The following is a 72,089-nucleotide window of genomic DNA, read 5'->3' as shown; positions in this document are numbered from 1 at the left end:
GCATAGAGAATGTTTCGCTTATTAGGATAACGTCCGAGAGAGTCTTGGCCTGACGTAATAATCTCTCTCGGGTGTTATCATACATTCTCTATGCACTTCCGTTGCTTTTACTTAGGGAAGTTTCAACGTTCTGACTGAAATACTGTTTAAGGAGATATTGTGGGATTCTTACGAGATGCAGAGTCAATCCGATAGCATGGACTAAGACAGAAATATATACAGAGACGTAGTGAATCGACATTTTAGGTTGAAATAAAATAAATACATGTTTTTGAACCGAGAAAGACCAGTGGGGGTTCAACGTAAACAAACCGGAGTTGCATACCTTTCTCTCTTATAATGTATAGTAGGGTATATTTATACCCGCACTTTCTAAAAAAAGTTCGGGTATATTGTTGTTACTCATGTCCGTCCGTCCGTCTGTCACACTTTTCTTCCCTGAACTCCTCATACATTTTACACAGTAGCCTAATCATCTTTGGAAGATGGTTGGTGGTGTCATGTAAATGTGCAGTAAGGTTTCGGAATTTTGATTTTGCCCCGGGGGGTCAAATGGGGGTCGAAAAATGACGTTTTTCATGCAAAAAGCCCAGTCTTCCCAGAACTCCTTCTACATTTTACGCAGTAGCCTAATCATCTTTTGGGAGATGGTTGATGGTGTCATGTAGATGTGCAGTAAGGTTTCGGAATTTTGATTTTGCCCCGGGGGGTCAAATGGTGGTCGAAAAATGACGTTTTTTTTTTATCCCAAAAGCCCCGTCTTCCCTGAACTCCTCCTACATTTTACACAGTAGCCTAATCATCTTTTGGGAGATGATTGGTGGTGTCATGTAGATGTGCAGTAAGGTTTAGGAATTTTGATTTTGCCCCGGGGGGTCAAATTGGGGTCAAAAAATGACCTTTTTTCATGCAAAAAGCCCTGTCTTCCCTGAACTCCTCCTACATTTTACATAGTAGCCTAATCATCTTTCGGGAGATGGTTAATGGTGTCATGTAGATGTGCAGTAAGGTTTCGGAATTTTAATTTTGCCCCTGGGGGTCAAATGGAGGTCGAAAATGACGTTTTTCATGCAAAAAAGCCCGTCTTCCCTGAACTCCTCCTACATTTTACGCAGTAGCCTAATCATCTTTAGGGAGATGGATGGTGTGGTCATGTAGATGTGCAGTAAGGTTTCGGAAGTTTGATTTTGCCCTGGGGGGTCAAATGGGGGTCGGAAAATGACGTTTTTTATGCAAAAAAGCCCTGTCTTCCCTTAACTCCTCCTTAATTTTACACAGTAGCCTAATCATATTTAGGGAGATGGATGGTGTTGTCATGTAGATGTGCAGTAAGGTTTCGGAAGTTTGATTTTGCCCCGGGGTTTCAAATGGGGGTCGAAAAATGACGTTTTTTATGTAAAAAGCCCTGTCTTCCCTTAACTCCTCCTTAATTTTACTCAGAAGACTTATTATCTTTTGGGAGAGTTAAATATTTTGAAAATTAGGAAAAAAATCAACGTCAAGGGGTAAAAGAGCATTGCATGCTGGGAAACATCTTGAATTCTTATGAGTAATTAATGTACATGTCAAATGAGAGTCATATGTATTCTCAATCAAAAGTTATAAGCAAATGCAACATTTTTGAACAGTAGGTTAGGCTTCAAGGTCAAGGTCACAGAGTCAAAAGTCATAATTTATTTGGAAAGGTCTTTTCACAGGTAATAATATACATGCATGTATAATATGAATGCCCTAACTTTTCTCTTTCAAAATGATGAATTTATAACAATTTAATTTTTTTGCAAGTAGGTCAAACTTCTAGGTCATATGTAAAAAAACAAACAAACCATGCCATTCTCACAGGTAAATACTAGTACATAAGTTTAATATGAATGCCTTGTCTCTTCTCATTCAGTAGATATGACCGTGATGACCAAGTTTAAATTTATTGAGACAGATGGACAGACTGACATACAAATGTACATATTTCTATGTGAATTTGGTAAAATTGGTCCAGTGGTTCAAGAAAAGTTAAAAAGATTTCAGACAAACAGATGGACAACAAACGTTATATGATAAGGAAACCAGAAAAGCTCATATGAGCTTTGAAAGGGTTACAATGGTTACAGTATTTGAAAAGCTGTTTTTTTTTCATGCAGAGATATTACCAACATTATCATGTTTTATATTTTCTTTAGTAATTTTTTGGTTTATTGTGAAAACATCTCTCTCAGGAATTTTTCCCTCATATGGAGAAACCAGCAAATAATAATGAAGACAAGATGAGTTTGTGAAACACTGATGCCCCGTATGGAAGCCTATGGCTTTGAAGTACATGTATCTCAAATATATGTCAAACTCAAAGGTCAAGGTCAAAGGGTTCAAAATGTTGGTATCAGAAGAAAGTCTTGTCACAAGGAATACACAGGTGAAATAAGAAGTCCCTAGTACTTCCTGTTCAAAAGTTAATTGCCAAGGTTAATTTTTTTTTCAGTGGTTCAAACTCTAGGGTCAAGGTCAAACATATTTATACCTGTTGACAGTTCACAAGGATACGCATGTCAAGCATGAAAGCCCTAGCACCTACTGATAAAAATTTAGGTTAAGTTTAAAGTTGGGTATTTTTCTTGTAAAAATGTGTAAAAATCCAAGGTCAAGATCAAGAGGTCAAAATTCATGGTACCCTAATAAAAGTTCTTGTCACAAGGAATTAACGTATGAAATGTGGAAGCCATGTGTATAGCCCATCCCACTTAAAACTTATGGGCAAGGTTAAAGTTTCTGCAGACAGACAGACATAAATATAAACACAAGAAACAAAATACGTATAATTAGTCAAATGGGAAAAATCTACTATTTTGGAGTGTAATTTCAGGACAGGGAGTGGCTAGGGAGATTGGATCCCCCTCTCCTTGGAATTTGCTTTGTTATTTAAACAAGACTATATACGGAAGCAAATAAATAATGACTTCGGACATCCTCCCCCTAACTTAGAAAACATTGACCCCACGACCCAACTATCATTGTTTTTATTTTGTTTGTTTTCAGTTTTTTTTTCTACTGCTTGTCAGGAAATTCTGGGCTGGAATTTTTTGACTAAGATGTGAACCCCACTTCCGATAAAAATTCTGGATCTGCACCAGTATTGGCGGTAACTGAATGTCACATTGACAACGGGAGATAACTTCACAATATGAAATTCTTCTAGTGTGGCAAGCGATGATCTTTGACCCTTTTTGAACTTTAACCTAATCATTTGCATTTTGGTTTATTTTACCCCCACTGTACTTAAACTTGTACTTAACGACTGTCATAGGTCCTGTCAACTTCATGAAATATATTAATCCAATTATAACACAAAATGAATTAATCCAATGCACATCAAGCTGCAGCACGTGCTAATGCAATCCCATTCGGCAAACCTTGGTCGATTCCGTCGCCTTATCAGATGAAGTGGGAATCGGCCGAGGTGTGCCGAATGGCGCTTAATCTAAAAATATGATAATGGGTGATGTAACTCAGTGTGATGTAGAAATTTTCCAAAAGATGTTTACATGTAAACATGTATAGTACAAGAACAAATTTTAAATTAATTCATAACAAACGATGTTTTAACAAAACTTTTCCATCAGCTAGCCTATTCCAAAAAAAAGTAAGTGCCGTGTGTTTCTGGTGTCGAGGGGGAGGGGGGGGGGCATTAGTAAATTTAAAAAGGTCCTATTATGCGCAAACCATTTATCAAAATCTAATTTACATCATTAATTATAATTAAATTCAAACTGGTAATGAATTAAGCATGTAAAAGAGATTCTGAGTCATAGGTCACATGGTCACAGGGACTGAGAATTTCATTTTCAATTTGACAAATACATGTTCTGTGTGAATTATAGAATTATTTTTGACTTTTTCCTTGGAAAGCCGCCCAATATGTATAGGAGTGTGTATTTAGAGGCAATCTCCTTAGTGCGGGTATTACTGTCTCATGTCAGCATCTATTTTTTTTTTGTGGAGCGATTATTTTGGGGTTTTGATTTTTTTTCCATGTCGTACACGTGATGAATATGTATAATAAATATAATTAGTGAAAATGTCCAATAAGCCCCGGGTTGAATATCGGGGTGGGGTGGGGGAGGAGGGTTCCTGTCCACAAGTCCTGTGCTCGACACATGATTGGCATTAAAGAAACTATCCTTTGCCACCTGACGATAGCTTGCCTTGATTCAGAAATTGGTCGCACGTATAGAGCTTTCTTTACTGAGCAGGTGATAAGAGCATTTTGCTACACAAATAAGGGATGAAGGAAAATTATAAACTGATCTCGTTGGGGTACCAATAATATTTTTTTTCGTGAAAAATTTTCCAATATAAAATAAATGTGTCAGATTCCAGTGTATTTGTTTTTAGTTCAAATTCATATACTAATTCATAGAAACAACAATTATTAGAATAATTGTATTTATGTATTTAATGCGATAATTTGTTTGGAGGTTTCCGGAAACATTTACGTTGGTAAATTGTAAAAAATTCTCAGATCCACGCCTTGCCTAATAGATTAATTGCAATAGAATGTGTAAGGTCACGTGGTCAGCTCAGCGAGTCATTCATACTCACGCGCTCACCACCGCTAACATGAAGCACGTCTTCATCACCTCGCAGGATGATCACATGATAATGTAAATACAAATGAGAAAAATAAGTAATGATAATCATATTGTTTTATATAAATATACATTGTTCATGATAGTATGTCATATTAATAGTTGTAATAAGTAATTTTAAAAGTTATTTTATTAATTTTACAAAGAGTAGTACATGTTTACTTATTATTTTATTGAATATACATTCCCATTGCTGTCTAAAGGGGAGATCGCATATATTCGATCAGTCTTTGAGTTCCCCTTCAGCAGCACTCCTAGGGGGACAGACACCGACAAGAATCGGGAATCATTTAACTTTCTTGTAAAAACCAGAAGTCTCTGTCGAGACTGTAGCTCTACTGGTTTGTACTTATAATAAAGTATGAGAATAGGATCATTTAGGACTTAAAATTTTACAAAGCAATAAATAGTATAATGATCTTTGATTAAGTCTCTTTTGTGGCAAGATTTCAATAAGACTACAACTTAGGAGTAGCTTTTAATAAAATTTTACATCATTTTCAATTTTAGTTACAATAGCAACATCAATCATCAAAATCAAAAACACAAATCTGATAATTATATATCTCAGTGTAGTCTACTTGCATTTTGAAAGTATTTCACAGAAATTTCTATTTTTAGTAACCACGGAACATCGTTCATCGAAATCAATAACCAATAAATAGAATTATGTATCTTAGTGTAGTCTACTTGTGTGCCATGCACAATGTATTGAAATCAAACAAACTGTAGGAGGAGTAGCATTTTGAATGTTTTTCACAGAAATTTCTATTTTTTAGTAACCACGGCAACACCGTTTATCGAAATCAATAGCCAATACACAGAATTGTGTATCCTAGTGTACTCTACCTGTGTGCCAAGTTACTGTAAATGTATTACATTTAGCGTGTACGATATTTAGCGGAAATTGAGTTTTGAACAAGTTAGCGTAGATTTAATATAACGCATTTCTTATCGTTCTTATTTACATACATAAGTACAAAACATTTAGCGTTGTACTTGAATTAGCGGAAGTGTCTTTCCGCCAAAAGCGCAAAAAAGAATACACACTCCAGCCAAATGTAATACGTTTACAGTATATTGAAATCAGACCAAAACTGTAGGAGGAGTAGCATTTTGAAAAATTGTTTACAGACAGACTGACTACGACGGACGCATTACTATCGCATAAGCTCTTCTAGGCTCTGGCCAGTAGAGCTAATAAATTCATTTGATACATGGAGATTACATAAACAAAGTATTATAGATATACATAATTTATACGTATGTACACGTGTACATACATACACAATTCACAGTAATTTTATAAACTTTCCAATAATATTTACTTTAGTGCATAATTACAAAAATTAATTACTTGACACCAAAATATTGTAGATTTTTTATATGATGTACAATATCATATTTAGTTTCATCAAGATTTTTTTTTTCTACAAAACATTTTTGTGTTTATATATAATGCAATAAAGAAAATAAATTGTTCAAAAAAGTATGTTTTCTGGTTACTTTGTGAGTAAAAACCAATAACAATGTTTTTCCATTTCATTTTCAACAGTGGAAGCTATATCCCAAATTTATATATTTAACATTTCTACATTCAAAAATAAGATATTGCAAGTCTTCTACAACAGAACACTGATAGAACACTTATCTGAGGTTTCTTTTTCTTCCATTTTACCATATATTTTTACAACAAAGTAAATTGTGCAATAATTTTTAATTAAACTCCGCAATGCTTTATCTATAGATACACTTGTACTTTAATCTTTTGCTGATAAATTTTCCACATTTCTTGATTAAAATTGAATATTTCTCCAAGTAATCGCTGATGTGTTGGCGGAATAAATTTCTTACTCAGAAGGATATGATGAAATTTCTTGCTTTCAATCCTACAATAGTTTCCATGGAAATTAAAATAACTTTTGTTCTTTATATTAATAAAATTAAATTGTTGATCTTCACTTTTTTTCTCTAATATACTTTTCTCTAATACAGCTTATATACTTATAGTATTTAAAAATTGTGTTGATCATTTTATATTCACACAATAAAGTTGACTCCTTTTTTAAAATTAATTTCTATATTTCTGATTGTTTTAAAACCAGCTGCATCTGAAAAGACATCATTTACGACGTTTAGTTTCAATGGACAATATTAAGCATTGCAAGACGCAGAAAACAAAAAATATTTCATTTGTTGTTGCCCTTCAAATAATTTCTTGAAATCATCAGAGCAAAAATTGAACGTGTTTTTAGAAATGTAGTACAAGACATTTATTACTCATTTCAAACGTCATAACAAATTCATACTGCATTTAACATTGATTTTAATAGTGGCATGCGAACGAATAAAACCTCTGAGATATGCTGTGAATTTGTATAATTTTTCATATTCGTTCTCCCTGACATTTGATTGAAATGAGTATAAGTAGAGCGCACTTTATCTGACGTGCACTGTAGAAATTGTGGGACCTTTCAACAAATTTACTAAGTAATATGATGAAATATTGGGATGATTAGCCTCTTGGGCCATCAAGCGTGTACTTTGGATGACCAATGCCATTTCATTCTGTTTCAAAATTAAACCGTAAGCGATCGTCACTTGCTAGATACGTCAATACACCAATATTTTATTTGTGACAAATTGGATGTTGTCAAAATTCAACTTATGTTACTACTAGATACGTAAATATAGTAATATTTTATATTTATGACAAATTGAATGTTGTCAAAATCCAATCTTATGTTTCTACTTCTACAAATTAAAAAAAAAGGAAAATTTACTAGATACGTCAATACACTAATATTTAATTTGTGGTAAATTGAATGTTGTCAAAATTCAAACTTATGATACTATTTCTACAAACTAAAAAAAAAACAGGAAAATTTAGTGTGAAATTTTTAAATTATTGTTTCTTCATTTTACCATTGATTTCCAACAACTTTAAAGTATGATATATTCTTATCTGGCATAAAATTGAATGGAGTTTGTTTTGTAAAACCTTAAATTGAAGCTCTAATCAAAAATAAATAAGTGCTAATAGCACCATTTAATTGAAAGGGTCTCAAGAAAATGGGGATAAGAGCAATTTTCCCCACAAGTAGTTTGTACTTCATTTATTTGAGGTATTTGTGTTTCATTTTCTAAAAATTTTTGTATGGATCTTTTCGGATTAACGACTAGCTTGTTAACTGAATTAATACCAAACAGAAAATTAATTATGTTTGAAAGAATTGCTAATATGCTTCTTTTGTTTTGCTGGTTTGTTCCTTTTTTTAATTTAAAAAAAATAAAGGAAATATTTATGATAAAATGAAAACTTGGGAAATATTGAGAAATATCTTTAAATCCTTAGATCTGCAATATATATTATACACAGTAGTATTTACAAAAATAAACCTCTCTCTCTCTCTCTCTCTCTCTCTCTCTCTCTCTCTCTCCCAGTATCCATTTTTAACAAAATATCCGAATATGTCAGTAGTCACGTCGACTGTATGGGGAGACGTGTTTTATATTTCTGTCATTTTTGATTGTCATGAATCAAAGAAGAGCAAGATATGTGGTTACGTAATGATTACCTTTAAGGTGCCCCACCCATGGTGAAATGAGTGGAAGCGCGTGCGTTCGATGTCCTTTTCGACTTTGAAGACAGAATACTTGGAGAGATTACATTGGCATGCATGTTCACTTTGGTCATTTTTATTGCATTTTTAAACGAATTTTTCTTTGGTGTTGTTTTAAAACAAGAATGAGTCAAGAAGTGTATATGACAAGTGAAAAAAAAAATGAATTGTTTTCTTATAAGATGATTCTAAAATATGTTATCCGTCACTTGAAAGGAGGTTGTGTCCAAAAAAAAAAAATAAAATAAAAAAACACAACTGAATTTTCTCTATGAAAAAAAGTAAACATTTCAAAGCGATAAGCTATAACACAAAATTTAAATGTTGGAAAACACATAATATTATTGATATTAAAATTTTTAATACATGTATACTGGTATACCAATATGATGACAATATGACATTCAAATATAAAAAAAAAACCAGAATTTATAAATTTGGGAATACAAAATTGACGTATCTAAGAAAGGAGCACTGTTTTATGAATAAATAAGTGTACAGAATATAAAATATTCAACTTTTAATTTTCTCTCACTGTTTTCAGTAAATAAAATATTATTAAAATTTTGTACTAAAGCGAGAGAAAAAAAACAACTATCAAAGTCTGAACACTGATCTGCATTGGGATTCCGACTAGAACTGGCAACAATCCTAAAGAAAAATTAAGTGAATAAGACTAAATATCATTTATCCTTGTAGTGCAGCAGTGAAATTTATTTTTCTCCCAATGATCATTAAATAATCAGGCAATGACAGCTTAGTTTCCCAATAACATGGATGTCAATGGGGAAGTATGAAGTTAATTTAAAGTCAAATCATGTGTTTTATATTTTTCAACTGAACGTGTATCGTGCCTAAAGATTATAACGTTATACAGTCAAGTTCCTCGTGGACTGATGGTATAAAAGCCCCACCAGTGCAGTGCAGCCATTTTGTTAGCGCCTTGATATTTAGTGGTTGAACAAAAAAGTCAATATATTCTAAGCCAACCTGTTTTTCTTAGGTTTTTTTCTTTAAATCATTGACATTTTTCCCCAAGAACAATTTTCCCTTCAAAACCCAAGCACTAAGGTGACCAAAGCTTAAACCAAATTGGTTCCGAGAAAAATCTAAAGAATTATAATACTTGTATTAGCCTATACAAGGAATTTGGACACAGTTTCAACTAAAAATTTTCAAATTTATTTTTCCAATGTTTTGGTTTACAAATATTTAAAGACCCAATTTTTTTACCGTACGGTTATCTGAGGCGGGGGAGTGGTCTAAGTAACGGTGGTGTTATTTACCTGGAGACCTCCAATACCCAAGATGTCAAAAATCTAAATACACGTAGCAGTACGCAGGAAGTCTGTGTTTGGAAATCAGGGTCCACATTACGTGTTTCGTGTCTAATTTTGAGTGAAACTACTTGAAATAATTGAAATATTTCAATATAAATTTATTTATAAACACTTTCATCGATATTTATTGAGGAAGATAAAATATAAAAAATGTTTTTTTATTTAAAAAAAAAAGGGGGGGGGAACTATTTTAAAAAATTGAAAAATTAAAGAAAAGAGCTCAGATTAAAACTACAAAGTAATTAGATCTTTTTTTTTAATTAAGTGTGAATATTAAAATTAAAAAAATTAATAGGCCTAAAATATTCCATTCATAGGTCTATCCATCGTGTAAACATTTACAATGTACCGCGAAGGAATATTGTTGACGTTCTGACCAACATTAGTGTGGAAAATATTCACTATTTCCGAGCTTCATGTGTTTAAAATTTTTCTATTGTTTGCAAGATTTCTTTTAAGAATTGCATTCTAATGTTCATAAAAAGTATGAATATCTGTTGTCGAGATACAAAACAGATTTAGAACTCCAAACTTTCATGTAAACAAGGCCCGTGCCATGTTTTTGCTAAAATAAGTTTTATATACTTATGTTCGTTCAATTAAAGCAGATTTTTTCAATAAAGAAGATAATTATAAATACAAGTAGACAGTTTTTAGTGATTTGCTGAATCTCGTTTTGTTATCAATATGATATTTTCTATCTGTAAACCAAAAAAAAGGCACGAGTCTTGTTTACATTATGAAGAATTTTAAGTTCTATGTATCTCCTTTCTAAATCGACAAATGGTGTTCAAATGTGTGCTGATCCTTAAAATTACCTTAGGTAGGAATTGTGAACATAAGAATTGGTTTTTAAAAAAAATCGGTTGAAACTGTGCTAAAGTCTCTTTAATATCATAATATTAATATTGGCTATATATTGTCACGAAAGGCAAGCGGTAGCAACCTTTTCGTAATATTTACTGGAATAGTCTTACAAATTAATATCAAAATTTTCTATCTAAATGTACTGAAATAAGAAGATAGGACTTCATCTCAGATGAGTGTGGTTGTCCATGGGCCTCTTGTAGCATCTTTGCCATTGATGGTTTTAAAGTGTCATTTAATCTTTGTACGTTTTCCCCTGAATGTAATGACAATTTCAAACATCATGCAATGTTTGTGTGCAGAAAATGTCCGAGTTGTTAAAGTAATTACTGTTTTCTTGATCAATGTCTTGTATGCTATTATGCCGTAGGAGTGAAAAATTAGTAAAAATTGTAAGTTTCTTCTTAAAATAAACAATGAACAAATATTAGAGAACTGTTTCCATCGCTTTCGCAAATGTACATTATTAGAGGATTTCTCTTGAGATACTGGGTTTTAATAACGCTAAGACGGCTTTTGTTAAATAGAAAATATGTGGACTTCCTATATGATTTACATTTCCATTGAATAGAAATCCTACATTTTGCTCAACCCCCCCAGAGAACAAATTTCTAGGAGCCACTTGAGTAACGATCCTTTCTTTGGAAAAGGGTTACGTAAATGAAAGAAACTCCTTATCCTACTCGTAGTCCCTAATTCTAACAATTTTAATTGACAATATATTGTGACTTGTCATGCCTAAACATTGTTGTTCTTGTAGAAGTCTTTATTTTTTTTCAGTGGAAAACCGAAGGTGCTTGCCTTCGGAGCCTCAGTGGACATCTATTGAACATAATGGAATTCATCCACGGAGATTCTTGATTATTGATATATTGATTGCGGCTTTGCTGTTCTAAAAGAAATATTTACAGGTTTTCATCTCCCCCTATAGAATCTATACAACTGTGTGTAACTCTGATCCTATTGTTTTTAAAAAAAAAAAAGCGTAGCTTTTAATCTTGCTACTATTAGGGGGAAAAATCATTTTTCCAAGAAACCACGTAAACGTTTGACTTTTTTATGTATGAGAGGTGTATTTCCAAAGAAAAATCACTCCTGAGGTTATTTTACGAGGGAATCCTTCTCTAGAGTCCTTTTCCAAGTAAGATTTTAGAGTAATAGGAACAAAACAAAGTATTGTATCAGCAGGGTTATGCCATCCGAACATTGCAAATTTTCAGCTTGAATGACTGTCTGACAGGTTTGTAAGTACACGTGTATCCTTCGTTCAAACATTAAGTGGCCATCATATTTACCATATTAAGACCTTTACATTTGACTGGGGGTGTTTATTCATTACCCTCATGCTAAAAAACAGCTCTGATAGCTATAAAAGGAGAAATTAGACGTGTATCCTTGGGCACTTGCAAAGATATATATGTATCAGGAATTTCAGAGACAGAATGAAGTTGGTGACTGAAAAACACCATCGTACATTTGTAACACGTTATAAAATGAAGTCTCTGTCGAAATAAAAATCTACTGGTTTGTACTTATAGTAAAGGAAGAGAAAAGTACTTAAGCAGTTGGAAATTGAAACTTTTCAACAGCAATAAATAGAAAATGATCCTTGATTAAGTCTCTTTATGTTCTTAGTGCAGTCTACTTGCATGCCACACTTATATTATAATCAGACTAAAATTGTATATATATGAGTAGCATTTTGAAAGAATTTCACAGAAATTTCTATTTTTAGTAACCACGGCAACACCGTTCATCGAAATCAAAAACCGATACACAGAATTATGTGTCTTAGTGTAGTCTACTTGTGTGCCAAGTTATATTGAAATCAGACTAAAACTGTAGGAGGAGTAGCATTTTGAAAGAATTTCACAGAAATTTCTATTTTTAGTAACCACGGCAATATTTGTTCATCGAAATGTAAAACCGATACACAGAATTATGTGTCTTAGTGTAGTCTACTTGTGTGCCAAGTTATATTGAAATCAGACCAAAACTGTAGGAGGAGTAGCATTTTGAAAAAATTGTTTACAGACAGACAGACATGACTTGAAAATTGACAGACAGACCAAGGCCGTAACTAGGCTCAAAGTTTTAGTGAGGCAATATATAAAAACATGAGTCTGAAGTCCTTAGGAGTTTTTCACTTGTTATCCTCGATTTTCCAAAACTAAAGACAATATATAATGTTTTTTACTTTTGGAATTGTTGTTCGCGTTGAATAGTGGCTATCTAGAGCGTTTGGGCCAGAGGAATATTGATCGTTGATTGAACGTTGAAGGTTCGAATGAATACTGCTGGGTGTGAAGACCTCCTTAAGAGGCCGTAAAAACCGAGGTCCCATGTCGCAGTATGATATTGATATGCTTGCAAGAAAAAGATCACTGGTCAATGGCCGAGTATTGCTCTAAAATTTGTAGCCCTCACTGCCAAGTGGTGGCATCTCAACAAACAAATTAAAACTAAAGTTTTGAATATTATTATTTTTTTTACATGCGTTCTAAACAATAATGACACACCTTGTCAGAAGATTTACAGGTTTACAGAAATTGACACAAAAATTGAAAGTATTATTTTAGTACAATAAACACACATAATTAAAGTTTAAAATAAATTTTTTTTTTCAATTTTCACAATGCTTTAAAATTTTAGTGAGGCATTTGCCTCACTTGCCTCAATGGTAGTTACGGCCTTGCAGACGGACAGACGGACGGACGACAGACGCATTACTATCGCATAAGCTCTTTTGGTCTCTGACCAGTAGAGCTAATGATGCGAAATAAAAATATTCTAATGGTAAAAAAGTCCTAAGAATTGTTATATCTTCTAGATAAATGATCCATCTTTATTTAAACTGTACATTGTATGCCTTTTTTTTTAAAATCTCTTTGCAATCTTTCCTTTCACACACCTTTTTGGAAACGGATATATTTGCTAAAAGACCCTGTGTATATATATGAAGATTTACAAATTATATGACAAATCGGTTTTATAGTGAAAGTAATCTTTTACTATCGACAGATATAATTACAAAGAATTAGATTGTAGTAATCTTATGTGTACGTGTAATAACTGTTTATTTTACATGAACTTTAATTTATCCCAAATTAAACAGTTCAACAGACAGTCTGCATTTCAGTAGTTCATATGAATATATTTGTATCTACATTGGTGTGTATAATTGTAAAGTATTATTTCAGAGCTATTAGAGCTATATACTGTTGTGTATACAAGAAGAGATTTAGTAAAAATCTCATAATTTGGTATTATATTATTAGAGCAGAGAAAATGACTTGAAAATTGAAAGAATCTTTCGGTCACAATGGGACAATGCTAAAATCCGATGAAATGCAGGATATGTAAATACATGTCTTTGTTCCTTTATGTGACAGTCATTTTTCACTTGTTTATCCTCGTATAATTGGAACTAATAATAGCTATATATATCATGGCCGTAATAACCGGGAGGAGGGGGGGGTCTCCTTTTTTTCTAATTTTTCCGATATATCATATACTGTAGATAACATAGCCTCTATATACTCGTACCCCCTCACTTAAATTAGAACCTTTGATGACTTTGATGAGTTTTTTTTTTTTTTGTTGGCTTGTCAAGGAATTTTTGGTTGTTGAGAGTGCCCAAAACTGGAAATATACGGTTGTGCCCTCTAAACTGAAATTGCTTCCTACGGGCCTGTGAATTAATCGTTGTAATCCTTATATACATGTGAATTATTTTATTGAACATACAAATATGAGTGTCGAAAAGGTTTGACTGTCAAATGCTTTACCTTCAAAACTGATAATAATCGTCCTAGTATTGTGAATAAAAATACGTCAGTAATAATTAATCGAATGTTCATTTTCCCTATACTAATTAAAAGAATAAGGTTATGACGATATTGATGATAAATGAACTTCTTTAGATTGGAGAGAAAATTTTACTGCGTAAAGATTGGTCAGTGATGACGTTAAACGTAAACCCCACTCCATGTCTAATGTTAAAGTTAATCCAAATTTTACTACCGGGATTATAAATTAATTTTTCCTTTTTTAATTTTAAGAAAAAAAGGAATGTCGTTTGTACATGTATGTCATTCATCAACTTGGGTCTGCGAAAATGTTTTCAATGAAAATGATGAATGCTCTAATTTAAAGTATTAAAACACACAATTTCATTTTGTCTTAATCGATTTTGAGTCGAATTTTTTTCTCCAGTTTGTTGATTGGAAATAAATCATTTAAACCCTGTTCCAATTTTCATTTAGAATTTCATTAAAATAAACATATCATTTTTTGCCTCTACAGGGAATGTTATATTGACTTATGATATACTGTGGTATTTTTAAATGTAGCGAGATGTGTATTGTAATTTTTGTCATTCATAGTTGATATGATCTTTTCTTATTTTATAACTTCTATTCATAAGCAAAATGTATATAACTTTAAAAATTACGTTGATACCAAGACATTTTTTTTTTTTATTTCTTTACAGTAACTTTTTCCAGTTACATGTAGATGTTCCCATACAACAGCATTCTTACTGTTTGAAAAGAGTTTAAAAAAGTTTTAAAATTTATAATTCACATTTTACTTTAAAATTCCCAAGCTGATATATCGGTTTTCAAAAACCTATCGCAATACGATAGATTTTGTCAACAAAGCACAATATACACCTGAATGTCTGTATTATTGTACAACCCGGAAAATGAGAAATATAATCGGAGAGACTAATGTATTTTCTATTGTTTTTTGACAACGTCATTGGACTCCCAATCCTTTACGCTGCGTTTAAATACAAAAATTTGTAAAAAATTTTTATCCTTAACAATGCCTATTTTTGAAAAACTCGTAATTCAATGTAAAATTCATATGCCACAATAAATGAGAACAATTTCAAATGTATTGCTAATATGCAGTCAATCCTGCTCAAATCAAATCTCCTATAGCTATATATCCATCCCGTGTCTAATTGATGAAGTATTTCACGGAACCATAAGAAGGGGGTTGGGGGTTGGGTTGTACCAGCAGTGTTAATGCATGTTCATTGTGTGTCCGCTTAATACGAAAGATTTCATGTGGTCAATGTTTGTGTATGCTATATTAGTTATTCACAAGATCTAACTAATAAGCACTAGTGTACTGACGATAAATAATCTTTCTCTTTAATATTGACTGTAAAAATGGCTTTCGATCACAGAATATGTTCCATTTGTTTCTAATTCATTTCAGGATAAAAAAAAATGTCGATACTGCTTATTTTAAATACTGTGAAAATTATTGATACATGTATTTAGTCTACTACTCACGTATTAAAATAAGCCTCAACAAAAAAAAATTTTAACCCATCCACCCACCCCAAAAAAGAAATATTCAGACATTGTTTTTGTTAAGGATAATATTCTTTTTACGAAGAACACTTTACAAAATGTTAATAATCCCACATAAAAATATTTAGATTCATACAAGCATTTCTAGCTTAAAACAACATGCATTGACCTGCGATACATTTTTTTTTCAATGCCGTTTGGGGTATCATATTCTGATTCAACTAATACTAGGGAAAACATAAGATTAAAAAAAATCATTGATTTAGGTATAAGATAAAATAATAGTGATCACGCTTTTAGCAAAGTGTTAGAGATGAATAATTTGATTCTTTATAAGCGAACTTAATTATATCCGCGAGGGTTACAATACTTTTTTGAAAAAAAAATTAAAAACTGCGTTTTAAGTTTGAATTAGTAATCAAACGCGTGTTCGACATATCCGTGTTTTACTTTATACGAATTTTACTTAAGGAAGCTCTAAACACTGCACACTAAAGAGCTCTATTTATGTTTTTTTTTTTTGGGGGGGGGGGTTGCTGCTAGAGTGATTTGCCCTATAACGGAAGATTTTTAAAATTTTAAAAAATGTTATTTACAGTTAATTACACAATTTGTAATAGATTACAATATTTTAGCATTATATAAGCCAAGTGTTTAAGTTTCCTTATAAGTGACATATGAGGCGCTTTCAGAAGTTCAACAGCTTCATAAAAACATCACACTATTTTTAAGAGTGGCATAAAAAACAGTATCTGAAGTGCTTGCTTGATTTGATCGTCATTGAACTATCGTTCAGATTCAACATGAGTAAAATGTGTGAAGATGATTTTTATTAAAATATACATATTAAAACTTCAAGAATTTTTCATTTTAAAAAACAATTTACATGTACATGTAATTGAATCCTTGAAAAATTTGACAAAACCAGGATGATAATTTTTTTTTTTTATAAAAGCTCAGGTATTGATTGCACTGAATTAATCTACTTTTTCTTTTTCTCACACTATTTTTTTATGTTCTTGTTGTTGGCTTACAACCTATATATTTCAAAATCTTATTTTACTGGGAAATTTTTTTTTGAGCTTTATCTCAGCTTCCAACAGGGCCGATTTGATATTCAAACTGTATCCTAGGCCTGTTCTTTAGCACTCACAGGATACATTCTTATGTTTTATACACATACAAAAAAATAAGACCAAGTGTCGATGCAAATGGACATGCAAGGAAAGATAATCCAGGTTTTTTCCTAAAAAGTTAACCAAGATAAGATCTAGAATATAAACTAAGAACTATTAACGACCACCATTGAAAGAATTTTTCCAACTGTGGTTGAAATGAATTTCAAAACCCAAACCAGGGTTTAGCCACCATTGAAAAAAATGTTCCTTATCGAAAAAAATTAATCAAAGGTACATACAATGTATATCTATAGAGGATCAAATCGTACAAAAAACATACAGTAAACGAAAAATTGTCCATTTTGAAAATCTGCTCAATCACTACTAAACACTTCTGGTACATTCTTGTAATTGCTTTTCTCTGACTTTTTAAGCACTTGTAAGCATTGGCTTAAATTAACTTCTTTTTTTAATAATGGCTGTAAAACGACTATCACAAAATATGTGCAATCTTGTTTCTTCATTCTATTTATTGTATTTAATTTAAACAACAATATTTTATTCACAGGTGTAAAAGTGAATAGGATTGGACAGATCTAGAAGGCTCAGCCTATTTTAGCTCTTTTCCTGACTTTTTTTAAAAATTCAATTCAAGATTAAAAAAAAGAACTTACTGGTATCTAAATTGCTTAAGTACGAGTACTGTGAAAATAATTATTGATATTCGGTTATTTACATTGTAATTCACGGATATAAAATAGGCGTCATTCAAACGACTGTTTAACCCTCCCACGCCCGAAAAATCCTCAGATGATCTATTTTGCAAACGATGTCAACTTTTCATGAAAAACACTTTAATTCACCAAATGCTTTTTAAAAATCTCCAAAATTATAAGTTTTAACAAGTATTTCAGGCCTAGAACAAGAGGCATAGACCTGCGATATGTTTTTGCTCTGTCGTTTGAGCAATTTTGCTTCTGATTCAACGCGGGTTTGAATTCCACTGTGGGACATGAAACGGTACTTTGGAAGAAACCGTATAAATCGAGGTCCCCTTTAGCAGTATCTGACACAAAAAAGATCCCTCACTGCTCAATGGTCCTTAGTGACGAGTATATAAGGTCAAAATTTGCAACTCTACACCAGCAAGGGGTGGCGTCTCCATATGTGTAAAAAAAATTCTCCAGAGGGACGCAAAAAAACAAACAACATCTGACTCGATTTTTGTTTGTTTGTTTGTTTGTTTTTTTTGGGGGGGTGGGTGGGTATTTATTTAGTTTTAACTCGTCTGGAAAGAAAGAGAGCGTAGAAGTTGAAGGCAATCTCTAGCTCTAGCACAATATATTTCTCAATTTTTCAAAGGTCGTTGAAAAGTAAAATTTTTATGAATTAATGTTTTCAGTAATGTCATCTTTAACACATTCGACTAACTATTTAACTGAAGGCTTATTGTTTGAAAATTTGCTAAAAAGTTTCCAGTAAAACATATCTAGTGGGAAATAGACTTATTCGAGCCATAAAAAACGATTTTTGCATATGAATGGGTAAAATCTCCATTCTTCAACAGCGTTCAAATGATGGAAAAGTAAATGTAAAATCTATTTCATGTTTCAAAACACAATAAGGAAGTCTGAACCTATTCTTTATAAAAATCGAACATTTCTGGGGAAAAAAATTACGCTTAATAACAATTTATTTTAATCATTCGGACACACAACATTTCAATCTCATGCCTAATCAAGAGCTTTGGAGAGGGTCATAATCCTGCATGAAGAGTTTCTTTTTCTTCTTCACATACCTTAAAAACGCTACCGGGTAGTTAAAATGAATTATTTGTCAATATTGATTAATTGTGTATTGTTTAACGTCCCTCTCGAGAATTTTTTAATTGCCAGTGGAGAGATGCAATTTGTCCTATACTCGGCACTCAGGGCCTTGAGCAGGGAGGGATCTATTTCGTGCCAGCACCTACTGTGACACAGGAGGTCGGTTAGTACTAAGGTTTATTTCAATATCCATACTTACCTGCATCAACTATTTGCAATGTGCCCTGGCTCCTACGATCATGCTCGAACATTAAAAACATTAGAGTTGTCTCCCGCGGGCATCCTTGAACTCTTCACTACTTCCGCGCGCCTAATTTTTGTGAAAAGTTCAAAAACACCGCCAATTTTGGCGGCTTTTTATCAACTGGTCTGAAAATTAAAAGTTTTTTGAGCAGCCTACGATCGTGATCATGGAAACCTAAAAAAATGTGCAAAATGTGTTTTAACAATCGATCTATTACGTCCTCGAAAGAGAAATCCGGATTGTTTTCGCCATTTTTTAGATTGTGCACAGAGGAGTTTACGTATAAGGTATGCAAAGCATGGACACCGGGACGGTGGACTGCGTATAATAAAATGGTTGATAAGGCTTTAGGTAAGGCTTCCAAGTCGGCACCACTCAAAGGCATCGTCTGAGACGAGGGATAGAGCGAATTCGGGTGTAGATGAGAGTAATGTCAGTGTTTTGTTGTCCTCGTCTTCTCCGAGCGACAAAATGAGTATTGGACGTTTTGAAATTCACGGCCTGAGAGGCCTCCGAGCGGTCAATTTGCGACCTTTCCTATGACTAGTTTCATTGATTTAACAGCACATTTTGTTTCGGAAAATAGAACCCAACTAAATGCTGCACTAATGTCGTCTCTGAGCGGTCAAATGCAGATGCCTTTCATACCGGTTGCACCTCCGAGTGGACAGGAAAATTTTATGAATTGGTCTGAGCAAGCGTTTAATGCGTTCATTAACAATAGAATCAGGCTCATGACTCGACTGAAGAATTTAGCCGAGACTGTTACGTCAGGTCAAAAAGCCCCAGGTGAGTCGGTTAATGCTAGTGCTGGTAGACAAGCGGATAATAGATGTTTCAACAGATTTGAAACAGAAACGAGGTCGGTCAGTCCTGATGTCCTAGACTTGGAAGATGACAGAGATGACTAACTTGTTGAGGTTGATGATCAATCCTTAGATGATTCTAGATCACAGAGCAATGAGAATGTGATGAGACAGAGTCAACTATTGCATCTAATGAGAGCACAGGCATTTGGAAGAACTTTATAACTAAGTTAACTTCAGAATTGAAAGTTTTTTAGAGGCTAATAAACCAGAACAAGAGTATGCTTCAGTGTTTCACAGACACATCTTGTTTCTGGGGGGGGGGGGGGGGGTTCCTTAATTTTTATTTTACAGATGTAGCAAAGAATCCTTCAAAAAACAGATAAGGCCAAACTTTGGAAACAACAAAAAACACACACACATTACATTTAAATGAGGAATGTCTCCTCAAAATTGTATGACACTGGTTTAAAAATATCAAAAAGTTTTATTTTTCAAAGCAAAGGATGATGAAAAAATAATAAAAAATGTCATCAGAACATTTTACAAAGGTTGTGTGGTAACCCCATGTAAGACTTGATAGTAATATTGAAGAGGGAATAACGGATAGCAAAAAGTAGTCCAATAAAGCTTACAGCTATAACCATTAAATTTTAATACAATACCTTGGTAAACAAACGGGTCTATCATTTCTATATTTTGTCTTTTTGTCCCCCGCTTTCATGAAAGCCAGACATTGTTGTAAAGGCAGATCTCACAAAATCTTTATGATGCACATCTTAACTTTTGATTTAGTGTACTATGACTTTCATATTTCATATGTGTATTTCTAGTTACAAGACCTTTCTTGAGTAACCAAATTTGCAGATTTTACCTTGAACTTATTGTGACACTTTTACACAAAAATTCCAAACTTTTACTTTGGCCATAACTTTTGAATGGTTGGTACTAGGACTTTCATATTTCACATATGTATTCTTTGTTTGCAAGACCTTTTATTGGATACCAACAACTTTGACCTTTTGACCTTGACCTTGGAGATTTCTGTTCTTATGAAAAACTTTAACCTTGACCATGACTTTTGAATGATGAAAAGAAACACAACTTCATATATATAATTTTTGTAGAAGACCTTCCATTGAATACCAAGAACTTTGCCCCTTGGACCTTGACCTTGGAGTTTGACCTACTTTTCAAAAACTTTGACCTTGGCAAAACAAAGTCAGCCAAGACTGCATATTTCAAATGTATTCTTTGTGGCAAGACTTTTCATTTGATACCAACAACCTTGACCTTTTGACCTTGACCTTAGAAATATTTTAGTACTTATGAGAAAACTTTAACCTTGACCATAACTTTTGAATGGTAAGGGCTAGGGCTTTCATACTTCACATATGTAATCCTTCTGAGAAGATTTTTCATTGGATACCAAGAACGATAACCCTTTGAACTTGACCTTGGAGTTCAGTGATAATTTCTAAATAGCATGAGTTTGATAGAGGCATTCATATTATCCCAAAATGTCATTAAAAATGAATTTTGTAGAAGAGCACCGAAAGCGGGGGAACCACAATTCTTTGAATTTGCTTGTCATTATTGTAAGACCGCTTCCTATAGTACTATTCTCTGTCACCCTTGAATTTTCAATAAGGCGTGGCATTCTCGACGCTACGTAATTACAAAATGTAGCGTCTCTCTAATGGCGAATACTAGTAGATTCTCGTTGGTTAAGAAATTTTATAACATCAATAACTTTAAGTTGTTGTTGACAACGACGAGACAACTTAAACCCCACCTCTTTGACGCACGAAACCCTATCATTGGATCCTTGCTACACTCGTTGACATTAGCCAAATTTTTATCCCATGTATATTTCGATAGTGAATGAATTTCAAAGCTGTGTAAATTTCAGACGCTAATTAAAATATGCAACGTCAAGAATGCCACGCCTTACTGAAAGTCCAAGAATAACAGAGAATATGTACTATCAGGATAGATTTTCCCACCATTTTTAATTACTATATATTTTTGTTTTTGCTACATTTACATCTTAGCTCCGTTCCGTATGCTTATGTAGCTTATTCGACATGTTTTGCAGTTCAGTGATCGAATCGGTGAAATAAAACAATATCATCAGCATTAATTTGTTACATCAGAAGATAAAGACTTAACAGGTGCAGTTCAGTAGGTTCATTGCCACTTTTTATGATCATTGACATACTACAATACGAAAAACAAGGGGGGTAACACTTCTCCTTGTAAAAGACCAATTAAAATTAATTTTCAAAAAGTTTTGAAATATAACAAGATGATATTACGCACATCCTTATCATAGTCATGGTCGGAAACCCACGGGGTAGTGTATTTATATAGTATACATGGGGCGAACTATAACTGTAAGCAAAATCCCTTGAATACCAAAGTAATTTGATTTTGTTTACTGCATACATCACTAAATTTTCGTGACATCTTATTTTCGCGAGATAGGCATTCCCTCTTTATTAGCGATACACAGTTTTGACGAATTGCTGTTATTTCTCCGTATAATATTAAGGAATACTATTATGCGCGAGAATGAAATTTTTGCGAGATCACTGTCTCGCGTAATTACGCGAAAATAAAGTTTTCGCAGATAAAAAGTGATTTACAGTTATCGAGTCGAAAGCTTGTAAAATCAACAAAGCGACATTAAAAACGCTCCTTAGTCGGAAGAGCTTATACATATGATAAGACAATGGAGAGCGAAAATTACTCCTAAATACATAACTTGGGTTGAAAACAAAACTCTGCATCTGTTATAATATCATTAGTCACGTAATCATTTAAAATCATATATATATAAGTAATCACGTTTGATAAAAATAAAACTTGAAAAAAGACTTACAGGTGCTAGTTCAGTACCCCCCCCCCCCCCAATTATTGCCACTTTTTATGATCATTCCACATAAATTAAATATGGATGACACATATGTGATATAATCTATCATATCAATTCAGAAAATTTGCTTAAACTAACATTGTCTAAAGAATCTCTACCCCCACTCTATATATATAAATTAACGATTTTTTGTTTTCATTTCCGAAATAATTTTTTTGTCATTTCTGTTTGTCTTTACCTGTTGCAATTCAATGTTTTTGAACAATGAGAGAAAAGATTTCATTTTGATATGTATTTATACCAAAATATTAATAAAAAATAATAAAAAAAATTGTACATATATGCATACATGTAGCACTAAGTCTAGGTAAAAGTGTTCAATGGGCATAAAACTTTTTCACCACATAACAATTTTGACCTTTGGAGTTTGAGTTGCATCCGAGAACCCTCGCCATTGCTACCATACGGGGACATCAATGTTTCACAAACGCATCTTTTTTTTTTTTGTTCAATCCTTTGTTAACTAAAGTTGTTAGCACAATTTAAAAACAATACCACATAAAGCTATTTCAAATGACATCAAAAACATGTGACCTTGACTACCTATATGCTAAAAATAGCTTTTTAATTTTCGCCATAACTTTTGTAGAGAAGTATATTGTATTTGGTTCATTGAAATAAAGTTCTTGCATACACGCAACGTGACAACCGTTTGATACCATAAGTTCTGTAAATATAAATCCAATTCAATTGTCTACTGTGAAATCAACGTGTTGCTAAAAAAAATTCAATTTTTCTTAGAGAGACAATTTTTTTTGCATTTGATCATTTTAATTTGTATTGTCTTCTCACAATTTTTATTAAAATAAAAAATTTGGTGATATGACAACACCATATCTCCTATTTTATGTTATAACTTCACCAAACTTTCTATTTTAATAAACATTTGTGAGAAGACAGTATTTTCAATTCCGCCATTGTATTACGTTATCATTGAATTTGTCAGACACAGTCGTAATTTTTTAACATAACCGCCTCCATCTAAAGGGATAGGTGACAACAGCCCTAATATTGCCCACTAAATGAAATTATACCAGACGTAATTGTTTACGTGAAATATTATATTTGAGAAATTAACATTAATGTGTCTAGTTACAAGACGCGACTTAATTGCATATAATTGTTATCTCATGTTAGTAATACACTCAATTTTTGACATTTCACATCCCTAGTTCTCCCAAGTGATGTAAAAATCAAAGTACTCAGAAGTACAGAGAGCCGGGCTCATTTACAGAGTAGAATGGATTTCTTACATGAATCACGTTTATATTCTGATGAAAAAATTATTTTAAAACTATCAATATAAATGATAAGACACTGACAGTGAGTTTTTCAATCCTAATACCACGGTCCGACTTTGTCAGAATTTTTATTAATCTGGTAAATTTGCAGCTGAATGTAAACAAACAGGCCAGTCTGGTTCCCTCTCCTGCTTTACCTCGTATGTGTAGAGAACTACGGTAACACTGATTATCAAAAATCCTTAAAGCTAATGAACTATGTTCTTTGACTTATGAAGTTTTCAAAGTCATTACTACTAATATTTATTTTATATAGATAAAACTTCGTTTTATTTTTGTTGCTTTATTTAGCGTTTGTATTATCTCAAAAGCGGTTGATGTTAGCAATACACTATATTTTTGCACGTAACTTTAAAATGGCGACTATGGGGTCAACATCCTGCCTTGAACAGGATCACATAAGCCGGCAATTGCTCTCTGAGCAATAAGCCCGGCTAAAAATTAATATACATTCTGAACTGAATGAGGCAATGTCAATTTCACTTCTGCAATAGGATTCATCATTAATTAAACTTATTGTCACATTCTTTAAAAAAAAATAAAATTCTATATTAGAATTTCACTTATCATTGTCATTGTCCATATGATAAGTTAACTTCATCGTCTCAATCCATCCACGGTTCGGAACCGCATATAGCTCTCTGAATGGGAAAGAGTCGTACAATTTTGCCATGGTTTGCGACGATGACGTTTAAAACTAATATTTATACACATTTATTCGAATGCAGAAATTTACAAATTATATCAAGTGACTTATAGGTGCAATAAAATACCGGATGCAAATTTTTAATTTCCATACATTATTAAGCATGAAATATTTATGGAGATAAGTATAACAGTTGAACCTATTCCAGATCAAAAGTCCATAAAAACATTACACAATAGGAGAGGAACAAACACGAACCTCCAAGTTATCAGAGGTGGGACCAGGTGCCATGAAGGAGTGAGAGCATCCCTTGCATGTTTAGTCTACTACCGGTGAAACCGCCCGATGGGACCATAGCTTTTCTCCTCGTCTCTCTGTCACACCAGGCCAACAGGAAGCAATTTCAGTTGGGGGAATATATTTTCATTTGGTAGCACTCTCAACTACCAAAAATTCCTTGACAAGCAAAAAATTATTGAGGAGGCATGAGCATATAGTTGCTACGTTTTCAATAGTATACTACATGTCAGCAAAATTCTATTTTGTCCCCTCTCCAGTTCCTATGGCCATGCACACCTGGATTTCTGCACTTTTTTCAAATGCTTGCAAGAAAATGAGCTGATTTTGGTATGCAAGTGCATTTTGAGGAGTCATATTGTTCGCATTTCATTCTGCTTCCATGTTTTTGACGGAATTACTGCATTTTCACATTTTATGGGAACCACATTACACTTGTCTGTTGGGGACTAGCACTGCTAATGCAATACTTTCAGAATCTTGTACTTTAACTGCCTTGGATGAACAGTGTCACCATAAGAAACCTTATTTTTTTATGAAAATACTCTTTGGAAGAAGCAGCATTTGAAATATTTGCTTATATATGGTAAAAGCATACATGTATCAATGCAATTAATGAACAAAAATCTGAAATATAGTTTTCAATATTTTATTTCCAATTTTAGTCTCTTTACATATAATTTAAATGTAACTTTAACCAAAATCAAACTAGTTTATGTGTATTATATATAGAGTATATATTAAAGCAAAATTACAACATTCTTCAACATTAAAAACGAAATCTATTCATTATGCATCAAAGGGCCAATTAGATTTGATGAAATGTGTCATTTGTGCACAAAATCCAAATCATAATTAGCATGCTAATCATTTTGCAATTATGAATGGACCCCAGGAAGGGAGGGCATTGTTACCAGAATACATTTTCACATACACATCAAACTTTTTTCTCTGTTGTTTATAATTCAACTAAATCAATTCTTCTGATCCAATAATGGTATAAATTTTGACGAAGACAAAAAATCTGACCTATCATTTATTAAATATTCACAAAACCCTCAAATCTCTCAATCATTTATCAAAAGCAGGATGGGGGATGGTTTGATTTGCTTTCAGAAAATTGTTCCTACCATATTAAAATTTTGTATAGAAGATAATGTTCTGTTGCAAATCTGAGGTATATGAGCATTGAATAAAGAAACCTTAATCAAGTCTCTAACACTGCTCTGTGTTGTAATTAATGCAATGAAGGAGGGGAATTTATGAGTATGTGTTTTTTTTTATCCATACTATAATGACTTAAAACTAAAAAAAAATAATAGCTCTTCATTTATGAAGAAAACACAATGATCCTAAATACTGTAACAAAAAAATAACCTTATAAAACAGGCTTACAATAAACAAATTCCACTCAAACAAAGGAATTTCTTGTACATACCAAGAAACAAAGAGACTATAACAAAGAAAACACTGGTAATCTTATTTACAAAGGACTTCATTATGACAGAGAAAATCTGATTCACTGGGTATATGTTTGCTCTCTTTTTTTTCTTTCTTTGTTTTTTCTTTTTACGAATGTGAACCTTGAAATAAATATACAATAATGTTAATGGAAAACAAATGTACAAAATTATTCAGGGAATGAAATCTACAACTAAAAAAATACGTAAAACATGGAATTTTACATAGGAAATAGACTTAATAGTAATTTGGCAAAACAACTCTGCCAACAGATAAAATGACTTCAAGACAACATAAATAAAGGCAACAAAAAAATTTCCATGACATCCAAAAAAATTATTTGCAGTTAAAGAATTAAACTGAAATCATTTCTTTCTGAGGTATAAATTTTTAATGATTATACAAAACTATACATGGTATAGCATTGTGTAAAAACCTTCTTTTCCAACAGTTCCTATGCACCTAAATGTAAAATGTGTTATTTTCAACACATAGATCTGTATGTGCACATAACACAATCTTAGTAATGTTTGCACAAACATGATCATCATTAAAATAAATGAGTAGGCTCAGGGCTCTCACACCACTTTTTGGGACTGGGGCCGGGGCCGTTCAAATTGGGAAAATTATCGTCATTTTGGGAAAAGTTGGACAACACAAATTCATTTTTAAAAATCCTCAAATTTTGCTTTTCTAGCATTTTATTATCAATGCTAACTCTGGTTTGAATAAACAGTTAAAAAGAACAAACATGGGTACGTAGGCTATTTATGAAAGCACATTAGCTTTGTCATTACTATCTTTGAGTGTTGATATTGCGGTTATATGTCTTACTGCGTGACAGTCGCTAGTCACATAGTCCCGAATTTCCTCGATCACATGGGCAACTCTGCTTACCAATACAGCGCGAGACTGAAAATGCTGAAGCGCGGGTATGTTTCTAGGTGCAGCTTACTAATATTTAAATGAAATGTCTATTTTTGAAACCAAAATGCTGGTTTTTGTCGAAACTACATAACAAGATACTCTGCACTCATAGTTGTATACATTTTTGTAAAAACAATAACCTGGTTCCCCGAACCAGTTTACGAATGCATTTGGCGTGAACTAATAAAATAGTAGTACAGTTTCACTTTCATTTGCAAATGTGTTTTGTTTGCGTTTTTTTTTTTGCGATTAGGTTTGATGGACTTTTATTTTTTAATTAATATTTTACTCTGGATGGAAATTGGGAAATTTACACCTTTCTTTTGGGAAAAAAGGTACCTTTTTTGCATTGGGAACGGAGCCGTTGAACGGCCCCAATTTTAGAGAATCGAGAGCCCTGAGGCTTATAATTATTGAAGAATTCCAAATGAAAAATTTTTTTTTAGTTCTGAAACTGAATGCAAATACAGTATCTATCCAGAGTGAACCACATTTATATCTACCTCAAAATATCAAATGAAATGATTTTTTTTATGAAATTCTTCAAAGAGAAGTGCAGGTTGAAAATCTTTACATATGCCACCTTGTGACCTGGATGATTATTTACAAATCTTAAAAAAAACTTTACTTCTAGAATTCTCTAACTCACCATTTCCCTATAATGCCCCATGTTTAATGTTAATGGTATAAAAATATTTGCATGCAAAGAGGCATAACTCTTTTTAACAATTATTGAATAAATGGATTAAGTTCCTTCTCTCGCTCACACTCACAAACATTTAACAATCCACAACCACAATGTTTTGCAGAATAAGGAAACAACTCACATTCTGTAACAAACAATGAAAAACAAATGCACTAAATAAAATGGCACATCAAATACTCACGATCAAAGAAATATACAATATGTACATAAGAGTAAGTGCTTGTGTACTTAATCCAGGTCATCCGCGGATATCTGGATGGGGAGGGGGGTATCCAGGGCCTCTGATTTGATTTGATCCATGGATTCCTTGGAAGTCTCTGCTTCGTGATCCTCCTTGGACATTTCAGCAAGGTCAAAAAGGTCAGGGATCTCCTCGTCTCCAGGCTTGTAGTGAACTAGAGGCCCTACAACAAATACATGCATCATAAGCATTTTTCATACCAAAAATGATCAATATACAGTAAAACTCAGTTATAACGAAGTCTCTGGGACTTATGAAATTTCTTCCCTATATCCATAATTCGTTTTATCTGTATATTATAATCAACGTAAATAACCATAAATTTTAACCTGCAGTACTATACTTTGCTGTAAAAAATTAAGGTGGATTGAAACTCTACTAAGACTCTTAAAGAGATAATATACACTTATCCACTGGTTGTGAGTGGGATAGCTCTTTTATCAGGGCCTGCCCGAGGGGAATAGTCCCTGTCAAGGGTTTGATAAAAGAGCTATCTCACTCACAACCAGTGGATAAGCGTTTTATTATACTGATGTATAATATAATTTCTGAAGTTTGAATTTTTTTGGAGTAAGATAATACTGCAAGAATAATATGAAATCTTAATGACGTCACAATGCTGCTGAAGTAATTATGACATCATCAGTCAATAGATTTATCGCTGGAAATCAAAATTGGAGGCAAAAATTGCATGAAAATTTTCCGAGGGTGGATAGCAAAAACTATACCCCGGGGTATAGCTTTGCTATGCATGAACTATAAAAGATGGCTATTTTACCTTTTGAGTTTTATATAGGAAACATTTTAACAGAAGTATAATAAATACCTATTATTCCTTTATTCATTTGTGGAGATAAAACATCTTTTTTTGTGTTATAAAGTACAGCAACAATTATACTTCAGAAAAATTTCAAATGACAAGCCTATATTTCTAATATTTACATTTGCAAATATTTTTCTTAGATGAACCTATTGAAGAGATAATATGTTCAATTCTGTGTGAATGTTATTTGGGGGTCAGAGGTCATAGCGCGACCGAATCACAGAGCAGGGTGATATTTTGTCTACATATTTCTGCCACAGTGCAACTTGTTTTGGAATATTTCTAAGTTAATAATGATGAAAATGATAAACAATATGGATATTTTTCAATCACAAGATGTACAATAAATCTTCTTTTGATGTGACTTTTTAACCAAAAATTCCTTGAAGTCACGTAAACAGGCGATACCACCACTTTTGACTTCAAATATTGTAAGAAATTAATAAGAATTTTCAGCAGCGATCATTGATCTTTTTATTATATACAGATATTTCCTGAATTGAACTGTAAACATTCAATTGTTGGAGCGAGGTCAACTAACTTTGACCAGACAACTACTAGGTCATTGTGTGTCACACATAGCAATACGACAGCCCGTTCATGTAACAAATGCAATTTTACTTGAAATTTATTCGTCTCAAATGTAAATATAAATTTAAATAATTATCAACATATATTTCTCTTTTTTTGTTAAAAACATTTCACTGGGAATATATTTATACTTTTAATGTTATATTAATAATGGTACATGATCAAATCTACTATAGAAGCCCTTTGGGCTTTATTCACAGGATTTGATCACACTATAGATGACCAACTTTTCTAAAAGTTCATTTCCCAGAGAACTTTTTAACATTGTTGTTTATTTCTTAAATAACTCAATATTTTAGCCACAGTTCAGCTAAGTAAAAAACACACAAATGTACAAGTACAGGAATTGAGTGTGACAATTGTGGTTTGGGTAGAAAGATTTATCTACCTGAATTTGATCCTTCGTCTGGCCTCATTGTGTCCAATCCTGCTAAGATCTGAAAAAACAAAATAATGATGTGAAAATCATTTATCTTTTTTTGATGCTACCCTACTAATTACACTAATGTAACCCTACCCTACTAATTACACTAATGTAACCCTACCCTGCTAATCACACTAATATTACCCTGCCGATTACACTAATGTAACCCTGCAAAGAAGATGGGCGCATTTGGCGAGTGAAATGCAGGAATCATTTGTACGAAACATTTATGGTTTAAATGTCCATGATTTGGTTGGCTGAACATAGCTGGTTGGATTTTACAAACACGTCCATATGAGTTTTTTTTCATCTAGTTTGAAAGACATTGTGAAATTGTAACATTTATGTCCGTTTTTCCTAGGGGGTACTATAACATAGTAATGTTACACAAAAAATAAACACCTAAAATATTTAATGCATAGATGCATGATACGTGTACATATGTACATTATAGAATAGAAGATTAGCTCGAGAACCAAACTGAACCAAAATTTATCTAATTCAAAATTTTAGATATATAATTAATTAATTCATTAATACATACAAAATTATGGTTGTTATGCAGGGGAATTGTTTAATGATGCAAAATACGTGTACATATGTACATTATAGAATAGAAGATTAGCTCGAGAACCAAACTGAACCAAAATTTATCTAATTCAAAATTTTAATACATCAGTACATAAAATGAAACTGACAAAATAAATGGTTGTTTGCAGGGGAAAAAAATTAACACCCAATGCCAGACTCGAATCAAAAACTTTTCACTTCGAGTGCACTGAACAGGTAGCCAATCTTACTGAGCTACCACCGCTACACATATCCAGAAGCTTTTAAAAGGACAAAGAAGCACCACATTCACACATTTCGATTTTTTGGTGAAAAGTTTTTTAATGACATTTTTTTGTCTTTTCTTGATTATCTCCCCTTGTGAAGGGATTTGGCCCTTCATTTTAACAATTTAAATTCCCCTTCACCTAAGCATGCTTTGTCTTCTCTCCATTTTTATAAAAAAGTGTATTCGTTTCTTTGAATTAAAATACAAACAAATAACGTTTCAAAATCATGGAGAGAAGACCCAGAGATAGAAAATTTTTAGAAAAACCTGTTTAAAAATGTATCATTTTGTACCAAATGTCTAATCTGGCCAATTTTCAAGTTATTTTTTAGCAAATCAAAGCTCAATTTCGGGAAAATATTTTCCTTTCCTGTTGCACAGGAAGCCGATGAATAAAAAAAATGTTAAATTTCAAGTCACATGTCAATAAAATTTTCACTTTTCAATTACGCCCAGATTCCTGCCGAATGCCAATCAAAAGCGCCCTCGTTCTTTCACTAATGTTACCCTGCTAATTACATTAATGTTACACTGCTAATCACACACATACAACTCACCGAATCACCAGCTGCTGTATTAATGCTTCCATCTGCATTGAAGAGCTGAAAAAAGGAAATATATTTTAAACATTGAAATATAAGTAATCCTATTTTGAATTTTTTTTTATAAATCTGAATTACATTTAGTTTTGGAAATATTGGATTTCTACTTTATTGTACGATCCAATACTTTCAGTATACATGTGTCACTTTAACACCTTACCTGTACATAAGAGCATACCTTTGCTTATCAATCTTAGAGAAGAAAACTCCTCAGGTTTAACCCTTGCTGACCCAACAAGAATCTGCTTGTTTTATATTAAGATTGTGCTCCAAGTATTTTGTGCTATGAGTATTATGTTATGAATGTCTATTTGACTTCCTGTGACTTTCTTGATGTATAACATGTGATTGTTGAAAGTAAAGTTTTCGTCTATGATAGGATTATATATTTTAACATCCTTGCACTTTGAAAAGGCTCCCAAAAATAAAATATGGTGATATCAAACAGTATTGAAGCTATAAGTCCATTTAAGAGCAAGCACAGACCCCCCAAAAACACCAGAGGTGGGACCAGGTGCAATGAAGAACAAACCCTTTTCATAGTTACTGACCTTAACTGATTTTGAGAATTTTTTTTGAATTATGTTTCTAAAACGGTAAAACTATACATGAAATTCAGCAAAAATTTTAATTAAAAATTGAGGCCCATGGGCCACATCGCTCGCCTGAGCACTGTAGCTTGGAAAAAAGCAGAAATCATGCAGTCTATTATTGAAAAGTTTAAAACCAAAAGTGATCCCAACCAATCCTTAAAGGGGAGAGGATATGATTTGAACAAACTTGAATATACACTGACTAAGGATGCTTCAATATAAATATGAATAATCATGGCTTTGCTATTCTTGAGAAGAAAATTTTTATAGAATTTGTCGATATATTTCTATGTAAAACTTGGATCAGCAATTGTGGCCCTAACTTATCCACAGGGGTCATGATTTGAATAAAATTGAATCTGCACTACCTGAGGATGCTTCCCTATAAGTTTCATCTTTCCTGGCTAAATGTAAGTTCTTGAGAAAGATTTTTAAAGAATTTTCCTATGTATATTTCTATGTAAAACTTTATTTGACCATTGTGGACCTGCCCCACCCGTGTGTGTTTGATTTGAACTTTTATCAATCTACACTACCTGAGGATGCTTTTATATAAGATATGATCTTTGCCTTTGCTATTCAAAGATTTTTACTATATATTTCTATGTAAAACTTTGATCGGCCATTGTGGCCCTACCCTACCCCCAGGGGTCATGATTTTAATAAAACTGAATCTGCACTCCCTATAATGCTTCCCTATAAGTTTCATCTTTTCCGGCTCAGTAGTACTTGAGTATAAGATTTTTAAAGAATTTTCCTATGTATAATTTCTACGTAAAACTTTATCGACCATTGTGGACCTGCCCTACCCATTGGGTCATGATTTAAACTAAGCTGAATCTACACTACCTGAGGATGCTTCCATATTAATATGATCATTTATGCCTTTGCCATTCTTGAGAAGATTATTAAAGAATTTTCCTATATATTTCTATGTAAAACTTTGATCGTCTATTGTGGCCCCGCCCGACCCCCCAGGGGTCATGATTTGAACAAACTTGAATCTACACTACCTGAGGATGCTTCCCCATAAGTTTCATCTTTCCTGGCACAGTGGTTCTTGAGAAGAAAATTTTTAAAGAATTTTCCTATATATTTCTTTGTAAAACTTTGATCGACCATTGTGGCCCCGCCCGACCCCTTGGGGTCATGATTTTAACAAACTTGAAATCTACAATATTTTTTGAGGAATGTTTCCCTATCATGTTTCATAATTTGAGAATGACCTGGCACAGTGGTTCTTGAGGAGAGGATTTTTAAAATCATACCATCATATTTTGGTTGTTTAGTGATATATATCCCTTGATAAATGACCATGATGTTTTATTTGAATGTAAACATTGTAATTCCCTTTACCCAAGGCCATACTTTGTACCAAGTTTGGTCAGAAATTAGCCCAGTTAGTGGGTCTTGAGAAGAAGATGAAAATGTGACACTAAGTTTACACAAAAATATACGACGATTCTGATGTGTGGTATTTTTTGAAAAGCTCATTTTAGCCTTCATCAGGTGTAGCTAAAAAAAATTGATTTGTAACTTTGAAAAAACCTATATTTTCTCTGGTTGATATTATAACAATACAAATTATTAAAAGAACATTCTATTTAATTTCTTTTTAAATAAATCCTATGTGATTACAAGTAATGGGAAAGCAGAAGATAGCTACATGTATGTATAGATATACAACAGCAGACACTATCTCAGACTTACTGCATTTCCCATATGAAAGTGTTCCTGGTCTGAATCAAACAGCTGAAAATGATTATAAATTAAATCAATTAATTTGTGTATTTAATTGATCTGAGACATTAAAACAAAAATAAGTAAATAACAGTAAAAAAAAAATAATTACATTTATTTATTCTAATTTATATTTAATTTTTTTTTTTATCATGATAATTTATTCGGGTATGAAACAGAAATACACTACTAGTCTTTAGTGATTTATATGCTAGATGCAAATTCTGAGGATAAAAACTGAAAGTGTTATTATGAAATGAGAGTAAAGAAGTTAATATTCAAAGAGCATATGATATTTTCTGATAAAATGCAAGTTATTTAACAAAAACTTGAAAAGACTAGGAAACATATATTATGCATGTTATTTGATGTTAGGCCTAGAAAAAAAATATGTTTGTTTCCGCTTTCAGGCTGAAAAAATATAGGTAGGTAGGTAGGCAATTTTTTTTTTTTCATTTAATAAATTTTTTTTGCTTCTTTAATCAAAACGTCAACTACAAAGTAACATTAATGACAAAATATGAAATGGTTTTTCAAGCATTACTGTGACTTAACTTACAATAGAAATGTGACCCAAACTTCTTTCTGTCTTGAAAAGCTTGCAAAGTTGGATTTATAATTCCCTGGTTGAAATCTTGCACATCATGGGACAAAAGCATTAAAAAAAATTTTAGGGTCAGCTATAAATTAGACCTACTTTTAAAGCATTGGAAACAAACATATTTTTTTTCTAGGCCTTACATGTCCAAAATTTGGAGCCTTAAAATCAATTTGTAACAATATGCCCACAAAATTAAAAAAGTAGGGTGAATTAACATGATGTGAAGTCCAATGTGTGTTTACTTTACAGCTTTTATCAATCATACATGGTCATTGTTGTCACTTTTTTTTTATAACAGATATCAGAACTTTTCCAATGCCCTCAAAGAACTTGTGTACTTTTTAATAGCAAATTTTAATCTTCAACATATCATGATGCTTGTAAAGTTTGGTAAAAATATGATCTGGTGGTTATGGAGAACTCTCTCTAAGAACCAGTACTTTTGGTTTTATTTTCCTTGTTAAACACAAGCATATTTAAGGGTCCCAACCCTAGTTTTATAATAAATGGTAGCCCTTGGGCCAAGGATCATCCTGTGACAAATTTGACAATTTTGGCCATAGATAATGACTGATATTTTATCTAATTAATGTAACAACTAACATAGCAGTATTTCCAAAAAATATAATGATTTATTTTTCAAAATCAATTTGGCTACTATTGGTCACCAAATGTAGCCAGCTAAATTTGTTAAATTATGTTGCCTACTTCTATAGTAGATTTATATAAGCAAAGAGTACAATTCCCAGTTAAGCTTGGACTTTCATTGAGGCATGGCCTTCTCAAGGTTACATAATAAGCTTCTGAAATTTACACAGCTTTCCTTCACTGTTGAAATATACATACGATAGAAATTTGGCCAAATGTCAACGAGTGTAGTAAATAGCCAACTGCAAGTTCTCACACAGCACGGAAGCGGGGCTTAAGTTGTCTCATTGTTGTCAACAAAAATTTAAAGTTCCTGATGTTATTAATTTCTTAACCAATGAGAATCTATTTGCCATTTGACAGACGCTAATTACGTTGTGCCACGCCTTACTGAGAGTCCAAGCTTACCTTAGAATTGTACTGAAAACCATGACAGGGGGAATATTTATCTTTTTATATAAATAATTCTGCATGTGTACAAATTAAAGCTAAAAGCATACATTAATAATGACTGGGAAAACAGTTTTTTTAGATTGCCATGACTGGTTTTCTACATGCAGAATCATGATGAACAGCTCTGTTAAGATGACACATGTATTCTGAAGAATGTATAATCTCTCCCAGACTATACAGCTGTATTTCTATGATTTCAGGATGAAATGTGAAAGGGGAAACAAAGTAAGGATCAATTGGACGATTTCAAAGCCTACCCCTTGTAACAAATTTTGATCAAAATAGTTGGATCCTGCCAGAAAGTCCTTCAGTCCTTCCAGATCCGAGCTCACAGAGTCCACATGATCCGACATCTCTGACCTACAAACACATATTTAACATGCTTAATGCAATGAAGTACTAGGATCTACATCTGCACAGTGATTTCAAAGAAATTTGCTGTAAATTTCTCTGAAATAAACCTAAATGTAAATGTTTAGATCATTATAAAATTATTCTAGTGTGATCAACATTGAGGTTTTTATAAGAGAATGAGAAAATCAAATATTTAAAACTTTTAATCCAGTTCTGACATTCTTTCTTTCTTCTTACATACAAAGTATACTGCATTCAAAATTTCAAATCCTGGCCTCTACCTGACTCAACAGCATTTCTTAATTCCATGATAAATATCTACTCCGACAGTTAAATCCTTATCATCAGGTTAAATAAACCAAGACACTTACACTGACTTCTGCCTGGTGAATGGCTTTGACAATGTGCCACCACTCCTGTAATTACATATATTGTAAGAATTTTATCTTTACAATATAGTTTCAGGTTTTGAAATTTTCAAACCTGCCTTCAATAGAGGTTTTAACTGGAGCTAAATTTCAAAGCAAATAAAGGTTTACTTTGACTTTTATAGGTCACTGTTTACCCATTGAGTGAATGTCTGTCCAAAAACATTCTTCACTTAATACATGTAAAGTTGAACTTCACTATCTCGAACTTCGATAACACCATGGATATGTCGAAGTGATTTGGGAGTCCCAACCACATATTCTTTAAGTATTTAACCTTCGATATCTCGAATCCTCGGATATCTCGAAGTTTTCTCTAAGTCCCATCAGGTTCAAGATAATGAAGTTTAACTGTATATAGATAATATATGAGGTCTAATAAATAAATAATCTTAACTTGAAGAAGTGACCTAATCTACAGATATAATCATGTCTGAATGTATTTTCATTTATACATGTATAAATCTATCCAAACAAACGTTAATTCCCAAGCCAAGAAATCTTTAATCTATCAACTCACCCTACTGAAGACACAGAGCCTGCTGGCGAGCCTTTTGATTCTGACGTCATGGGGATGTGGTGCATGTGTTGCATGTGATCTATCTTCCCCAGGTCCGATATGGAGATCACTTTGGGCATAATTTCTGATGCGGCTTCAGATAACAAATCTCCATTAAACAGATTCATATCCTCCTTCTCATGAGTGTGATCTGCTGTAGTCGGCTATTTTAATAAACAGAAAATAGAATTCAAATTTACAGACATAAGTAAAAACATGAGGTAGATGGCTTTACATCATCTATTTGTAACAGGATCTTAAAAGGAAAATGCTTTCTTTGGTTGTTCATCATTTTTTCCTTCATAGGGGAAAAAATTTTGCAGCTGTTACAGAAAAATGCATAACCCACATAAAACAAGAGGCCCAGGGGCCACATCGCTCACCTGAGCAATTTGCTAGGAAAAAGCACATATCAGATCCAAACTGAAAGTTTACTGAGATTTGGGTTGGGGGGGGGGGGGCTTGAATTTTAACCTCCTAGGGGGTCATGGTTTGAACAAACATGAATCTACACTACCTGAGGAAGACTCCATATAAATATCACTAAGCATGGATTTGAAGTTCTTGAAAAGAGGATTTTAAGATTTTTCCTATATATTCCTATGTAAAACTTTGCTCGGCCATTTTGGCCCCACCCTACCCCCGGGGGTCATGATTTGAACAAACTTGAATCTACACTACCTGGTGATGATTCCACATGAGTTTCATCTTTCCTGGCCCAGTGGTTCTTGAGAAGAAGACTTTTAAAGATTTTTCCTATATATTCCTATGTAAAACTTTGATCAGCCATTTTGGCCCCACCCTACCCCCGGGGGTCATGATTTGAACAAACTTGAATCTACACTACCTGGTGATGATTCCACATGAGTTTCATCTTTTCTGGCCCAGTGGTTCTTGAGAAGAAGACTTTTAAAGATTTTTCCTATATATTCCTATGTAAAACTTTGATCAGCCATTTTGGCCCCACCCTACCCCCGGGGGTCATGATTTGAACAAACTTGAATCTACACTACCTGGTGATGATTCCACATGAGTTTCATCTTTCCTGGCCCAGTGGTTCTTGAGAAGAAGACTTTTAAAGATTTTTCCTATATATTCCTATGTAAAACTTTGATCAGCCATTTTGGCCCCACCCTACCCCCGGGGGTCATGATTTGAACAAACTTGAATCTACACTACCTGGTGATGATTCCACATGAGTTTCATCTTTTCTGGCCCAGTGGTCCTTGAGAAGAAGATTTTTTAAAAATGCCATTTATTTTTCTCTAATTCATAATTATCTCCCTTTGGAAAAGGGCGTGGCCCTTCATTTGAACAAACCTGAATCCCCTTCACCTAAGGATACTTTATGGCAAGTTTGGTTGAAATTGGCCCAGTGGTTCTTGAGAAGAAGATGAAAATGTGAAAAGTTTACAACAACGACGCCGACAACGACGACTACAACGACAACGACAGACAACGGACAAATTGTGATCAGAAAAGCTCACTTGAGCCTTTGGCTCAGGTGAGCTAAAAATAATTTATATGTCAGAAAAATAAATACATACTGAGGACACAAGGTCAGAAGGAAGGGCCAGATGGCCAATGTCTATGTATGGATGCTGCTCCTTCTTTATGTTGGCCGCAGTCTGTTGTGGGGGAGCCTCCTGTAGGTCTGTGATGTCATGTATGATAGGACCTTTACTGTTACTCAAGTTACTGTAAGACTCAGGCTGCAAACCAAAGCATTGAAACTTGATTAGAAAAACTTTTAAAATTTTCCAAACTAGTACACCTGTAAGTACATAAAACGGTGCAATGTACTAAGGTCTTTGAATTTCTCACAAATTTTTTTTTTATCCTTCTTGTGATTTAATCTTGTAACATTTAAAGATAAATCGCAGCTCTCTCTATTTTTTCAATTTTCTTTTTTGTTTTTTCAACAGAACATACTAGGAAATTATAAAAAAAAATTATTCACCTAGTTCACTTTTAATTTACCATCAACTTTCTGCAACCTTAATCATGCAGCATTGCTTATCATTATATGAAACATAGCCATATAAGGCCACACCAATTCAATTTCTTGTTCGTCATTGGATGAAAAAAAGTACGAGCAGGCAAGCGGTTAAAAAATAATATTCTTTATCGCAAAATTTTTAGGCGGAGCATGAAAAAACTTGAGTGGACAATTATATTTTTCTCTGATTCGCAGAGTAAGCAGATTAAAAATATGATAGAGCGGAAATGGAACAGAAATTAGCACATGGTGCAGGAAATTTAAAGTACGCAAGTAGGTTAAGGCAAGGTATAGAAGTTTCTATGCAATTGACTAATTAAAACGCATAAGAGCTGGACTTACAGCATAGAAAAAGTTAAAACTTGTTTTCTTATACAAACTTGGTATCCATGACATTCCTTAGCCAGTGCACATTATGACATCATATTGTGACGTCATAGTCCTGTACTACACAACTTTATAAAGAACATCAACAAAACAGCTTTGGCGCAAGGGCATATTCAACTTTGTTCTTCAGAAACAAGGTATTATTAGACACAGAATATTAACACGATTTATGATACTGCTGCACAAATGTTGACAGTGCAATTGTTTAGTTATTATTTCAAAAGCTTTAAGTTGTAACAGGGTAAAAATTCACTGTCCCTTGTAAGTTTCCTAAAATTTTCATCAATTGAGAAAGCGCCTAGGATTTGTGCAGCAATTTTATTAATTTTTATAACATTAATCTTAATATCTTACTTTATACATTAAAAAATATATATGATATGCCCTTGCACCGGCGTTATTTTGTTGATGTGTTTATCATCTCGATTGAGAAAGATCAATGACGTCATAATATGACGTCATAATGTACAGTTACTTTATAATGCTGTGTGTACAAAGTATGTATAAGGAAATAAACTTGGACCTTCCCTGTGTAAAAATTACACAAATTATGCATTTTCATTAGCTAAATTGCATAGAAAAGCCTCTACCTAACCTTAACTTACTTGCGTAATATTATTTGTATAGTTTTGTTTAAATACAAGCGGGCAGGTCCGACTAACAAAAAATTTTATTGGTGTGGCCATAAATTACTAAATACTAAAGTCAATATTTTAAATGTTACATAATAATCATCAACAAAGATTTTTTCTGTAGCTATAAGCCTATAATGTACCTACAGTTTGTACTGAGTAGGCGGCCGGGGACAGGGGGAGGATTTTCTCGCTGTATTTCGGCACCTTCGGACTCTCCGTGTTACTGATCATCAGGGGCAGTTTACGTTTATTTCCTCCCGTCACACGATTGGCTCCAACAAAATGGACCAGGAACTGGATCAGCTGTTCAACAAAAGTTATCCAAAGGTCATTCAAATGCTGTATTTATCAAGCAATAGTATATACCAGCATAACTACTGTATGTGTACTTAAAATAGCGGGCTATATATATTAGCGGCTTTGGCACAGATGAGGATGCGCTTATTCATGAATAAATCCAAGAATTCATTTATAAATAGATTATGCAGCACGAACATGTGTAGTGCTAATTCAAGATTAAGCCAAAATCTCCTTATCCATTGATTGTGCTAAATTTTGAATACGCCCAATTATGTACACGTACAGTATGTTACTCAATTACTGTTGGCTTGAAAAGTTGGTATCAAATGAAGCATATCAAACTGATAAATGTACATGTATATTAATAAAAAAATTTGGCTACATGAAATGGAACATTCATTCAAAATTTATATAAATAACAGATGGGAGAAAAAAAAAAGCTCCTACAGTAATTGTGTCATCATATAAATCGGATAACATACAAACCTGCTACATAGAAGTCTTTTAGATATTATTTCTAGTATTGATTGTACAATATAAGTCTTACTTTGTTTATGATCTGTGTCTGCTTCATGTGTTTTTGCCTCAATGAGGCAACTTCTCTCCACAGTACTTCATTTTCTCTACAATTACAACATGTACAAATAATCGGTCTTTGGGGTAGGAGTGATCACCTAGTTTTAATCCATAGTTACATTATTAGAGCTCAATATAAAAATGGGACTCCCTTAGAACATCAAAAAAACTTTTTTTAAAAGCTTGTTATAGACGCTATATGAAGACCATTGCTTGTTTTCAGTTCAGGAATACAGATTATGCAAAAATATCACTTTCAAAACATGCTTAAACAGAACTAAAGAAAAAATGCAAAGTTTAAACACCTAGCATAAAGTTAATCTTCATAATACCCATAATGGATTTTTAAGGATGAACATCAATATTAGAAAAAAACATTTTTCAAATGGAAAGGTTTCAAAAATGTTGAAAAATATCAGCTAATACCAAAAAAAATTCACTTGATGATAATCAACTTAAAGGTATTGTTAAGTCACAGTGGATGCTGCCAATTCACAAAAGTCATAAACATGTCAACCTATCAGATGCTACTAATTAATTAAGGAATAATCTACAGGATCAATTATTTACAACAAACAAGGCTCAACAAATACATAGACAAGATACAGGCAATTTCATCAGAAAAGCCCAGGAGAGCTCTAATCTCATAGATACAGTCAAAGATTGAAATAATAAAATTATCTGTAATACATTAATTTTGATTTTTGAGGTTGACAAAAAATTTTGACATCTGTTGAGATGGTGTACCTCTTCATGGTGTCCAGTTTGGAGTTCATCAGATCCTGTTTGCCTTTGACCTGGTTGACCTCTGCCACCATTCTATCCAGATCTTCAGGCTGTACATTGTGTGAAACTGACACCACTGGATCCACACGGATTGTTGGATGAGATGGTAGATGCTGTCAATAAGTTACAAATGACATTTAAAATTCGCTGTTAATCATTTTTATTGTTTTTTCATCTTTGTTGATATGAATAACAGTAAAACTTTTTTTTTGATTCCATTAACACTTGATTCCAATCTGTAATCAGTTAGAGAGTGTTTGTGTGTCCAAGGGAAATAATTTGTCCTTTGACCTCTCAGTATAATCGATAACCTTGACCTACTTTGCCCTATCTTCAGGGTGCATTGGTCAAGGCAAACTTGACTGCTTTAAACATACATAGAGTTACTGATGTGAAATAAGTAAAGGACATACAACTGGTCAAAGAAAGCTAAACACAGTCCCTCCTCCTTCCTCATTGACCATGGACTTCAAACATTTAAAACGTAAAGACATGAGAGAATGCAATTCACCATTATTGAAAGACATTTAGCCTACGATTTAGAAGTATGCACATGATTTACTATTAACGCTACTATAGTGTTAAAGATCTATACACTAATGAATAGCAATTCACAGACTGAAGAAAAAAGACATATAATGCAACATGTAGCAGTATATCTTTTGATGTGGTCATCCATGATTGATGAAATTCCCACAACACAAGTAGCCTAGCTGTCTCTGTAGTCTACCACTCATCATTATCTTGTGTTATCATCTGATTAATCTGTCCCTACAACATGTTGAGGCTCCCCACACAATCAGACTATCTGACAATACATGATTAATTTCTCTGACTGGAGGCCAGCTACATCAGACTCCCGTCAATGGTACAAGCACAGAACGAGGTGAAGGGTTTAAGCTAATGTATTTATACCCAACTAAAAATCTAAGTCTTTTGTCGTGGGAAGCTTGTTTTCTTTTTTCTTCAAATTAAGTTAATTTTCACTTTTTTTTTCAGAAAAAAATTTATAATTGGCAAAAAAAAATCTAAGTATCTGTTAATCTACGTTGAGAGCTTATTGAAGGGGTTACATGCAACAGCTTGCACAATCATTTGACTTATCTTATTTTGATGCCATTTATTATAAATTACTGTAAAATCTTTTTTTTCATTTGTAAGGGGGGGTCAGTTTTTTTAGTTTTTGTGGCATGAAGAGAATCAGTAATTCGTTTTTCCAAAAAAATGTAAAATTTTCAAAAATAATTTTTCAACCACAAAATTCAAACTCCCTTGAACCAATATTTTTTTCTTCAAAGCACTAAATTTGACCCCTTGAAAAATTTGACCCTTTGAAAAATTTGACCCCATGGAAATTAATGACTTTACAGTATCTATATGTGGAAAAAGACACTATTATTTTACATGTTTAGTCAGAGATAGGGTGCATGTATTAAGCATTTGGAATAATTCATTGCAAATTTGATTGCGAACATCAAGCTCAGTCACTTTCATCAAGCTGATTCTAGGAAACATGCAAAAGCCGATTCTGGTCATGAATGCACTAAAAATATATTTCAAAGTAAAATATTACATGTGTGATTTTTCTTTTGATGTGCTCTAACAAGTGTTCCTGGCCTCTCTGAAAATAGGGATGATGAAATTCTAGGTCGTCCTTCTCCGACTTTAGGCCTTGCTCTATGTTGGTCACTTTTCTGAAGCCATCTGTAAATTAAATAGGAGATGTAAAAATAACGTTTGCAAATAAATCAATCTTTCAAGATGCAATTTTTAATGAATTTGTTTTAAATCATTCACAATATGTACTTCACAAATTACTGTAAATCAACTTTTATTCATGTGCGAAAAATTTTCATGAGGTTCACGAGAGCCTCGTCATCGCGAATATTTCTCGCCGCGAACCAATCCTTAAAGTTGCTGTGTCTACATTAACAAAGAAAAGCTTTATCGCGAAAACTAATCATTGCGAACTAGTTTTTCCCAGTAAATCGTGAAATAAAGTCTTCAGGAATAAAAGTTAGTTTACAGTAACTGCAGAAAGACTGAAAAAGATGACCATCACAACAGACTGATCAATACAAATCAATCATTTTGCATTTTTCCAAGGACGCTCATTCAGTCATCCAAAAAATATCACTGTCTGCAGAATATTGAGCTAAAGTGGCTAGCAAGAAATCAATGATTCAAATTTGATTTCCATTTAAAAGCATCGAAAAAACAAGTTTGTTGAGCTTAAAGCAAAACCACACTATTACTGATGTTACAATTTGCCTCATAAATGAAGTTCCTATGCCTGTGCGTTTATTCAGTAAAAAAACATTTAACCTCTGGTGGATCCCTAGCTATCAGCATGATCAATATTTCATAATTAAGCTAGTTTTCCAATCTTATTATCATTGATTTGCCTCCAAAAAAAAAGGTGAAGAATATGTTCATTAATTTAGATCTGCTTGCATTGCAAAGAAACATTACTAATCATTGGTCAAAAACTATAGACATTATAAAATATTTTTAGCATGAACTATTTTTCTTATAATTTTTGCTATAACTTTTTTCTTCATCATTTCCTTCTATGATTTTTTTGAGAAGGGGGGGGGGGAGAGAAAACAGAGACATATACTTACACATATTCAATTGCCGTATAAAACTGGCAATGTTGCTGTGCTTGAAATAAAGAGGAAGGATCTCCTTTGCAAATCTTCCTTGGTCAAATACATGGAAGCTTTTTCCAGACTGCAAGTTATGAAGTACAAGTATATAAAACAGGTGTAATCATGCAACATTACAAGTTTCACATGAAATGCTTAAATGAGAAATGAGTAGGAATAAATTGTGCTTTAATTAACATCTACTTATTAAATTACATGTAAAAGATTATATGTTTTTGAAACTCAGTATTAGTACTGAAATATTGCAGTGAAATTTCTATAATATACTGTAAACATATTACATTTGGCGTGTACGATATTTGGCGGGAATTCAATTTTCAACAAGTTAGCGTAGATTTGATTTAGCGCTGTCTGAAGTTGCTAATTATAAAAGTTAACATACAAGACATTTAGCGATGTACTTAAATTAGCGGACTCTGCTTTTTGCCAAAATCGCTAAATAGAATACACAGCTAAATGTAATACGTTTACAGTAACATTAGTATTTGTACAACTGTCCTTGACCCTTTGCATGACCTGAAGGTCATGCTAACCTCTTTTACCTAACTCTTTACAGTCAGACAACTACAGTATATAATTGCCCTTAAGCTTGATCTTTTTATTGAGTGAACAATCAAATATTTCACCATGGGGTACCATGGCAAACAAGAGGCCCAGGGGCCACATCGCTCACCTGAGCAATTGGCTAGGAAAAAACACAGATCAGATCAGAACTGAAAGTAAATGGGGGGGGGGGGGGGGGGGGGCTTGAATTTTACACCCCCCCCCCCCCCTTTACCGGTTTCATGATTTGAACAAACTTGAATCTACACTACCTGAGGATGATTCCCTATAAATATAACGAAGCTTGGCTTTGAAGTACTTGAAAAGAAGATTTTAAAAGGTTTCCCTATATGTTCCTATGTAAAACTTTGATCGGCCATTTTGGCCCCACCCTACCTCCGGGGGTCATGATATGAACAAACTTGAATCTAACTACCTAGGATGATTAAAAATCAATGAGTTTCATCTTTCCTGGCGTGGTTCTTGAGAAGAATTTGTTTTCAGATTTTTCCTATATATTCCTAATGTAAAACTTTGATTGGCCATTTTGGCCCCACCCTACCTCCGTATATATGAACAAACTTGAATCTTTATCAAACATGATTCCACATGAGTTTCATCTTTCCTAAAAGTGGTTCTTGAGAAGAAGATTTTTAAAGATTTTTCCTATATATTCCTATGTAAAACTTTGATCGGCCTTTTGGCCCCACCCTACCCCCGGGGGTATGATTTGAACAAACTTGAATTATACACTACAAGGTATTAAATGAGTTTCATCAACCTAGCCCAGTGGTTCTTGAGAAGAAGATTTTTAAAGATTTTTCCTATATATTCCTATTAAAACTTTGAATTTTGGCCCCAAAAAACCCCCGGGGGTCATGATTTGAACAAACCTGAATCTACACTACCTGAGGATGATTTCACATGAGTTTCATCTTTCCTGGCCCATTGGTTCTTGAGAAGAAGATTTTTAAAGATTTGTCCTATATTTTCCTATGTAAAAACTTTGATCGGCCATTTTGGCCCCACCCTACCCCCGGGGGTCATGAAGCGTTTGAACAAACTTGAATCTACACTACCTAGGTGATCGTGCAACATGAGTTTCATCTTTCCTGGCCCAGTGGTTCTTGTGAAGAAGATTTTTTAAAAATGCCATTAATTTTTCTCTAATTCATGAATTATCTCCCCTTGTGCAGGGCCTGGCCCTTCATTTGAACAAACTTGAATCCCCTTCACCCAAGGATACTTTGTACTAAGTTTGGTTGAAATTGGCCCAGTGGTTCTTGAATGAAGATGAAAATGTGAAAAGTTTAATAACATTAGTATTTGTACATGACAACAACGACAACAACGACAACGACAGACAACGGACAAATTTTGATCAGAAAAGCTCACTTGAGCCTTCGGCTCAGGTGAGCTAAAAATTTAAGATTTGTGTTTTCAACAAATGAAGATGTCTAAATCAACACATCAAGTGATAAATTACCAGAAGTTAATGTACTGAATCCTTAAATACGTCAAACCCCTTGAATATATGTTCAATGTTGGGTATAGGTATAGACCAATTGATTGGTTATGCAACATTCCCTATTTTAAGTGCATATATGTCACAACAATTACTAGAGCTGAATGACACTTTAAATAACCATTGAAAAACATGGTAAATTAATTTATATATGCATTTTAATCCTACGTCATGGACACATAAAGTAACTTTATTGATTCCATTATTTATTGTCAAAATATGTATTATAATGAAATCAAGCAATATGATACAGAAGTGTGTACTGTTTAGACACGTTAGACCACCAATGTTTACATGGCATACTTTCCTAACATCGATACATATTCATGAGAAAACTGCTGATGCATTCAGTCTGTGCTTTTGTTTACATTAGCAGGTAGTGTTTTTTGTATTCAGCTGTGTGACTAATTGATTAGAAAAGACATTTCAGCTGTCTTTGGCATTCTTAATGTCAATTCTGTTTATTCCTGTAATCATGGTAATAGGCGGATATTGCAAAGATCACAGATTATAATCGTGGAAATAAAGATCTAAAATTATATCTTGGTGATGACATGTATCAGTTAAATAACCTTGAATAATACAATAATGTCTCAGTTAAGATTGCTCCCTTGAGTTATAAATAGCTGTCTGTCTAATTACATAAATTTATAAACTAATCTTCATTCTGATAGAGTTATCAACAAATAATATAGCCAGGGCTGATCCTGGAACATGATCATCATAGAACATGATAGAAGACTTGGAATTGTGTATTCAAATGTGCGAGAAATTTCTAGATGTTTTATATATAAGCTTGATCTAAGTGTATTTTAATTTTATCATTAAATAAAACTTTGCAATCAAAGCAACGTGCACATTACCTGTAGAAATTTACAGTATCATTGAAATGACATTAATATTAAATAAATAAATACATTCACATTTCACAACCTGTTTCAAATTTAATTTCTTTCGGTTAAAGTAAAACAATGTTCATTTTTAAATAATTTTATTATTTTTTGTAGACTGCATAGTCTTGTCTGGACTGGTCAGGCAATTTAATTTTCTTTAAGTTCAGCGTAAAAGTTGGGAATTTCAGTCAACAAACAATATATCTGACTGTAACCGATAATCTATTAAACATATATTACAACCATTCAATCAGCAAGCTAGGCTTTCAACTTTATTTTCTATAAATCTAAATTCAAATCCAAAATAACTGACCTTTGAAATTTTGTTCGCTATCAAAATAGCAATATTTACCGATATTTCTCCAACACTAGGACATGTAGGTAGTTGTACATGTATAATTGTTTCTGACCTGAATTGCTTACTTTGCTACATATAGGACTAGAAAGGTTTATTCTTGATTAAATTATAAAAGTGATTTGGCCAAAGGACCAGGCCTGGGGGCCATAAAACTTAGACGAGCTCACTTTTGATCTCAGTCTCACTTTTCCACTATATATTCCTTTGGTAAAACTGAGACTGAGATCAAAAGTGAGCTCGCCTTAGTTTTATGTCCCCTAAGCCAGGTCTAATGATAGACTGTGTCCATGCAGTTCATCTGCCACGTTATTGTAGCTTAATATGCAAAAAGCTAGAAATACGCATTCAATAGGGTTCCAAAGAGAAAAGGTAGATTAATTTGAAGTGTTGTACAGTAGCAAGAGTTATATTTTTTTCTTCCAAAATATTCAGCTGTTCAGAAAGTCTGAAAAACTTGGTCCAACGAAACCTTTGAATTTGTTAGAGTGATTTTACAAAAAAACCAAAAAAAACAACATAATTACAGGCTAGGGTATTCAACAGACATGTAATCTGAAACATAATGCAAAATATAATGATGTTGGTTCCTAAGTCATACTATTATACTATGAATTATTCTAACAGGTTCTAATCTCATGAATTTCAATTTGGAATTGTATTCTGAGACTCGATCATGGATTTATACTCTTTAGAGAAGTGGACAGGCTTTGCCTACATCCACTTCTCTTCCCAAACCTTCATATTTTGATTCTGGAAAAAATATTAAATGTAGAACCGGTTCCAGGGTACTGCCTACACTTCAACTAACATTTTGACCGACTGAAATATGTCTGATTATAATAGTGTTGCAAAATTGGACCAAAGGAACAATCCATTACCAAACTGAATTGGTAGCATACAATCGATTACATGCATTGATAATTTTTAACTTTCTTTTAAATAAAGTTAACCATAAAATTTTCTGATATCCTTGGAAATGAAAAAAAAATGTTCAATACAAAAGTGTCAGAATGACAAACCTACAAAATCAAGGTTTGGTCTGTAGGGATTTATTTTATTTATTTTGCTAAATTAATGTACAATCTCACATATTAATACATAATATTATATACATGTAGTTTCCAGTTTATAACATTTATTTTGTCTTTCCATAAATGCCTCAAAAAATAATGTCAAACATCCCTGGACTGAAAACAGAATTAACCAGGTGTGGTATTTACCGTGGAAACCCAACATGGCTGTATTGCGGTGGCAAATGAAGTTCAAAAAGTTGTAAGGAATTTTCTAATTTCTACATGATATAATAATGATTATCATGATTATTAGTCTTCAAAATTAAGGTGAATGTAGTCTAAGGTTGAAATATTTTATACTTCACATTATGATACAATGAACATTGGTAAAAACTGAATCAGCTGATTGATAAAAAAAATCCATCCAACTGTGTGTGATGGAGTTAAAGAGAAATGCTGGAAAACATGAGAAAGCATCTAAATGGTGTTGGGTTAAAGCTTACAAATATTTTATTTCAATAAAATAGAGTAACGGATGCTGATGAACATCTCAGTATACCTTAGAAACTCTTAAAGTAAGTCAGTAACAGGTCCCAGGCAAAATCCAATATCATGGCGGGTAGTTGCACTGTATAGAAGGGGTAGACCTATATTTCATTCATTTACAGAATTACATGGGGAGTGTCTATGTGACAGTTGTGTGTATTTATGTTGAATGTTAATTAACACATTTGTTACGTCAAATCAGACATATTTCAGACGAAATTTTAGTTGAAGTGTAGGCCATCACCAGTTCTACATTAATATGTTTTCCAGAATAACAACATAAAGGCTTCTGAATCAAGAGAAGTGTATGTAGGTAAAAGCCTGTCCCACTTCTCTAAAGAGAATAATATTGATGGGAACTTCACTGACACCTTGTCTTTAGGTACTTTTTTATATTTAATTGTCTTTTCTAATCTTCCTTCAGTTTGAGTTTAAAAAAAAAACCATAATCTGTATTTGGGGAACTCGTGTCACTTCAACAGGTCCAGTCCAAAGACTATTTCTACCTACACAGCAATTAATAGCTACGTAGGTATTTAAACCTACCCAAAGTAGCTATTTTTACCTACTTTCTGCTTTACTTGCATTTTGTGGCCAAACGCAGGAACTGCGCAACATGGTGACTACCATATTTTTTGATACAGTCACACTAATGAAGAATACGACAAAATTTTGGCCAAAAAATGATTACTTCCTGAATCGGCAATTTTACATTAGTTTCTATGCAAAATTGATAATATACGTTTGGCAAAATTTTTGTTATATCCATCATCAGTGTGACTGTATCAAGAAATTCAGTGCTCACCATGTTGTGCCGTTCCTGGATTTGGCCACAAAAGTCAGAAAAAGCAGAGAGAAGGTAAAAATAGCTACTTTGGGTAGGTTTAAATACCTACGTAGCTATTAATCGCTACGTAGGTAGAAATAGTCTTTGGACTGGACCTGTTCAAGTTCATGTCAATAATTTCTAGTACCCCGGGAGCATTCTTTAAGTTTTTGTTACATTACCTAACCTGTCAGTAACTAAACGTCACAAAAACATTGATAGTGACGACATCCAAAATGATTTAAACTCTGCACAAGTGTGGAATTTCAGTACTTCAAGTATATCAGGGACCTATATACTAACGTGTTAGTATATAGGTCCCTGAGTATACCCAATCTTCTGCGTTAAGAAACTACGTGAAACTTACTGCGTCCCAACAAATAAGATCGTCACATGTAGGGTTTTCAACAAGTGTCCAAAGCTTTGTCAAAAAAGCTGGAACGGGATTGGAACCCATCTTTATAGCGTAGTAAATCCAATGATGATCACCACCGCTTTCTATTTTTGATATTATGGCCGCCGGAAGTAAAGGATACGAAACTACAACTGTCTCAAATAGTTCTTCAAATTATTAGGCTAATCTGCAAATGAAGTAACAAATAAGAGAAAATTTTTAAATTTATTCTTTGAGTAACAGCATGTCTTCAAAAATGTTTTCTTTAATCTAAACTTTTAATGCGTAATATTCACTCCTTAAAAGGGAAAATCTCAAAACACAAAATCGCGCTGTCGCCAAACGTGTTTTTCTTTATCACGTGTTTAATTATGTAATGTAGAACGTGATGTCAAGGACGGGGATACACAAGTTGATGAAAAAGAAACAAATGTATTCAATATTTACATATTTTTTTTTTAAAAAGCATTCAACGAGTGATCTATGGGCCTCATCGCTCACGTGGGCACTTCAGTTTTGAAAAAGTTTAGGCTACATGTAATTATTATTTAATTGATGAAGTCGTCCCAACTTTTCCTCCAATAGATAGTTTTCGATTGACCAAGAGTTATTTCCCGTTGGCCGCCATACTGGAGGTTCAAAAGCTCATATTCCTTCATTGTTCAACCAATTTAAAATTTTTATATATGCTATTTTGAATTAGAAATCATTATTTTTCTGAAGTATATAAATTTTTGGAAGCCTCCTTTATTTAAAAAAAATTATTTGATAAAGATTTTCCACCAAATATTTCTGCTATATTTTCTTAAACTTGGTAAGACAAAGAGGGAAAATCACTGAGTCGACCTCCAATATGGCGGCCAACGGGAGGTAACTTTCGCTAAATTCAGGCCTATCGAAAACTATCTATATTAGGAGGGGGGGGGGGGGCAAATTAAAATATATTTACTGAGAATGCTTCCATATTACTTTGAATGACAACTGTTTGAAAATGAGTCTAAAAGATCTTTTCTAAACACTTTTCCTCATTATAACAATGACCCCCCCCCCCGCCTTCATGGTTTAACAAACTCGAACATTGGAGTCGGAAGCAAATTGAAAGGGGTAGGGGGGTTATTGGAAGAAGAAAAAGCTTGAAAAGCAAAAAACAAAAAACAAAAACAAAAAAAAAAAAGAAAGAAAAAAGAAGAGAGAGACAGGGTCAATTAAATATAAATTCTTTCAGTACCAATTTTTACCATTTACCCTGCAATCTTCCTTTGCCTGTTGAAAGTGTGTGTGTGTGTGGGGGGGGGGGGGGCAATGTTCAATCTCTTTATCATGTCTATCTTTGCAAAAAAAGGGGCTAAGCCTTAGCGCCCTGGCCCATCCCCAGCACGTACCCCTCACCCGTTTCCGACGCTATGAATCTAATTGGAACCTAGGGATATTTCTAAATAAATATGACTTAATTTGTTGTTCTTGAAATTTTCTTAGGACTATTTATAACTTTGGCCCTTGTTTATCCCCGGTCATGATTTAATTATAAGTCATGCGAATTATAATAACATTTTCCTCAAATGCTGCTGCTGCAATACATGAGTATTTAGAATATACATGTAATTAACCAATCACGGCTGTGCTGATCTTGAAAAGAACATTTTCTTTTTTAAAGATTTTCATACGTATATAGTTCGGGCTATTTAAAAACGAATCGCCCAGCCCAGGCCCCGCCGCCACCAAAATTATACCGTACTCAGCCTCAATTCACTACTCAGGCGTTGAGGCCATGCTCAACAGGGAACATTCTCAAATCATCACCACCAACATAGTTGAGTATGTACTCTGTTGAATATGAATTTTTAGGTTCTCAACTCTACTGAGTACATACTCTGTCAATTTTTTTCAATGATCTAAGCGGTCTCACGAAATATACGAAGTACACAAAATTTGATGAAATGTTTGTTACGTAATAAACAGGTATTGCTGTCTGCTTTGTTTGTTTGTTTTATTCACAAACATGGAGCTTGTCGAAGTAAAACTCCCGACAGAACAAAATAATCCTAAGAAAAGGGGCACCAATTGGACTTCAGAGGAGGAGATCCTCCTCATAGAAGAGGTTTTGAAGTATGAAGAGACCCTCTTCGGTAAAATGAAGGGCTCGGGGGTGAAGGGTAAACATGGCAAATTGAAAGAATCTACGTGGAAATCCATCGCAGAAACCCTTAACTTGTAAGTTTTGTTGTTGTTGCATATTCAATCAAAACATTTAATTTTCCTACACTTAAAAAATATTATAGCTTATTAAGTTTTTACTTAACTTTTCCTTTCCAACTCGCTGTAACGCGGACCTGTTGTAAATAAAGTTTAGTAGTTATCTCCCTTCAATCTTTACATGGGTAACTATTCATATCGACCCAATACTGTTTGGAACGTGACGGTTTGACATCCATTGATGTGCAGTTGTATATTAGATCTAAAGTTAAAAAAATACGATGCGTTTTTTTTTTAAGAAAACGTTTTAGATCGCAGAAGATTAACGGACAAGAATGAAAACATTTCACATTTGATTCGTTGTATATAAGAATTTTCTATCCATTTCATTATGAATTTATAAATTCTTATAATAGCTTATACAAAGAATTTTTAAATTGCTGTAATGAATTCAACAATTTTTAGAAACGGATTAAATTCGTTATAAGGATTAAATTCATTGAAATTGATATAATTAATTAACAATTCATTTAACAATAATTTATAACAAATCAAATTATACTATATGCTCACTCAGTATCGTTACATCGGATTCAGTGATACTTTTTGATACGTCCTAATTGGCGATCTCAATAAACTTCTGACTAAAAATAATAGTTATCCATAGTCTTCTCATACGATTGTCTGACCAGTCCCCCCCCCCCCCCCCCAATTTTTCCAGTTATGTTCTGTGGTCTTAAATTAGGTGTTAACAGGTTAAAGCATTTTCTGAAGTATTCTTTATACATTCATATACTATTAATTATTATTGTATACAGAAAGAGAATATCGCTTTGAACACCAAAGTCGCTATTAAATGTCATCGTTTCCTTATTCCTCTGATTTTTTTCGATGGCTTACTTTTCTTAATACTCTCGGGCGGTTGATATTCAAAATGATGGTGTTGTAGAAGCTACAAAAATGACAGAGACAACGACACAGTAAAGAAGAAATTTAACAACATCAAACAAAGAGGTATCAATTTTTTTTTAATTTAGTCGTTTAATTCTTGTAGGTTTCATTTAGACTTTTGATGATTATTTTAAATTTGTTTTGATGATTTCCATTTGTTTTTTGTCAGTACAAAACTTCATCTAAACGTTTATTGTTATCATTGTTGTTATCATTTTGGTTCAAGTTTATGGAAAACGGAAACGGTGTCGTATCATCGTTTCTGAAATTTGGGGAGGGGTAGTCAGAGAGAGAGAAGGGAGAGAAAGAGAGAGAGAGAAAAAAAGGAATATCCAAACTCGAAAATCCTATTTGGGAGAGCGTAAGGGGGGGGCTAACTTTTATTGCTCAATTAATTTCTATAGTATAACGTTATGTCTGGAAAAAGGGAACCCCCCCTCGGCTGTGATACGTGCTGAGAAATACAGTTTACTGTTATATACATGAAAGGTAATACCATGGTCACAATTTTTATAAAGTTGTTGTTTTCGTTAAAGTAATAAATTGGAATGGGACATTGTTGCATGAATGAGGCAAATTACATTTTTTCTGGATGAATGAAAATGTACGAAAAATCGTTGGGCTCATTTTCGTAGGTTAAAAAATATTTTTTCACGTTATAACGAGATTTAGAAACAGGAAAGACACACACAATTGCAAGAAAACTTATAATTATTGCTTGTGATGGTCCAAGATAAAGATAGTCTTTAATCTTCATTGTATTGAATAAACTAGATCACAAACAAGAAAGAGGAGACTTATGCAAATGTCTTGGTTAAACAGCAAAAGTTTCCCGTTATAACACGAAAGTTTCGCTCTAACGTTAAAGTTACAAGTTTATTCGCGAATTCTTTTAACCTACGAAAATGAGCAAAATGGGCTTTCGTAACTGATTTGTCTTATCTATGCCTGCTCAATAAATGCAAATTTCTAAAGACATATTTAAAATAAATTAAGAGGACATGTATTGACCCAGGTAAAGAAAAGATTGACATGTTGAGAAGGCCAAAGACAGGCGGTGGTCCGGCGCCTTCTTCCCTAACAGCTTCCGAGGACGCATTGATGCAAGCCTTTGAAGGGCGACCACAGATATGCGGACTGCCGGATGGAATAGACACAGACGCAACATAAACGGCGCCGCAGGCGACAAATGCGACGTATTCGTAGAATTTCAAAAAGAGTAATACGAGACCGAATGAATCCATTAGAGATATATTCTGAGGATGAGATTTTTGATAGGTATAGGTTTAGAACTCCAACTATCCTATATATTTTGGACAAAATCAGTCCAGCAATTATGCATAATACGACGAAGAACAGCGCCTTACCTCCAATCCTGCAGATTCTCACCTGCCTGAGGTTCCTAGCAACGGGGGCGTTTCACAGACTGGTCGGGGACAGCATTGGAGTGTCTGAAACAACTACTGGAAGATGTTGTCGATCAGTCTGTGATGCTATAGTTCATTTGCTGGCAGATTGTATCACCTTCCCCAAGGGTAACCGTGCCAGAGAAACAAAACAACAGTTTTTGAAAATAGCAGGTAAAAAAACCCCGCATCTTCCCAATGAAATCAAATTATCAATGTCCTTTTCATTTTTCGTCTGCATTGTACTTTCGGTTTTGTTTTTCAAAGAAAGACAACTCCAATGAACAGACAACTCGTACAAGTTTGCTTGGGTGCCTGTTATGTGTTCGTACTCTTTAGATTGCATGACATTTCAAATAATAAGAAATATATCTACTCAAATAACTTTTAAAAAGTTGTTTTTTTTTCATATGGACGGCACTGGCTTTTATGGTTTGAAAACATTCAACATGTAAGAGATACTTATAGAACTACACAAACGGTTACGGTTTATGTAGTTTTATTCATGTGTCATAAGAAAAAATATAGGCCTACCTTTTTATTTATTTTTTTAAAATCCGAAAAAAATGAGTTAGACTTATCATGCATGCTTTGATTTAATTTGATCTTTTCTTATAGGATTTCCAAACGTTTTAGGGTGTGTTGATGGCACATTTATTGGAATTATTGCCCCTAATGACAACGAACCTGATTATGTCAATCGTAAAGGTTTCCATTCGTTGAACGTACAGGTATATTTTTTGCGATGTTTAAAAAAATGTGCACGGATTTAAGACTTTTTTTAGAGTGAGAATTAATCATTCAAGAAAAAAGTTGTCCAAATCCTACTTGTTAAATAAAAAGAAGGGGGGTTCAAAGTCGCTTCATTAATCTTATTACTGTAAAACACTGTAGGTTGCCCCATCAATTCTGTGCATGTTGTTGTTGTCGATTAATTAACGCACATTTTAAAAATCAAGCAGCCTCAATATTGTCCTTGTATAATTATGTTTCGTTTTATATTAAATTTTTTAAAGGCTGTTTGCGATGCCAACTTCAGAATTACAAGTATTTGTGTGTGGCCTGGCAGCGTTCACGACAGCCGAATATGGCGCGAATCTGCATTGTGTCAGAAATTTGAGAATGGTACAGCACTTGTTTTACAATCACTTTCCTATCATTTCAAAAACACAAAACCAACAAATTATTTGTATTTTTTAGAATGTAATTCTGTATTACATCTTAATAGGTGAATGTAACGGATTTCTACTCGGAGATTCTGGTTATCCGTGTAAAAGGTATCTCATGACACCGTTTCTGAATCCTTCTACTGTCCCACAACAGAGATTCAATGCATCACTTTGTAAAACAAGGGTACTAGTGGAACAAACGTTTGGAATTTTGAAGCGCAGATTTTCGTGCCTACAAGGGGTACTAAGGTATTTGGCATTTGAAAATTAAAAAAAAAAAAGAATAATTTAAAAAAAATTGTTTAAAAAAGATCGTTGAACTTAGTCACTATTTTGCATTCAATTATTTCATTTTGTCAGTCGGGACAAAGAATAAATCAACAACCGTTAATTGGAGAAATAATTTGTAATTCATTCTATATCAGGACAGACCCACGTCAAGCTACGAGGTACATCGTTGCGTGTGCAATATTGCACAACATTGGAATAGACAGGGGTGATATCGTGGATTGTAGACAAGATGAAGTTCAACTGCTTGGTGGAAACGACAATGCATTACATGTAGTTGGTGATGGATTAAACATGCGCAATCACATAGTGGATACGTATTTCACTTAAGTAAAATATTTTATTACCTATACAAAACTCGCAAAGGGGTACCTGTGCGAAACGAAATAGAAACGAAACGAACTGAAGCGAAATGAAATCTGCCGAAGCGAAACGGAATCACAACGAAACGAAAGAAAACTGTCAAAATGTTTCCCTAGTAGTGATGTATATATTTACACAGCTGAGAGCTGCAAATATGTGCGAGCATACTATGCATGCATAATATTTCAGTATATGTAGTATTTTCTAATTTTTATGTCTTACTCTCATTTTCAGTCCTTATTCGTCTACATGTACATGTATACAAGATACAAGATATTTTATTTACCAATTACCATCGCCACTAGCTCAACCTACCCCAGTTTGAGAAAGCGATTAGAATCTAAGCACATAAGTGCTTAGATTCTAAACACTTATATTTATAACGCAGAGATCATGAGAGATGGGCAACAAACTATGTATCTTCAAAATTTATATATAAAGTATTTTATGTTAACAAATAAGCTGGCAATTTTATATAAAAAAAAATTCCCAGAACTTTTTTTAAAAATGCTTTATTAAAGATATTTAAACTAAAATTACAAAATGTTTATGTTTATATATAATTATGATTAAACAGTTTAAATTAGTTGCAGAGTTTTCCATATGTCAGTCACCAAAATGTCAAACTTGATTAATTTTCAGCAGTCCTAAAGCACCACATGATATAAAATCCTATCAGTAACTGCCGAAAAGTAATCCATTTCAAATGCACAAGGATAATTAAAGGTACATGTATTCAAAACTGTCGAACATTGTCGAATTAGGGGTAACCCAACACACTTCACAAGAATAGGTTTCTTAGTGTTGATCATGGAACAACAATTTGCACTTGGAAGGTGACGCCAGGTATACTTGGTACATACTTTGAGTTCGATCTGGACTACTCACATAACCATACATCGTCGGAAACCCACGGGTGATCTCGTCTTTACTTATCACGAAATGCTTTGATATCTTAAACATAGTCATGCATTAAGATATCCTACAATATGACATATAATATTTTTCATGAAATCACGTGCTTGCACGTGCGCTTGATAAGTATAAAGACGAGATCACCCGTGGGTTTCCGACGATGATAACCATGATAACCATGATAACCTGTAGGAAAAAAAAGTCAGATTTAAGTGAAAGTACCGTAAGTTGCCCAATGAAATTGACATCAATATTTCAAGTTATTTGGAAACTGTACTGATATTTATATAATTATTTTTAATGAAATCCAATATAAACTCTCCTGCAAGTCAGTAAACGACCCCAATTAGTCACAGTGCTGTTTACATTGCGCATCGTGGTTTATTAATGCAAATCTTTAGAAAAAGTAATCATACCTTTAGGGCCTAATACATTGCAGTAAAAAGATGCCTTTCAAATGATTTTCAATATTTCTTCATGGTTATCCACTGGGTTGTCAGTAACTCTCCTTGATTCGTCACATAAGCTTTTTGTGATTTGCTTTGTTTCGATGGCGCTTAAATTAACGTATTTGTGTCATTTCCGGGAAGATAACTCTGCACTTTACAGCAGAACGTGTTTAATTTCTAAACACGTTTAGATATAAAACATGTTAAGACATAAGTGTTTAGTTGTTAAACATATTTCTATACATGTTTAGATCTAAACACGTCATGGAAGTGTTTAAATCCTAAACGCAATTTTTACAGTGTGCTTACTGCCAACTGCTCACTGCATACTGCCAACTGCTACTGCTTAAAGATGATATTGCCTAGAAGTAAAATCTTGATATCCATATTCATTTGGTATTTTTTGTTTGCTTCAGTACATAATTTAATAATTCTGCAAATCCGGGAAAAGGGGGGGGGGGGGGCAACCTCCATATCTGAATTAGCTTGTACTTTTTGAACCATTAAAATTAATTGTGAGGGTGGAAAGACCTTTAATTTAATTTGTGGATTTGAATTATTTCCACAACAATGTTGATTCGCAGATTTTATAGTCAGCTTGTACTTTTTGAACCATTAAAATTAATTGTGAGGGTGGAAAGACCTTTAATGTAGATTTAATTAAAAAAATATGTTATGAATATTATTAGAACATGTTCCTTGGAACCATATGTCCTATAATCTTTATAGCATATTTTTAGAATGTAATAAAACTCCATTTTTAACTTCAGTACTTAACAAAATGACTTGGAATTAACGGAAAAAAACCCAATATAATTGATTGGTTCAATAACCAACCAATTGACACCCCATTCAGAAAGATCCGTTCAGGTGGCAGTGTTATACTAGAGGCGATTTAGTGAACACCAAATCGTCAGTGGAGTAAACCAAATACTAGTAAATAAATACATATATCAAATCCTTTATGGTCAGAAACAGTAAAATAGAATTTACAAACTATATGTGAATATTCATGTAGGTTTATATCATGTAAGAGTCTTTTTGATTACCAGTAAAATTAAGTTACAAAGCAATTTTAAACTGAAAATCTGACATACACATACAATGTATAGATAGGAATGGGAAGCGCCCATGGCACTTGTGGTTCACTTGCTCTATTCTAAGCTTAAACGTTTTGTATGCGTTGCAAATTTCTATGGTTTATTTCGTGAGTATAAATAAATAGATATGCTTTCCTTGGAAAATTAATTTTTCAAGAATGCTCAAAATCATAATTAGAAATTATTGGTTGTGATTTAGTTTGAATTTAACTAACCAGTACCGCAAATTTTTGCGATATTAGTAATAACAGACTTAAAACACTATTACTTTTTAATAATGTTTTCGTATGTAAAGTTTTCAACGATGGAAACGCTGCCAAGTGATGTAAAGCAGAAAAAAGAAAGAGAGGGTAGGAAAGAGGGAGAGAGTGGTGTGAGAGAAGAAATATGCTGGGGGGAAACATAGGTTAGGGGCAAAAAAGAAAGGGAAACTTTCTCTGTCTTTTTACCTGCCCCACATTCATGTGTTTCGTCGACCCCTATCTCCTGATTGCAGTGGGGAGATAACTCTTCATCCCCCACTCTCTGTCTCTCTCTCGACATTGGGGAGAGTGGGAGGAGAGAGAGTGAGTGCGGAGAGAGAGGGAGTGGGGAGAGAGGGAGTGGGGAGAGAGAGAGAGTGGGGGAAGGATCGAGAGTGTGGGGAGAGAGTGAGTGACATTAGAGGGGGAGAGGGGGTAAAGACATGCAGTTGGGGAGAGAGAATGGGGAGATGAGGTATGTACATATAAAAATGGTAAAATTAATAAGTTTTTTAAAAAACAAAACAAATTTGGACTGATCAAACTCTGGAATACGGGTGGGGTGGGGGTTGAAACGGGTTGAACCGGAGACCCCAAATACAAAAACAGATCAATATACATGTACACCACTAGGTTATTCAAATACAATTAAGTTGATCAAGAGTTCAAATACTTCAGTAAAGTAAAGTCTGGAATTGTGAGCTACATTTTAAAGTCTATTTATACTGTTGTACACTTATTCCAAAACAAGTTTTGATTTTTGTATATTTTACTTTGAATTATACACAATCTAATTAAAATTAGATGTTTGATCTGCTCTCCAGTTAGATCACTATATATGTAAAGATCTAATGAAACCCCATTTGTAGGTCAAATCCAGTGACCTTTTCAATCCACCAATCAGCGCATTGGCTACGGAACCTTCGGTTCAGATTTGAACTATACAAAAATTTTCATTGATTGATATTTTGGCCCCCCACTGAAAGTGGAGAATATTAATTTCAGTATTTCCGTCCGTCCGTCTGTCTGTCCGTCTGTAGTTCTGCCAAAGGTCAAAGGTTAATGACATAAATTTAAAAAATTCTGTCTGTTTTAACAGTTTCGTTTCCGCACGATATCTCGATTAACCTTTAAGCTTTTGCAATGATATTTTATACCACAACTCTCTATGGCTTAAAGAAAATCCCTATTAAATTTGAGGTGAAAAGGTGAAGGTCATAAATTCATATATTTTATGTGTGTCTGTTTGTATGAAAGTTTCATTTCCGGGCGATATCTAGAGAAGCTTTTGAGTTTTTGAAATTAAATTTTATACCATTCCTCCCTCTGTCCCCCACCGCCATTCTGTCCGTCCCTCGTTCGGCTGCATTTCGGTCTGTATGCAACACTTTCATTTCCAAGGGATATCTCGAGAAGCCTTTAAACTTTTGCGATTAAATTCTACATGACAACTCCCTATGACCCAAAGAAGATGCATATTGATTTTAAAGTCAAAGGGTTTAGTAGAGGGTAAACTAAACACACTTGGTTTTTCGTAAAATTTTGATAATGTAGAACATGATGTAAACTATTACGATATTTATGTGACCTATTGTTTGGATTTAATTCCTAGGTATGTTAAGTTCATCGATGGCCAGGGCGAAAGATTCTCGCTTCCCAAATAAAAGATAAAAAAGATTCTCGCTTCTCAGGCGAAAGGCCCCCGAATCCCAGTTGAGTTTTTTTAATCAATTATCAAATGATAGTATTTAGCATGAAACATATGGAGATAACGAACAGTATTCAAGATCAAAAGTCCTTAAAACAATACAAAATAGGAGCAGAGCAAACACGGACCTCCAAAACATCAGAGGTGGGATCAGCATCTGAAATGAAGAAATTATGACGCATAAGTGTACAAACTATTATTATTGTGTGATAAATATTTTATATCAAAAGGATCTTCTAAAAAATAAGCAGTAAAATCTTTATATCCACATTGGTATTTTTTGTTTGCTTCAGTACATAATTTAATAACTCTGCAAATCCGGGGAAGGGGGGGGGGGTCGGCCCCCCCATTCTGAGCATCCTCCCCTTTTTTCCTTCAGCGGGGGACACACATTCTCTGAATAAGCTTGTTTGGTATATGCATTTATATCAGATATACACATGTACTATTAAAAAATCATAAAGGCCTTTTACTCTATGTAAGAAAAGTGATTAAGCAATTCATTGTCGGGGGGGGGGGGGGGGGGCACAATCCAACATAATTCCCCCGACAAGGAATAAAAAAGTCACAGGCATCTTTATTGAGGGAGCACTACTCTATATATTATATGCTGGAAATGTAGTGAGTACGTCCACCACCATCATGAATGTTTACATTTACATGTAACATTTGCAATTAAAATGATTTATCACATATTGTAGCACCACTCTACAAGTACCCAATGGAGAAATGATTGGATCAAACTTTAATCTCCACTACCTGAAGATGCATGCTTCCTTATAAAATGACTTATCGTGGTTTTGCTATTATTGGGATGATTTTTCAAAGTTTTATACACTGTATATGGATTTCTACGTAAAACTTTGATTGCACATTGTGGCCCCACCCTAGAGCTCTACTCCCGGTGTGGGCGGGGGTGGGTGGAGGTCGTGATCTGAACACAATCATGTACATTAAGTCTACCTGATGAAGGTTATGTGTAAATATTTCTAATTAACCTGGCTTTGCTGCTTCTTGTTGCAATGGTTATTACAAAATATAAAAATGTCTTCGAAATTCTCGAAACGCTAGCTAGTACTCCTTATACACTTTTGATTCTATTCTATTTCAATAAGTTTTTTTGTCGAAAATAAAAAAAATGTAATATATTGTACGTAGTCACTGTACAAGGGTACAGTGACTACGTACAATATATTAAGATAAATTACATTTTTTTTATTTTCGACAAAAAAACTAGAGTGTTGCCATGCTTTAAAAAGTAGGCTTTTTTCGAATTCCTTTAAAGCGCAATACTTAAAACTAGCTTTTAAGGTTTCGTCAAAGGTATAAACATGTTTGTTATGAAGTGATACTTTCTATCTGTTATTAAATAATAAATTTATAAACTGTGGAAGTTTTAACTTTATACCTCACATAGTTTTGGCGCTATTGTAAAAATAAATTTTTGGACATGTTGACATTTGACGAAACCTTAAATAATTTTGATCTGATTTAACGTTTAACACAAGTACAGACTATACCAAAAGTTTCTTGTGTAATAAGCACCAGTAGAACTATACAGTCACGTCAGAGACTTAATTCTTATCTAATTATTTCACAGGAGGAAGGCGAAAAAAAAAAAGATTAATAGGTCGACGACCGATAAAGCAAACTAGGCAAAAAGGTCGTTCTATTGTGACCCAAATAACGATACCATCGACCTATAAAACAATTAAACAAATCATGCAAACGAATCGAACATGATAAACTACTTTCACATGGCATTCTCAGATACTAGTATATATACTAAGTAATATATACCGGCATATACGAAAAGGCAGGTGAGACAAGTCTAATACAATCATATGTTTAATTGAATTCAGCATGGTAAATACCATTTATGTACATGTACACGCTTAAAGAACCTATACATGTAGATATGTTCTATTCAGGTCATTTCCCTTCCGTGTCATTATTTCTTAACTGGGTCATTTCACCTTTTAATCCTGATTATTTTCCTATATCTAACAATAGTACAATACACATGTATTTTTCCGCCCAAAGATTGTATACCTGTCCATTAATTTGCATATAATAAATTAATAGTGCTGTAGTAAATTGAAATATAATAAATCCATTCAATCTTAAGATTCGCTGACCCTCTGAAAATGGAGATAATTCTTCCTGTGATAAATGAAATGTTACAGTACATTAAAAGACTCTAATACAATGAAAATTGAATACTATAAATCATATATTATGAAATGCAAAGGCGGATTCAGGGCCGGTGCCCCCCGTTTGAATTTTTTTGTATGTAAAATTTATATGTCCATTATCCTAAAATCAAGGAAAAACATCTCTTATTTGTAAGAACCTGTCAGCTAGCGGGGGCTTCGATCCACTGGGGGCTTCAGTACAGCCACCTGACCCTCTGCCTTCTACTGCGAACCCCTCCCCCTTTGCGAAATTCCTGGATCCGCCACTGAAATGTTTAATGGTACATGTATATTAAATGAATTAACTATAAAATATTGATATCTACCCAGTATCATGTGTTTTTAATGACAATAAAAAAAATCATAAAATAACTGCGCCTTTGAATATGCAATGCACAATCTATAATTTCTGTCTGTCTAGAGCCAATTTTGATATGACCCCCTTTTATTGTTGCTGCAAAACCGGAAGTAGTACTTATACACGGAAGTAGTATGGCTGACAAGAGAGAAAAGGAGAGAGAACTGTTTGTTGACAATATAATGTCAATTTAGGATGAAAACAAAACAAAAACAACGTAGACATAAGTTTGTTTGTTAAAATGGAAATAACCACTAGTGTCTCAAGAAAGATTCGCGTCAAAGTTGTCTAGAAAATGACATTAAAGGACAAGGTTATAAATAATTATAAAAAGATAATGTGCACGTAAGAAACACGGATGTGAGGTGTATAGGATGGAAATGTCAAAGCTATTTGGTAATTTTCATTTATTTAGTTAATTCTTTTTGTTTAAAAATAACTCCTCTAGTAATTTAGTATTTTTATTTGTTGTTTGAGGTCATTATGTTTGATATTGACATTCACAGCTGATTCAGTGATGATCAGCTGATTGCACTTGTAGTGATTTGACTTCTAAAATACATGTATATCAACTTCTAAATTGCTATAAATCACGACTGAATGCCACCAATATTAGTAAGCATTAACCCGGTTTTCTCTTTTATGTTCCAAATTGTTTTGGTACTTCAACATTTGCTCATTGGCTATCGGGATATCACTGTATATGGCATCCTACAAGCCAGAGGTCCCCAGTTCGATACCAGCAGAGGTCATAAATTGTGTTACATTTGGCGCCCACGTTGGGACCCGGGTGTTCTCTGGTGGGTGCATGTTTTTGGTTTTTTTTTTTTTTTACATATAATACTTTCACACACTTTCCTTGAATTATTTATCTTTCATAGTTTTTCAGTGTGTGGATGAACAGATGCAGTCATAATTATCTATACAGAAAAAATTGAAAACTTGTATTTGCAGGTTATATTTCAGCTGCAATGTTGCTTCCGTTTTTTCAGCAGTAACAAAAACAAAGACAAAATTTTATTGCAAAAGTTTAAATAAAAGGGTAGACCAGCTAACTTTACAACTAATTTGAGTCATTAGTTCTGCAAGATAAAACAAAAATAAAACAAAAAGGTGCCTGCTTCAGGATTATCCTAAAAGGGTAATGGAAATGGATTGTAATTCTTTTATATAATATAATTTATATATGTTAATGATTATGGGACTTCATTTATGCTCTGAATACGAAGTTTTGAAAACTTCAGGCGCGCTCTTAAAAAAGTCGAGGAGGGGAGGGTTGCCACGTAAACAAACAGGAGTTTTATTATTGTACATATCGCATCATCGATATACTAGTTTTTCTATCATTATATAATTGTAAACTGCATTGCCCTGGTCACAGGAACAACTGAATTAAAGCTTGTGTCATTTTTTAAAGAAAAAATTAGGTATATGACTCAAAATAGAAATTTTCAGTGGATGTGAAGATTTTTCCCATTGGCTGCAGGGATCCAGAATATATACTTTTAATAAATTCTATAAACATAAATCTGATCATTATCTTTTCGGCAATGTAAATGACACATTGATTTTTTGTCATTATAACTTCAAAATTTTGTGTGTTGTTTGTACAATCAAGAAAATCTTTTACTTTTTATAAAGCCAACGTTTATTTCGTTTTCAAGGTACCCTATAATTGAAAGTAGATTTATAAATATACACAGTATTGATAAATTAAAATGATTCCTGGTTAACATTTTTACTTTCATAACATTAAATAAATTTTAAAAGCCAATTGCAAGAGCAATGATTCTTATTAGAAAGATGGTCATGCGCGGCTGAAATGGATACTTTTTGCGCCTCTATCGCAGGAGAGTTACCAGGTTAAAAAATGTATATAAATAACAAGAAACAGTTACCATGGAGAGAGAAGGGCCAGGGACCCCCCCTGGAGCGTTTGAATGTGTGAAGTGGGTAAGATAAGTGAAAGATTTGAAGCAATAGAAGTCACCACTACAGTCCAATTGCAAGAGCAATGATTCTTATTAGAAAGATGGTCATGTATTTAGTTTGTACTAGGTATATGACTCAAGAATAGATAAGGTTAAAAAATGTATATACTATAACAAGAAAACAGTTACCATGGCCCCCCCTGGATCCAAATCAAATACATGCCCAACATTCTTTAACATGTGTGAAGTTTTAAGATAAGTGAAAGATTTGAAGCAATTCAGGATTTTGTGTGTTGTACACTTTCCCCCCCCCCCCCCCCCCATGAATTAGGTTTTTGACGTTTGCGCGATTTTACGTATATATATTTTTTTTTTTTTTTTTGCTTGTCAAGAAATTTCTATTGGAATTATTTTTGGACTTAGGTGGACCCCCCCTGGAAAAAATTTCTTATTAGATGGTTGTTCAGTGTTGTTCTAGAGATTTTACATGGATTTCAGAACCATAAAAATAAAAACGAGTAATTTAATTTCATGATTTGGTGCCTTCCCCTGAAATTACACAATTATTCCTTAATAAAACAAGATAATTATGATTTTATTTTTAATCAACAGATAAATAATCATTCAGAACATGCAGAAAGAGTATAATTTTTCATGTTACTTATAAATACATGTATCTAATACTAACTAGCGGTACAGAAAACTGGAAACTGGAAAATGGTACTTTACAACACTGCAAAAATTTTCTGTTGGATCTTGCAACTTATAAATTATTAAGATGAGTTTGAGTTTCTTTTTTTGATATGCATAGTGTGTCATATTCAATTTGGTTCCTATTAAGTATATGTCTGTACTTTTATCATTTTTGTAAAATTAAGTGCTAGGTATTCTTGATTTTTGAATGCTTTCATGGGTTGACCTTGTGGCTTTTCATTTCAAGGAGGTACATGGACAATGTATACAATTTTAATCTCAAAACGCATATGATTTTAAAAAGGAAGAAGCAAACCTGAGTAATCACATTTCCTTTTTTATTGTGTGCAATAAGGAAGAAGATTCCTTTCTATTCTAAATGTACTCATTTCTTTTATTGACTTATGTATACACATACAGTAAAGCATTACAAGTCTGTCCTTATAGACACTCATGCATAATTTATTAAACCTTATAATGTTTTTAAAAGGTATAGCCCATTTATGATACCCATTGTATAAAATACAGGTGTGCATTCATTTATCAAAATACCTGAATATATATATCACATTTTTGCTATGTTTTTTTAAGTAGTGTTTTTATTAAATAAGAAAGAATATTCATGATACACTACAGAGCAGGATTAAATTCAATAGTGCACCGTTTATGTAGATCAACAGTTTGAGTTTTCTTAATACAATGTGTCCTGTTTACATGTACGATGTTTACTTTTTCAGACAGGAAAAAAAAATTACCAAGTGATAATGTATTACATGTATTCATGATATAGAAGTAGTAAAACAAGTATGGTTATAATCTTCAAAAAAGAAGACTAGAGCAAAGTGTTGAGACACACATTGACATGTTTCATTTTGTTTTATTAAAAATATTTAATTTGTGATCATTGTGTATAATTTAACAGAATGTTTTCATGATGAATACAAAGAAGAAACAGAGAGTATTACATCCAAGAACTTCCCTGTTGGCTATCCAGCTAACTGGTGTGCACAATGGTACATCACTGCTAGAAAAGGGGAGATCATTACCTTAAGGTAAGTTTATTATAAGATGGAGTCAAATTTGCTGACTGAAATATCAAGTATTTAAAATGGTGTTTACACTATGAAATAACTTCACCAGCCATGGGTGATGATTTGTTTATTTTTGCTCCGAAAAGAGGAGAGGACCCTCATCTTTGTTAGCAAAGATAACGATTGTGTTAAAAATAATAAAGATTCTGAGAGTGCTTATTTTAATATGTATTAATTTCAAAAGTAATTAGTATGATTTTTATTTATGACAAGAGAGGAATATGAAGGTTTGAGCCATTGTTGATTAGTTTTTGATTTTTTACTTGTGACAGCATCTACTTAGACATAGAGGTGGGAGATGATTCGAGATGTAATAGGGACTCGTTGACCATCGGACCGGAGCCACTTAAACAGTACTGTGGAAGAAACAAACAATTAGTGTACATTTCAAACATTTCTCATGTGTGGCTAAAGTTTAACAGTGATGGTATTGTGTCTGGAAAAGGATTCCAAATTAACTATATAAGGGGTACGTACTTGTACATGTAAAACTTTTTTAAACATTTCAAAATTTGCAATTGGTTTTCCTTAAAACTATTTTAGCAAGGTAAGTCTGTCACAGCATAAATACATGCAGGTTCAGCATAAATTCATTGTAATGTGATTGGTGTAATTTCTCAGTCATGTCATGAAAGACCAACAGTTTCAAGGTAAACTGCCGAGTTTTAAAAAAATAGTTGAAGGCTTAATATATTATATTGATTGATATGTTGCAATGTAAATACATGTAAATAATAAGGTGCTTTAATTTGATGATACTGTTTAAAGTATCATGCTAATTGAAAGTTTTATGCTTATGCTAAAACTCTTTTGTTCAATAGGTCCTGCTCAAGCAAAATTCTGTAAGGATGATCAGTTCCATTGTAAGAATGGAAAGTGTATACCACTGAATAAGTGGTTGTGTAATGGACTGGATGAATGTGGTGACGGAAGTGATGAAAATGATGCAATATGTCACTCAGGTAAGCTGGGAAGTTAGAGGTATTTCCTAGATGAGAAATGGGATGTATGCATATGAATACAAAGTTTCCTTATGTTTCTTTTTGTCCCCCGCTTGAAAAGTGGGGGATATTAATTTGGGTTTGTCCGTCCGTCCGTCCGTCCGTCTTTCTGTCTGTCTGTAACGCTTTCGTTTCCACACGATATCTCGAGAACCCTTTGAGCTTTTGCAATGAAATTTAGCATAGCAACTCCCTATGGACTAAAGAAGACCCCTATTGATTTTGAGGTCAAAAGGTCAAAGGTCAAGGTCATAAATAAGCAAATTCTGTCTGTTAAAACACTTTCGTTTCCACACGATATCTCTAGAACCATTTGAGCTATCGCAATGAAATTTTACATAACAACTCCCTGTGGCCTAAAGAAGACCCCTATTGATTTTGAGGTCAAAAGGTCAAAGTTCAAGGTCGTAAATTTATACATTCTGTCTGTGTGTAACACTATCATTTCCGGGCGATATTTCAAGAAGATTTTGAGCTTATACAATGTAATTTTATACCAAAACTCCCTAGGACGTCTCTCGCCCCTCTCAAAGTGCCCCGCCCCGTTTGTTTTACTAGTATTTATAGTATTACATGTCACTATTTTTAGCGCAGGGGCATGAGGAGAGTTATTGCGTATAAAACAGGTTCTCGGCGGACTTTATGTTCTTATTACATCTATTATAACTGTTTAATAAAGGCTAAATAAATCAAACACCATGGATTGTGTAAAATTTTGAGAATACCGAACATGAAAACATGAATATATACATGTATGTGACTTCAGTTCTGCATATACTTCACTCCGTGTAAAGAGACTCCGTGGTCTATTGGTTATGTCTCTCGCTTCAAATGTGAGAGGTCGCGGGATCGAATCTCGGTCGAACCTTTATTTTTTTTTTTATTAAATACTTTTTTTTTTACTAAATGATAGTATTCAGCATGTGAAATGAAAAATTTATGAGGTTATAAAATCATCATTACAGTGTGATAAATATTTCATATAAAAAAATCTTGTACACATAATAAAGAATAAGCAATCAAATCTTTATATGCATATTGACATACATGTATTTTATTTCCTTCAGTATACATGTATACATTTAATAATTCTACAAATTCAGTTTCCTTATGTTCTCTTTAGCTTGTTTAATTTTCAGCCACTGCAATGCCTACAGCAACACCATCCATTGTTTGTAGAGAAGAATTTTTTCCATGTTATTCCAATCTAAGTGAAGCTTTCATTTGTCTACCAAGAGCTAAGAAGTGTGATGGCATTTCTGACTGTTATGGAGGGATAGATGAAAAGAACTGCAGTAAGCTTTCCTAAAGTATTGTTTATACTAACAGTATAATTACTGTTCAGTCAAGAATTCTTCATGTACCATGATAACAAATAGTATATTTCCAGCATAAAATCTAAATGAATTGCAGCAGTTTAATTGTCGCTTTTTATAAGCATGAAAAGAAATATAGGTGCTATGCTTCTTTTGTCAATTTAAAATTCTTATCACTGTTTACTAGTTCATGTTTAGTGCTATAGGCAGAGCTCATTCAAAATCAATTATTTTTCTAATGTTTACTCTAATTATTGAAATCATCTAAGTAATGATTTTCCTAATTTACAGGTATAAACTGTAATAAACACATTCACAGTGAGGTTGGATACATCACCTCCCCCCTCTACCCTAGAGACTACCCCCCTCACATGGACTGTAAATGGACGATTCACATGCAGAACCCCACTGATCGGATTCAGCTGCGACTCATTGAGTTTGCGGTCCAGGCTAATGAGAATACGGATTACGTCATGGTGTATGATGGGAAGGATGAGGAGAATGACCGAGTTCTGGGCACATTTTATGGAGGTCTAGTCCCACCTCCCAAATTAGAATCTACCTCTAACTGGATGACCATTGTATTCCATTCAGATAACAGCTTTTCTGAGAAAGGCTTTAATTTTTCTTATCAGATAAAAGGTGAGAAAAGATGGAGAGACCTACTTCCATAGTACATAGTGTATACAGGGACATTTTTGTCCCTATTTTACTATCATCCATTTTGCCCTACCCTCAGTTGGGCAAATTTAAAACTGAGTGAATTCAAAGAATACAGTATAATTTCTTAAACAAAACTATGACTGGGTGAATTTAAAACAGGACAAAATTGTTTGCAAGTGTAAAAGGGCGAAAATAACACAGGGCGAAATAAGCCTGTATACAGTATTTTGGAAATTCAATACTTTGATAGGTACATCTGTGTTGTAGTAACATGTTTTTAGTACACAGTTTTACCGGTAATCCCTTTGTACATCTCATTTTTTTTATTAATAGGTTTTTGCCTTAAAAATCAAAGTCCATGTGGCCATGGGGAAGATGACTGCTTTGATAAAGATGAGAAGTGCAATGGCATTTGGGACTGCAAGGAAATGGGTGGTGATGAACTTCACTGTGGTGAGGCATAATTTTTACCTATGCATCAATTTTTTGTTCAATCGTTTCAATAAATTATTATATAGGAATTAGTCACTACATGTATGTGTCCATTTGACTGTATGTCATCTAGTGTTTTGTTTTTGGCCCACCTGAGCTGAATGCTATGGTGATCTCCTTTGATTGAAAAGTATTGGACATTTACTTATCTGCTGTTTGTTGGATCGATTGTAAAATTTTTATGTCATTTACCCCTCTCAGGACTTTTCACTACCCCTTTCCATGAATTTAAGTATGGATAGGGCATTGTGTGTTGAATCACTTAGATCATGCTATATATTTGTCCAAGTTATTTTCACTGAATTGTAAACATGAATATTAGAGAGTAGATTTTTTGGAACAACTACTTTACGTTCAATGTAATGTTAATGTACGTTTGCAGAAATGCTCTTCACAAAAATAATATTTTAAATTTTGAGACTTTCCCACCACAGGAAACTGTAACGTGCTGTATAGCTGTGGTTCTGGCAGTTCTCAGTGTTATCCAAAAAGTCATCGCTGTAATGGAGTGGGGTTCTGTACCAACAAAATGGACGAAAAGAATTGCTGTAAGTGGATGATTTACAATGCTAAATGTTAGAGCCTGTGCAAATTATGCACAAAACTACATACATCTACAAACAGATGAGGGAGGAATTCTTCCAGTGTATATGTCCTTTTGTCTGATGTGGTCCTACATAGAGGCACACCATTATTCTAGTATTTTTCTATATCAAGAAGTTATTTTTGCTTGAAATAGTTGTATACTATTGAATTCTGATATCAATTTTATGTAGACCATATAAATTAACAAGTTATAAATTGATTTTTAGTAAAATCCGAAGCAGTTTATTTTGATTCCTGTCAAGATAAGCACAAAGGTTTTAAAAGATGAAATTATTCATACTTACAGCTCCACAACAGTGTGGTACACATAATGGAACCTTCCTATGTCAAAACAAGAACTGTATTTATGAGGCCTGGGTCTGTGATAAAACGGATGACTGTGGAGATCAAAGTGATGAAATGAACTGCAGCAGTAAGTATAAATTATCCTTAATTACAAAAAAAAAAATTATCATTCTAGATACTTTGTCCTTTCCTTCTTCCTTTCATTATCTTTTAACATGGTTTCAGCTCAATTTAAACATCAAATAAATACACATGTATTGTTTTT

The 72,089-nt window shown here is 33.4% G+C and overlaps 4 protein-coding genes across 6 annotated transcripts in view; 3 read left to right on the top strand and 1 right to left on the bottom strand.

The window, feature by feature from the left end:
• Positions 1-27,763: 27,763 nt before the first annotated feature.
• LOC134231118 (heat shock factor protein-like) lies at positions 27,764-50,540 on the bottom strand. Of its 3 annotated transcripts, XM_062713039.1 has the most exons (14): positions 50,383-50,540; positions 44,267-44,375; positions 43,216-43,346; positions 41,604-41,755; positions 40,828-40,903; positions 40,125-40,283; positions 38,507-38,671; positions 36,921-37,123; positions 36,350-36,388; positions 35,876-35,978; positions 33,887-33,928; positions 31,539-31,583; positions 30,108-30,156; positions 27,764-28,468 (listed from the first exon to the last, which is right to left on the bottom strand). In XM_062713039.1, the coding sequence occupies exons 1-14, from the start codon at positions 50,470-50,472 to the stop codon at positions 28,293-28,295; spliced, it is 1,539 nt and encodes a 512-aa protein (XP_062569023.1). In that variant the 5' UTR covers positions 50,473-50,540; the 3' UTR covers positions 27,764-28,292. The 3 variants fall into 3 exon arrangements, with proteins under 3 accessions (XP_062569023.1, XP_062569024.1, XP_062569025.1); XM_062713040.1 differs by lacking the exon at positions 33,887-33,928 and having other exon boundaries at positions 36,344-36,388; XM_062713041.1 differs by lacking the exon at positions 33,887-33,928.
• Positions 50,541-52,408: 1,868 nt separating this feature from the next.
• Positions 52,409-54,723, top strand: LOC134231110 (uncharacterized). The gene is made up of 3 exons (XM_062713032.1): positions 52,409-52,620; positions 53,552-53,616; positions 54,569-54,723. Exons 1-3 carry the CDS (start codon positions 52,409-52,411, stop codon positions 54,721-54,723), a joined length of 432 nt encoding a protein of 143 aa, XP_062569016.1.
• Positions 54,724-54,742: 19 nt separating this feature from the next.
• On the top strand, positions 54,743-56,746 carry LOC134231109 (putative nuclease HARBI1). Its single transcript, XM_062713031.1, has 5 exons — positions 54,743-55,133; positions 55,578-55,690; positions 55,976-56,084; positions 56,188-56,377; positions 56,554-56,746. The coding sequence occupies exons 1-5, from the start codon at positions 54,743-54,745 to the stop codon at positions 56,744-56,746; spliced, it is 996 nt and encodes a 331-aa protein (XP_062569015.1).
• A 10,539-nt stretch (positions 56,747-67,285) lies between these two features.
• LOC134231108 (low-density lipoprotein receptor-related protein 12-like) overlaps positions 67,286-72,089 on the top strand; it is a gene marked incomplete at its 5' end in the record, with an annotated part of 7,528 nt that continues 2,724 nt past the window's right edge. Inside the window, 8 exons of the mRNA XM_062713030.1 lie at positions 67,286-67,422; positions 67,734-67,930; positions 68,283-68,423; positions 69,602-69,757; positions 70,070-70,420; positions 70,775-70,894; positions 71,368-71,481; positions 71,826-71,951. Coding sequence (XP_062569014.1) covers positions 67,286-67,422; positions 67,734-67,930; positions 68,283-68,423; positions 69,602-69,757; positions 70,070-70,420; positions 70,775-70,894; positions 71,368-71,481; positions 71,826-71,951 — 1,342 coding nt within the window. The remainder of the gene's footprint in view (positions 67,423-67,733; positions 67,931-68,282; positions 68,424-69,601; positions 69,758-70,069; positions 70,421-70,774; positions 70,895-71,367; positions 71,482-71,825; positions 71,952-72,089) is intronic.

This window comes from Saccostrea cucullata, unplaced genomic scaffold (genome assembly GCF_032062105.1).
Source record: "Saccostrea cucullata isolate Sc308-1 unplaced genomic scaffold, CSIRO_AGI_Scuc_v1 ctg2979, whole genome shotgun sequence".
Classification (NCBI taxonomy): domain Eukaryota; kingdom Metazoa; phylum Mollusca; class Bivalvia; order Ostreida; family Ostreidae; genus Saccostrea; species Saccostrea cuccullata.
This window is presented reverse-complemented; position numbering and strand designations above follow the sequence as displayed.

Coding starts and splice junctions, on each gene's coding strand:
- LOC134231118 (XM_062713039.1), bottom strand. CDS start 50,472: ATGGGTTCCAATCCCGTTCCAGCTTTTTTGACAAAGCTTTGGACACTT. Junction 36,389..36,920: donor GGCTCTGTGTCTTCAGTAGG/GTGAGTTGATAG, acceptor ATGTAATTACAG/GAGTGGTGGCACATTGTCAA. Junction 28,469..30,107: donor AGACGAAGGATCAAATTCAG/GTAGATAAATCT, acceptor TATTTGTTGTAG/GGCCTCTAGTTCACTACAAG.
- LOC134231110 (XM_062713032.1), top strand. CDS start 52,409: ATGGAGCTTGTCGAAGTAAAACTCCCGACAGAACAAAATAATCCTAAG. Junction 52,621..53,551: donor ATCGCAGAAACCCTTAACTT/GTAAGTTTTGTT, acceptor ATGGTGTTGTAG/AAGCTACAAAAATGACAGAG. Junction 53,617..54,568: donor TAACAACATCAAACAAAGAG/GTATCAATTTTT, acceptor GTATTGACCCAG/GTAAAGAAAAGATTGACATG.
- LOC134231109 (XM_062713031.1), top strand. CDS start 54,743: ATGCGACGTATTCGTAGAATTTCAAAAAGAGTAATACGAGACCGAATG. Junction 56,085..56,187: donor GTGTCAGAAATTTGAGAATG/GTACAGCACTTG, acceptor ACATCTTAATAG/GTGAATGTAACGGATTTCTA. Junction 56,378..56,553: donor TGCCTACAAGGGGTACTAAG/GTATTTGGCATT, acceptor ATTCTATATCAG/GACAGACCCACGTCAAGCTA.